At 44.7% G+C, this 59,835-nt stretch overlaps 3 protein-coding genes across 3 annotated transcripts in view; 2 read left to right on the forward strand and 1 right to left on the reverse strand.

Moving 5' to 3' along the window:
• LOC146191492 (cytochrome P450 2J4-like) overlaps nt 1–13,378 on the reverse strand; it is a 20,924-nt gene extending 7,546 nt beyond the window's left edge. The window contains exons 1-8 of the mRNA XM_084602009.1: nt 13,261–13,378; nt 11,656–11,873; nt 10,914–11,038; nt 10,720–10,826; nt 7,217–7,518; nt 5,418–5,530; nt 4,227–4,482; nt 511–701 (exon numbers count right to left, since the gene is read on the reverse strand). Coding sequence (XP_084458135.1) covers nt 511–701; nt 4,227–4,482; nt 5,418–5,530; nt 7,217–7,518; nt 10,720–10,826; nt 10,914–11,038; nt 11,656–11,873; nt 13,261–13,296 — 1,348 coding nt within the window. The 5' untranslated portion in view covers nt 13,297–13,378. The remainder of the gene's footprint in view (nt 1–510; nt 702–4,226; nt 4,483–5,417; nt 5,531–7,216; nt 7,519–10,719; nt 10,827–10,913; nt 11,039–11,655; nt 11,874–13,260) is intronic.
• A 4,849-nt stretch (nt 13,379–18,227) lies between these two features.
• On the forward strand, nt 18,228–26,857 carry LOC146191493 (uncharacterized). The gene is made up of 5 exons (XM_084599961.1): nt 18,228–18,264; nt 20,798–21,055; nt 22,832–22,973; nt 25,629–25,729; nt 26,762–26,857. The coding sequence occupies exons 1-5, from the start codon at nt 18,228–18,230 to the stop codon at nt 26,854–26,856; spliced, it is 633 nt and encodes a 210-aa protein (XP_084456087.1). The 3' UTR covers nt 26,857.
• An 8,568-nt stretch (nt 26,858–35,425) lies between these two features.
• On the forward strand, nt 35,426–55,248 carry LOC146191494 (uncharacterized). Its single transcript, XM_084600340.1, has 4 exons — nt 35,426–35,574; nt 52,053–52,214; nt 53,879–53,941; nt 55,059–55,248. Exons 1-4 carry the CDS (start codon nt 35,426–35,428, stop codon nt 55,246–55,248), a joined length of 564 nt encoding a protein of 187 aa, XP_084456466.1.
• Nucleotides 55,249–59,835: the final 4,587 nt, after the last annotated feature.

Consider the following 59,835-nt stretch of genomic DNA (forward strand, 5'->3'; position numbering starts at 1 on the left):
TTCCGCCAACCGATTGTAACTTTATTTTTCTTATCCGATTCCCGCAATGTCTGAGCGATACAGACAGTTAAGCTCTGTTGTTGTTGTTGTTGTTGTTGTTGTTGTTGTTGTTGTTGTTGTTGTTGTTGTTGTTGTTGTTGTTGTTGTTGTTGTTGTTGTTGTTGTTGTTGTTGTTGTTGTTGTTGTTGTCGTCGTTGGTGGTGGTGGTGGTGGTGGTGGTGGTGGTGGTGGTGGTGGTGGTGGTGGTGGTGGTGGTGGTGGTGGTGGTGGTGTTGTTGTTGATGTTGTTGTTGTTGTTGTTGTTGTTGCTGTTGTTGTTGTTGTTGTTGTTGTTGTTGTTGTTGTTGTTGTTGTTGTTGTTGTTGTTGTTGTTGTTGTTGTTGTTGTTGTTGTTGTTGTTGTTGTTGTTGTTGTTGTTGTTGTTGTTGTTTTGTACAAGAATTTGTTCTGTTCTCTTTCTTTTTCCAGGACACCTAAAACTCTCCTAGGCATAAAACACTGAGGTCTTACCTAGGCTAAAAGGAAGAAATGCCAGGGACTTTTCCTTCACTTCTGTGCCATCAGCATTGAGAAACCTCGCGGGGTCGTACTTGGACGGATCAGGCCAGTGGGTCGGGTCGTTGTGCAGCTTCCAAAAGTTTGCAAGTATCAAGGTACCCGCTGGGATATGGTATCCCCCAATCGTTGTGTCGTACTTAGCCCTGCAATATTTAAAGAAATAAATTAGGTCAAAACGGAAACATTCCGCTTGGGAGCCTTCTGTAACCTTAGCTTAAAGACGCTTGGGAGTGAGCACGTCAAATACAGCAAGTGGACTGCGCATGTGGCCACCGCACGTGTAGTAATTCGAATTTCACCCCTGTGCGATGTAGAATCTAATGATGTGTCAATGGATACATGGAGGCACCCAAATGAAAGAAATTTCACCTGAGTAGTATAAAACATTGAGTGGCTATCCCTAGCTACACATTGTTTGTTGGTACACAGCTGTTCTGCAGACGTTTAAAATCCTTGAATTTCTTGTAAATCCCACCATATTTCTACATACGGTGGCGGAATAATATGGAATTTTCCGGAGTATAGCCGAAATACACTACACTAGTGGCATCTGTATTCTGAGCCGGATTGGCCGCTGTAATGTTTTGCTAAAATTCATCTTTTGTTTAGAAATGATCAAATGCTAAGTCGGCCATCTAGTGGTCATCTAACTGCATTACAAGACGAACGCATTGAAGTCTGAAGTCCCCTAGACGGGCTTGCTCCTTTTCATTTGTCACTGCTGGTTGCTACCTGCGCTGAGCAAATGTAGCGGCTGGTACTTCAACGACATCTTTCCGTGGTCACTTTCTCTCCATTTGAGGATTTTCTACTGCGTTAAAGCGGCGTTGATGCTGCCGCCATTCCAACCTGTGATGTGGCTCTGGCTAGACAAATCTCCACACAGCCAAGTGCAGCTACCAGCTGACAACGAGTCCGCCATCACTCTAAGCCATGTCACGTGACCAGTGCCCCAACCAACGCACCTGTCACCTTGTCACATGATGTCACACACCACACTCAGTTCAGTTCAGTTCAGTCGTTCAGTCGTGTCCGACTCTTCGTGACCCAATGAACCACATCACGCCACGCTTTCTGGTCTCTCACTATCTTCCTAACATCACATAACTTCATCTGCAGCGCCTCGAGGATGCCATCTAACCATCGCGTTCGGTGCCTACCCCTTCTCCGATGACCCTCAACCTTTCCCAACATCAAATCTTTCTCCAGCGACTCCTCTCTTCTCATCAGATGACCAAAGTAGCTGAGCTTTAACTTTAGAATTTGACCCTCCAATGAGCAGTCAGGGTTCATGGTCGATAATATCGACTGATTTGATCTTCTGGCCGTCCAAGGAACTCTCAAGAATCTCCGTCAGCACCACAATACAAACGCGTCAATTCCTCGGCGGTCAGCCTTCTTCACAGTCCAACTCTCGCATCCATACATCACAACTGGAAAGACTATAGCACGAGTTATACGGTTCTTGGTTGGCAGTGCAATGTCTCTGCTCTTTACTAGGTGGTCAAGGCTAGCCATGGCTTTCTTTCCCAGAAGCAGGCGTCTCCTAATTTCATGGCTGCAGTCTCCTTCCGGAGTAATCTTGGAACCCAAGAAGAGAAAATCTGTCACAGCTTCCACGTCTTTTCCCTTGATGCTCAAGGACTTGATGGGGCAATACGCCATGATCTTTGTTTTTTTAATGTGCAGTATAAGCCCAAACTTCTCACTCTCTTCTTGTACGCGCATCAGAAGTCTCTTGAGTTCCACTTCACTTTCTGCCATTAAAGTGGTATCATCCGCATATATAAGGCTGTTGATACGTTTTCCAGTAATCTTCACTCCAGCTGAAGACTCGTCCAGACCGGCCTTCCTCATGATGTACTCAAAATATAGGTTAAATAGGCAGGGCGACAGTGCGCAGCCTTGTCTCACTCCTTTCTCAATCGGAAACCAATCAGTAAGACCATGCCTAGTTCTGACACACCACTCTACCAATCATCTAATTCTTTGACAAGCGCCATCCGACGCCATTGGACGTCGCATGTTTATTCCACCGTAGTTTATTCTGAAGCGATATCTAAGCTAGACGTTCACACATTGCTAAAAAAAAGGAAGGCGTTGGTGTAAGCCAAAAAAATGCGCATATATTGTTGTCCATGAACAAAAGATCGATGAATGCTCTGGCACATATTCATTCATTGCTCAACATGCGCCAGAACACTCTTCGACAATCGACAATTTTTTGATGAAGAATGGCATATTCGCCCAATGTCATGAGTGCAGATGCATGCTCTTGTCTTTAACATCGTTTACAATAAAGCCATCCTAATTAGAATAAAAATATTTGGGCACAATGCTAATGGAACAAAAATGACATGTTTGTTTAATCCGGACGAAAGGCTTGTGCCATAGTATCAAACCTTCACTTTAAAAGGAAATTAAAACCAAGATTAGGCTTTTTGGATCATCTGCCGTACCACAGTGGAAAGATTCTCAGCTTTAGTTTTGAGTCTGCTTCTATGGCCTGTTTGAGCCACACACGGCTGACCGGCGCTACTGAAGACGACCGTTGTGAGCCTCGGAATAAACTTCACACCGAATTTTGAGTGCGACTTGACGGAATAATCAGTTGAGGAAAAGCCGAAGTAAATAAAAAGTATCTCATATTGGATCTCAATTATTACTAATTCCTTGATAGCAACACGACCAGTGTTTATAGGCAGATGTAGGGCAATTGTGTGCTTAATTTTGCTTATGAATTGCATCGTTTTGACACACCACGAGTATTACCGATATCTGAGTTCATTTTCCGCTTCCATGGCACTCAAAAAGAAAGGTTCAGCAGCTGTTCATCGAACGACAAAAACAATTTCGAACACAGCGTCACGCAACAATTCATGAAGGGGCTTTGCTCTGTCTCAATTCGAGCATATTTCATCCAAGTGTGGCGCAAATTACCTTCCAATATAAGCTTAAAGCACGCAACCCCACCTGAACGACGATTTTAATAATAGGGCTAACACGGGGGCCCATTGGTTGATCATCGTTGTCAAACGCGCTACTTTCGAAACACGATAGAACAATACAGATGGCACAATAGTAAACTTACAACTGTTTTATTACAGATCTGTATATAAGATGTAATAAAACAGTTATAAGTATGCACTTGTGCAGGCTGTCTTGTTCTCTCGTGTTTCCCAAGTAGCGCATTAGACCACGAGGATTATAATGGCCCTCGTAGAGGATACCCGAGCTGCGCTATGTGTCTATGGGTGCCCAAACACCACGCATAGCTGTTACCGGTGTGCCAATTTTCTTTTATTGAATTTGTTAGGACAGCAACGTCGATAATTGTGCCCTCAGATCAAATTTTCTTCAAATAAAATGGTCTGAAATAGATTTTTCACCATCTCCCTGTGCATTAACTTTTTTAGAATGCTCAACACAAACAGCATCCGTGTTCTGTAATCAAGCCATCATTTAATGACGGATCCCAGAGGGGGTTTAGAGAGCCATCTGAAGACCTCACGCATTGCAATGTGCAAACAAATTGGTCATATATGTCCCAAACAAACTATACCAATTCAAGCGAGCTATTTCTGTGCATTTTGTTTTTGTTTTTTGTTTTTTGTTTTTTTCATTCGTCTAATCAACAGAAATGCCTCCCACGCAGTTCCTCTACTTACGCCCTGTGTATGCCAGTGGGTGATATAGTCCTCCAGCGCATTATTTCCAGAATCGAGGCCATGGTGTATGGCATGCGGGCTCTGTCCTCCCACCCAGGAGCCCTCTCCCGTCCAATCACGGCATCGATTTCCTGTTGCAGGCGTGTCTGGTGATCAGGGTCGCTGGCTGCCATGTACAGGTTCCACAGGATCGCGCTCCTTACGGTGTTCGTGGAGGCGCTGTAGAAATTGATAGCGATGCCCAAAAGACATGGCACTGCGATGAAAAATTAGGTATTATTCGTTTGAGGAGAAAATTGAAAGGCTCTGTGTTGCGAGTTTGCAATGCTGAGGTAAAACAACGCTGAAGTAGGCTCTAAACATTCCTGGTAATTAAACTCATTCTTGTTATTTTTCTACCGTTGCTGCATTCCATGCGTGTGCGATGCGCAATGTCGCAGCGGAGAAATTGATAAACAAAATAATCTTAGCGTAAATGGAAGTGGGCTAACTCAAGGAACCAAGAACGTTACATTTCGGTAATACTGGAATTGTGCCATGGACATCCGAAACACGAATTCCCTGCCCATCCTGTCATACCATAGAAGCAAGATAGGATATGGGTTTTACGCTAAGCGGTGAAAGAACGCACAACGTCTTCTGAAATACGAGCGACTATTGACTGCAGACATTTCCTAGAATGCACGAGGGTCATTTGAATTGGTCGACAAGCATTCAAATATCCCACTGCTGTCGTACGAATAAATGAAGTGAAAACACACCTTCAGTGATTACTTTATCGCATGACACGCTTTAAATGTATTTGCTTTTTTTTTACAAAGATAATTTCCCAAAACCAAAGAAACGAAAACTCCGTTGCATTATTTTCGGGAACCATACTAAATATACGTTAGCAAGCATTAGCTCAATGATAAGAGTTTTGAATGAACAACTTGTCAGAATGCGTGACGAAAAATTCTCTTCTCTGCCACCCCTCCCCCCCCCCCCCCCCCTTTGAAGAAAAAAGTTAAATTATTTATTTATATGAATGATTTATCCATAACGGTGAATCCGATCCACGACGTCAAGTATCATCATTCCTGTACGAATGTGCATTCCCGCACTATTTTGCAGGGCGCCGTGCACCGAGGTGTGTACGAATGCTCTAATTGAACCCTGAGGCGCACCCAGGCGATCTTTTCGATTACTTACGAGTAAAATAGGAATTGCCGCCATTGTTTTCTTGAATTTTCCGTGAGTAGCCGTCTATGAAGTCTCGGTTCTGGTACTCGGCTGGATTGCTCTCCCGCTTCTTCAGTTCCTCCCTGAAACAAATAAAGACCATAATAAAGGCATCAGTTATAGATAAAAGTGTGGCACTACGCTTTGGCACTCTTTCAGTCGTTTACGTGTTTGTTTGATGTGTATTTTATAACGCTGTCACACGGGCACTTCGAAGGACCTCAAACCAATTGCCTACCTACTCGAAGGCCTTCGAACGCTACCACACGGGAATTTTCAAAGGCCATTGAGTCGGTAGTCTATAGAGTCAACGGAACAGCTCAGAACTCTATTGAAATCTCGAAGGCCTTCGAACGTCGCGCAAGGTTGCTAGCGTTAACCCTAGTTGACCTGAGGAGCGCCATGCGCACTCTCGTGCACAGTGCGTTTACGATGCAAAAATAAACAAGCGTTATTATTTCATATCTTAAATTTACCCAGTAAAATATTAGTGTGCGCAATCGCTCATTTTAAGGCGCATTACTTCTGCACTCTCTACCGCTGTAACCTGCGCCGCCGAGAGAAGCAAACACAGTGAAAAGCACAGCAGTATGAACGCCAACGCGTTCAAATAGGAGTTGTCTTTTAATAACAAATAACTAAAAACCTACAGTTATTAAAGAAAGTCAACAGTCATATACTATTTTGCATTTATAGAAATATTTTGGTTGTTTAAGCAAAACCGAAAGCAACGATAGTCGCGCCACAAACGTTTGACTGAAAACACCAGAACTATATCAACAACCTTTGAGTTTTGCCATGTAGCAGCGGCACAACTCCTTCGAGTTAAATCGCGATTGAAAATGTCGAAGCCTATCGACTCAATCACCTTGGGGGACCGGTATACGTCGACACTAGTAGAGCCTTTGTCAAAAGAATAGAGCTAAGGGGTCTGCTTCTGAGCCATTTAGTGGCTTTGATTCAACATTAGTGGAAGTCTTTCCACTGCAGAGGGTAGGACGAAAAGTCTGCTTAGCATCAAGAGATTTGGAATACTGTAAATGCATTACAAGCCGCACGAAGTGGCTCTGAAGCAGACCCCATGGGCTTCACACTTTTGGCAAAGACTGTACATCTCCGGCAAGCTAAATCTCTCTACGCGACGTTCCACGTCCGCCGCTATGGAGCTGCAATGGTTCAAGGTAGTGGTGGTAGAAACGTTAGATGTTATGTTAGGCGCGACATGAACGCAATCAAAAGTGAACGGCTGGGCTCGATTGGCAGAGCTCCGCACGTCACATGCGAGGTCGTAGATTCCGATATCATCTATGGCATGTTGTGGTTACCTTTTCTTTACTTTCTAATCAAATATATTTCAAGTAAAGATGATTACACTACTAGCGCTGCATTGTTGAACACCAAAGATAATAAATACGCCTCTCCACGTGCTTTTTTTGCTTTCACAGGCTTTTGGCTTCCTTCATGCGTATGTCATAAAAAGCGCCCCATTCCGCTGGTCTTGCAAGTAAAAATGTATTGAGCGCTACTTCCAGTTACCCCCATTTCAAATAGACAAAGCGATCTCCTCCACTCTGTTAACAATAACGAAAAAACATCGCCTTATCATCCCGTAAGAATACCCATAAAATGCAATTGAAATAATGGCATGTGGAAGCTCCATTTTGCGCTTGCAGGGAGTCAATGCACATGCATGTTCTTTTGTTCCACAGTAGGTTACATTCTTGAGTAAAGTTGCTAATCAGCGTAATTCTTATGGAAAACATACTCACCTCACAAGCTGCTTGAAGTCCTTGAAGACACTCCTAACAGAATAAATCCGAGTATGTGGTGTGTAGTAAGCGAGAAATCGGACTATGGGCATGAAGTCGAATACAGAAAAGAATGTTGCGTTCAGCATGAACTTGGTCAGCATTCCCTCTACGAAGCGACCCTTGGTGTCGCCCAGGTCGTAACGCTGGCCAAACACCAGCGCCGAGATGTTGTTGACGATGCTGGAACCAAGCTCTTGGAAAACCGTAATGGGTCGACCTTTGCTGCGTTCCAAGAATTCGTTGAAGCATTGCACTTCTTCCTGAAAAGACCGAAATAAAAACACGCTCTTACTTTCCTGTACATTTTTGTATCCTTTCTTCTCATTAATTCTCTCAACTGCTTCAAGGAGTTTGTAAAAGTTCAAGCGCAAATAATGACAGCACGAAGAGAAAGGAAGACGGCATATGCGTTACCTCGGTTGCATGTTTTCTTATCAGTAATGATTGGCAATAGATTTGTATACAATCATCAGCACGTGGTGCTTATTTTTTTAACTTAGTAAAGTAACTTAATTTTTTCATCGACTCTTTCGGTGTCGGTTTCAACAGCCGAGTGATGGCCACGACTTCAAAGGCCACTATAACTAGCACATTCCAAAACAGAAAGGCCTCTGCACTCCTCTTGTGACATCAACGCATATTTACCGATTGGCGATAACTCTCTAGATAAGTGCCTTCCTTTCAATATTTTTTTTAAATAGCCCTCTCCCCCTCTACTCTCTTAAAGCTTATATGGTGAGAATACTCTATTTAATAATTATGTGTACTTGTCTAGTGCCTGCATTCGCACTGCAGATGTAATAAAACCTGAAGCATTTCTTTCTCATATAAATAAAAGATGCACCTTTCTGTTCTGGTGTTTTCTCATGAGCACAAATACCATGAACAAGTTGACACAAACCATTCGTGAATATTTAGCTTGGCAAATTTGTCCCTGTAAACAGGATCCATGATGCAATTGCTGTTGCCGCCAGAGACCGGTTGCAAGTAGAATGAAGTTAATATCAAAGCGTTGAGGTGCCGGCTAGTTGGTAATACATTTTGGTTGGTAATAATATCAAAGCCCGCATCAACGCGCTCAGAGATTGTGGACGAAACTCGCACCGGTGCATTGAGTTTGTGGCTACAGTGGAAACAAACGCATTTACTTTGACGCCCGGAGGCATTCGACGTCTCCGCATATTAGACATTTTTAGTTTAGCGTTACCGCTTACCGCTACCGCCTACCGCTGCCGCACAAGCGCCAGCACGCATGTGCAGATCACCCGGATGGCGACAGATGGCGTCACGTTCCTGTCACATTTCAGCGGAGGCCGCACGCGGGGACCAATCAGCGAAATCAGCGAAGAACCTCTATTACAGACTTTTAGTTTAGCGCTACCGCTTGCATCGGCCGTCTACCGCTACCGCTCATCGTCAGCACAGCACGTGCTAATTGGTCCCCACGTGCGGCCTCCGCCGAAATTGGACAGGAACGTGGCGTCATCTGTCGCCATCGGGGTGATCTGCGCACGCGTACTGACGCTTGCGGTAGCGGTAGGTGGTAAGCGGTTGTGCTAAACTAAAAGCCTTTATTAACGCGATACCGTCCTGCCTTGGTGGCTCAGTGGTTACGGCCGGCACTCGACTGCTGGACCCCAAAACGCGGGATCGATCCGGTACTGTGAGATGCCAGTAAAATATCCCAAATGGTCTAAATTTTTGTAGCCCTCCAATACGGCATCCTTCCTATAGCCTGAGTCGCTTTGGGGATCCAGTAAGTCCAAAATTAAAGCGATTGCGTTAGAGCTCGAGTTCGCCGAAAACGCGATGTCGTAACGACGAAATTCATCGATTGAACAACACAGTGATGATGTCAAAGGACGTGGCAAAATACAACCACCTTTGCCAGCGTCAGCAAAAGCCATCATTGCCACCTGCTGGTTACCTGCAACCTATTGGTATCCATTCTGACCCATTCTACTGTGTTGGTCACGAACTTCTTGTCTCCATTCCGGCATCTTTTTCTGGAAATAAATGGATAGACGCTGCCAGTGACTACACGAAAGGTGCACCATAATGCGCCCACGACGCACGAGTTCAGCACCTGCGCTCCTTAACACCTCCTTACCGACAGAGACCGCTATCTTCTATCAAAAGTCCGCGATCACATCCTCTATTCATGTTCCAACCTGCGCGAACTCAATACAGTCTACGATCTACAGAATAACAACATTACTGAACGCTTACTCCAGTTATCAAATGTTATGCTTACAATGTATGTTTCTGCTGACCATCTCGTCTGAGACGTTACACTGCGGCACGTCATATTTGCTAACAATATTTCCCGCCACTATAGCGCCGGAGTTTTTCATTTGTACCTCTTGTTCGCCCCCCCCCCCCCCTCCCTCCCCTCATATTTCCCTTGAACACAATGCCGTCTTTGCCGTCTCGCCTGCAGAGTACGCCAAGGATAACACAGCACAAATCGCTACACCGTGCCAAGTTGCCAGCGCTTGCCTCTCGGCATCCCAAATCCCAAATCAACCAAAAGCACATGTTCGACGGGCGCTATTACGACACCCACTTCGATCCTGGATCCTTTGTCTCCTTGTGGTGTCCTTCACGCCTCATAGAAGTCCCTACAAAAAGCTTCTCCCCCAACCATCGGGCCTGACTGCATGCTCCCCTAAATCGCTGATTCGCCATACGAAATTACCCCGATCCACCTTTTGACATCCTCCACTGGGCATGTGACAGGTGTCACCCAACGTGGTTAGTCCGTGAGCGTGCTCTGCAACTGATACATATCCCGTGTTGCACCGAAACGATGCTTTCGCAGTTGAGGGTTCTATTTAATAAACGTTTCCTATCTATCACACCAAGAAAAACAAAATGCAGTTTTGGATCTTTCTCAGTGATAATGACGAAATGCTATGTGCGTCCTGTGGGGTCGCTAGCTCTTGCTCTTGCTGATCGGCAGCACCAGAAAATGATTCGCTGTATATATTTTCAAAATATATATCTCACTGCGCTGTATTTTCGTTTTTCTAAATCCTTGTGTATATGCCCTGTTCCTCGTGATCTTGACTATATTAATAGTTCTGTACTTATTTATTTCCTGGTTCACCTTTATTCCTGCTTTTGTAGCCATTGCTCATCTGACTGGTGTTACATGGGATTATTCTTGCCCGATTTCTTCCAAACAAAACTTTTCCCCTGATATATGTTATAAATTAAAATGCGTGTAGCCAGTAGCAGACACCCTACATATTATTCCCCATATTTTTCCCATTTTTCCCCAGGAAGGAAATCGCAGTATGGCAGTTAACACTAATAATATGTATTGCTCCTAGGGGGTCCTGCATATTTTATATCAATGGCAAAAAGTCTAGCGGCGATTTTATTTTCTTAACACAGAGCTTTAGCACTGCATAGCATGCCCTCGGTGCACGTTATGTTCCGGAAGTTTCGATACTTACTTTCATGTGAACCTCCATCGGCTTTTTAGCGAATCCTAAGTTCCTCATCACCTGGAAGCCGTACCTTCTATTAGCCTGCCATTCTTCACCGTTCAAGCCGCCAATACCTGATAGGTACAAAACAAAAACCATTGTTAAATACGTTCTGCTTTCTCGGCGACAGTGACTGAAAATGCGCTCAAGTAATGGCATACCTTTCATGTTGAGATAACGAAATAGGAAGTCGTCCGGCCGATACAGGAGGTTTGGATCGGATAGCCCTTCCCGGATGGACGCGAGATCGTTAAGTACGACCACATCTTTGCAGCCCATCCGCAACCTGCGAACGCGATAACGTTATTTTGACTAACCAAAACGCCATCAGCGTAGCTTATGGTAACTCCATTCGAACCCTCATTAGCAACGGACGCTACTTAATGTATTTGTTTCGTCGAACGCAAGTGTCAATGTGCCCACTTTTATGATTAGCTGTACTTGTCAGTCTGTGCTATCCGTATAATAATGTGCGCTGCCGCACTGCAGCCTGACTCACTCGCTAGTCGCAACATCGTGCATCGGCAAACCAGCCGTGTCTTTTTGTCTTCAATCGATATACTTTTTGCTACCTTTGCAAAACCTATTTGACGCTCATTTGCCCAATCCTAATGGGCTTCCCTGATGCACCATGGTCACCACTACAGGATTTCTAAGCACCTTCTATAAACTCTGCTCGCCTAGCCTACTCGACGCAAAAACAATCAACGGCACCTGGTTTCAGTGATAATGCCCTCGGTATATTAAGACCCAGTTCGAATGTAATACGAGGCCATTTATACTAAAAGCCATTCTTACGATGTTCCATCACCGTAACGGCAGCGACACGTGGCTCACGTCGTTAGCTGAATTTTCGTTCGTCGCCTCTGGAATTCGCTTCGTTACCATTCGAGGAGCACATACCTGAAAATCGGCCCGTACTTATCGGCCAGCTCTTTGAAAGCGTAGTGGTAGGGCTTCCATATGAAAGGGAAATAGCCAAGTATTGGAATTCCCCATGGCCCAGGTGGTAGCCTTGCATCCTTTCTTCGCCGGTTGAGGCTTTTCAATGCCAGCAATCCGCTAGCTACGAGTGACAGCCATACCGCCACGGCCGACCAGTTCAGCTCCAATGCCGGAAACTGAAACATGTCGAGAGAAAATCAAAGCTGCAGGTTAGGACGACCCGAAAATGTGAAATATAGTCCGATAATTTTATTTGCCCGCAAGCACGGCTTTTCGATTACATTTTCTTTAAGAAAGACAGCTAGATTAGAAACACAATTTACAAGTGTCAGAGAAGAATGAACACCTTAACCTCTTCCACGAAGACCGAAAGTAGCATTTTCAAACTCCTTGAGTAACTGCTTGCAGCCGCCGGTCATTCACCACAACGGTTAGAGTGTGCATCACGAGATGTGGATGCAACAAGGCGCATGAGTCGCCACTGAAGCCAAGGAAGCTTAAAAGACTGGAATAGCTAATATAAACACATGGCTGACTTGTCTGACAATGCACTCGACCACGCTGCAGTCACCGGTCAGACTAAACACAATTTCTTTTTATATTGGCTTGCGGATGCTAAACTCATAATGATGGCGACACGTACCCACAGAGTTCTGTCATTAAGCTCGCAGTTTAGGAGGTTTATCAATTGGCGAAGAATTTATTATTAGTAATTAATGTAGGCAGGATGGTGATTCAGACTACCGGGATTCCTTGAGCCCTGTCGGCTTCCGTGACCCAGGCGACTGTAGCGCACTTTAAGCGGTGGAACTAGAGTTGTTCATCAGTTCCTCCAACTGCTACGTGTTGTGAGTATGGCAGCTTAGGATTAGTATTTGTGGATATATGCATGGAACGTGGGTTAAGCGTGACAATTATTTCAAAGCTTATATTCGCCTGTGCAGCGATCGGGTAGGTGTGGGAGTAGAGATTGGGACGCGAAAGAACAATATATGAAAGGGCTCAAATTGCGTTTCAGTTAAGTATTGTGTCACTAACGCGATGAGTACATTTACAGTGCATAATAACGCATATACATAAAAACAAAAAGGTGTAATAACCGAATCTCAGGCCGGGAATGTCTGTTGGAGCAATACAGAAGGTACCGCCATGGTTGCTGTAAATCAGTGGTCATTTAAATTTGTTTTATGACAAGTGTGGTGATTACTGCGAGTTATCCTTGGAGGTGGTATTACGCTTCACGCAGTTTAACCACGAAGGCTTGAAACTCACTAGATCTGGTCTTTTTTGAGCACCACTCATTAACGTGACGACGCGGCTCGCAACGTGTACCAAGATTAAGGAAAACGCATGGTAAGTTTAGCCTTATTTCCATGGTACGCAATTAGAAGACGTAAACAAACACGAGTGTCCACACAACGAGAGTACAGAGAATATACTAAGTGAATAAAGCCGACTTTGTCGCAGCAAATGTATATAACGTTGTTAACATATCTCCTGAACGACTAAGGAAATGTTCCACAAGCTAAACCTAAGAAGCATTGCGATAAAAACAGTACTCACATTTGAAAGGAACCTTTGAAAAAAGTCGAGCAGCATGTTAAAATCTATAACTGCTTCGCTTGCACCTGACAAGGGTTGTGCCTACAGTAAGGTTCTGCTTTTTCTGGGCAGACACAGCAAAATGAGCCGCTTTAAGCGCGCGACGCAGGTGCCTCTATCTTGATAACTTATCAGGCAAATTGCTCTGACGCTTCCTCTGCAAAGCCACGCAGGGCTTCCGGTGAATACATTATATTTCAGTCGACGTGTTACATGACCGTACACGCATGTCGTAAAAGGCGATGTTAACGACTGAACAAAGACCCAGAAGGACATAGAAAAAAGTACACACTCAAAAATGCCCGCCGAATCAAGAACCTGTATGCTTTATGTAGATTAACGAAGTGCGCTAGCCAGTGTAACATGTATAGTATTTAGCACCTAGATATACATCTTTTTTTTTTCATTTGGGATATAAATAATTGTGCAATCTGCGACTTTGCAACACACAGAAGAGCCCACTTATAACGGCCGAGATATAACGAAGGAGACGCAGTTTTATGTACAAGGTAAAACGGACAACGGACAACTAACATCTCGCTTATAGCGAACCCGAGTTCATGTTTGTGGGTTCGGCAGCAGCGCCTCGTCGCTGCAATGGTGAGGAATGGCGAAATTTCGTGAAGCGGGAGGAGTCATCAGTATTAAACGCTCTTCGCGAGTAATATTATTTCATGTGTCTCAATGGCGACAACTTCTGGGTCATTGTAGTAAGCTTGAAGCTATTACAGTAGTGCTGGAGAGTTCCATCAGTGCCTGCGCAGTCCATGAAGAGCCGGAAATTTTATTGTTTCCGGGTACTTTGCATTCCTCCAGTGCAGGTTCGGCAGTGCTCTCGAAGGTTTTTAAGGTTCCTCTGAGTGCCTCTTTTTCAGTCCCTGCTTTTTTCTTCGAAACAGGTGGAAACTAGATCGCCAATCAGTTCAGTCAGCTCCGTATCCCAGCAATCAAGCTGGGCAGAAGTTGCAATATGCGAACGGCCTTTTGAGGCTTGTCAACCTAGTTTAACTGCATGTCGTGAACGCCTCAATGTTTATGTCCACAGCAAAGATTTTTTTTCGAAGTCAAAGCTTCGTAAAAAATGACAACCTGATAGGGCTAAGCTATATGATAATAATAATACTTCATTCACTTCAATAACACAACACAGGATGCGGACGCGCCAAAGCCCCAATTTGGCTTGTAGGGCGCCGCCCGGCAGCAGTAACAACCTGTTACCAGATCACAGTTGTGTTTTGTTTTTGTTTTTTTAAGACGAAAACAGTATATACTAGTATTGCTCAAGCTCGGCAATAGCATCCCGTAACTGCCTGCGAGTGTTAAAATTGAAAACGTCATCAGGCAGGTCATTGAATATATATGCGACATAATATGACCTCATAGACATACCAAAATGAGTTCGCACTGTAGGGACAAAATATCAAGACATTTTCCTAAATGGAATTGGTTTAACATTTCGCAACCTAAATTGAGAGTTCCAGAAATATCTAAGTACAGTGATTTGTTTGAACATATCTAATGACTTTGCTGCTAAGCGACGCTAACTCATGGCATCTAAAGCTCATTAAAGTGCGAATGGACCATATTCAGAACCCTTAGGAACCACGATGTCCTAGAAGTTTATTTTTGTTTGCATAGTTACAAGAAGTAGAAGCGTACTCTCAAAAAATGTCGTTGATTATCCCACATATGAAATGCGAACAAAGAATCAACTCAAAATGTATACACTAACCGCATCTTGATTTGATTGGTGCATTCTATAATATTGGTGATGGCTGCCGAGCTGCACAAAACAAAATGTATGGTATGGTATGGTATGATATGGTATGGTATGGTATGATATGGTATGGTATGGTATGGTATGGTATGGTATGGTATGGTATGGTATGGTATGGTATGGTATGGTATGGTATGGTATGGTATGGTATGGTATGGTATGGTATGGTATGGTATGGTATGGTATGGTATGGTATGGTATGGTATGGTGAAGTGATTTCCCAACCTGCTCACGGGCAGTGAAGGGCCGTAAGGATCCTAATAAATTTCTATCACTTGGGGGTACTTGAACGTGCACTGGCATCGTGCCTCCAGCGGGTGTTCCCGCTTTTCAACCACACAGAAAAGAGGTCGCAGTAGCTTGGATTAAATCCAACGTCCTCCGTCTCTGTAGCCGAACGCAATAACCACTGGATATATAAAAGGTTTGGATAAAAGAGGGACAAAAAAACATATCCAGAGTGCATTCGAGATAATTTACTCAGTAAAGAAAATGTGCAACTTGTTGATTCTATTTCAAATTTTCCAGCAATCCCGTACACTCCGGAGTGCACTTTCAGGCTCAAGCAACTCATCAGGCCACTTCTCATGCTCAAGTTCAATGTCCCAGCGGCCACGGACCGAACCGGAGATAGCAGACTTGCGATGGGACTCCTGATTAGCCTCTCTGGAATAAACACGCGTGTCTCTACGCACCTGGGTAGTGTGGCCTAGCCTGCAAAGGTTACAAGCTACGCAGATATCATCCAAAAACTGCGGAGCTCTTTATCGGACGACTGAGCAGATAACCCGTTGTTCCGCGTTATTTTTCCCAGCTCCGCATTTCGCCGTATACATCGAAGTAGTGCGCAGAGAAAATTACGTCGTTAGCGCGTGAAAAACATGAAAGGAGAAAGAAACATGCACCCCAGCCGTATTTTCTGTAGTGCAATTATAATTATCTAATAAAACGGTCCTGTGTTAGTTTGTCTCACTTATTTTATCCCTTATTATGATATTTTAGTGTGTCTAGCGCACACCTTTAAGGTAGGATCTGTCGTCACTTAATTGCTTATCCACACAAAAGCAGCCTCATTTTAACCGCTCACTTATCGCTATTGCCCACCTTTCATCAGGAATTTAGGGAAATTCATGGGCCACTCTACGCATACTCTCCACTCCTAAATGCCCAAAAATTGCGAGTTTAGACGTAAACGCACATCAGATCGCGTGCCGTTATCTCAAAACTATGTCAGTGCTCGCGGTTGGTTTAGTCTGCGACATCTAAGCTGCTTTCTCCGGAGGATCTGTTTTGTGGGGTTTAACGTTCCAAAGCGACTCAGGCTATGAGAGACGCCGTAGTGGAGGACTCCGAAAATGTCGACCACCTGGGGTTCTTTAACGTGCACTGACATCGCACAGCACACGGGCGCCGTGCTTTTCGGCTCCACTGAAAAGCGGCCGCCGAGGCCGGGATTCGATCCCGCATCCTTGGGAACAGTAGTCGAGCGCCGTAACCATGCACTGATCCACCCCGGCGGGGCTCTCCGGAGTATCTAGTAGTGTAGTGTTCCTCTAACGTACTAGTGCTAAAGGCCTCTTTCTACAGAAAATCCGGCGTTGGGAGGGAAACATCGATCACCATCGACCCGTTTGCAGGTGGTAATTGGCAGGTTGTATTACGGGCTGTCGATTGGTCGCCTGAGAGAAATTTAATGACAAGAAAGGTGCAGAGGTCGGCCGGCGGTAAAGAGACCCTGGCCTGCTGCAACACACTGGGGAAGTGGGGAAGAGGAAGTAAAAGAGAGTAGGGGTGCGAATGAATGGTGATGATGTCATAGTACAATGAAGTTTCATTTGTGGTCCGAGTTATTGAGGAGACCATGCACACACCTAAAGACACTTGTGAAATGCAACATGATTCACAGCTCTCTTCTAAAACGTTAGGGAAACTATTCCAGTCAATTCAGCGTCTCTTGGCATGTTGCAGATGGTCAAACCAGCGAAGCTACACATATATTGGTGTATGGTCACCGCCTGCTTGTATGATGACACAAGGACATATCACATGGGCCAGTTGGCAGGAGCTGCTCGTTAGGGTAGTTTCGAAACAATTTCATCCAAAACCAGACACATGACTCCTAGGCCGCGCAGGCAGGTTCGTACATGTCCATATCGGGCGATGTTCAGCATAATCTTATAGCTCGCGAAGGTATCTTGATTAAGGAATTAGGGATTAAGTGAGGGACAAAGTGCCAGCACCTGAATGAGGATCATGGGGACCGCAAACGTGAGCCATTAACGTTGTCGCGTCATGCGCTTAAATGCGATGCTTAACCCGAATGTTTCTGGAGGCCACTCGTTTGGTGCCCGCTTACCGGGATTATTGGCAGCGTAATTGTTGTTGCTGTGCCCTTGGACAAAAGCGAGTACCCACGAGAGAATTGCCTTTAGACAAAGAAGCATTAAAGGCAGGTAATTTAGCGCGTGAATTTAGCAAAAAAAAAAAAAGAATAATTAAGGGTATACGTTACTAATCAGACAACATGCATATGAATTTATAATGGGCAAGAAAAGGTAGAGGAGAAGCGAGGTATGTGCACCTTGCAAGGAAACCTTGCAGACGCTGTAGTGAATTCGTCAAGTGTGGAGGGAACTGTCGCGTGGCTGAAGCACAGCTGAGTAACGAAAAACGAGAACCATTCTGTAACTCACATAGATATAGCCTTAATTTTTGGGAAGCAATTCAGGACAGATAAGTCCACAGTTTTCAGTAAAACGCACCTCTTCTTCATCCATTACCCATTGAGTGTTGATTTGGAACGCACAAGTCCTGAATTTTTTACTATTAAACACCATTTGAAAGCAACGATTTCAACTCCGGCGTTTGCGATCCTTTAGGAAAAGACCCGCGACGAACCAGTTTACAGTGTGCGCGGGTGCTGACTACTATTAAGTACCCATGAACGGGCCTCCAGGTGAGCAGCTCCGCTCCACGAGGGGTCGAAGAAACCGAAGAAGGCGAACAAGCTCGCCTGTGAGAGCGACGCAGCAGCGTCCCGCAACAGCGCAGCCCAAGCATCGGACGCCGGCGTGGGCGTCCCTGGGAGTGCGCGGGAGAGGCTCCTGTCTCAGCGAGCGTCCGCAAACCAGTCACCGTGAGGCTCCTGGATATGGCCGAGGAAGATGGTCTGGTTGAGGAGCCTCCAGGTGAGGCCGTTGTATGACCATGACATGCGCACAACGAAAAGCATTTCGGCAGAATTAAAATTAAAATTCAGAATGGTTAAGTGAAATGGCAAGATAGAAACTGCGTTTGCTGTGAGTGCTGTCAGTTTGGCATAAGCACGTCAGGCTATTTTCGGGCCTTTTGTGATGCAATTTGTACGCAATTGCCGCTAATAAGATATAAATAAGGAACTTTAAGCTTTTTAATTCTCTCGAGGGTAGCCGCACAAGTTTTGCCTGAACGGCTTCACGTGTCTTTTCTGCGTACATTTAAAAGAAACAGCGCTTGACGTCCAACTGTATGTTCCTGTTTTCTTAGTTCTTGTCCTTATATACCGTTAACCACACTAAGTCGATACCTGTTGGTTTTACTGACAAAGCTGCTAAGCCGTACTCCATCGAGATTTGCACTCCCATTTTGTTTCCTGCAGCAGCATCAGAAGTACATGTTACTACTATTATAGCCATTTTATACAAAAAGCTATTATAAGGAACCCTTCCAAGCGGACTCACAGCGATAGACCATCGTCATCTGCCATTCATGTGACCGTTCACTCATTCCAATCGGTGCCCAATTTGACACAAAGTTTTAAGGTTGCGGTCATTGCCTAGAGACGGCTATATCCTTTGCCGGGCATAGCCATGGTGTCAGATTTAGCAGGTTTTAAAGCATTGCGTGTCGCGATGTCAACAGAACAGGCTTATTCCCAGCCAGATGAACACTGGCACAAACACGATGCCCCATGACACCCGCAGTGAGCGTCACGCGAGCACGCAGCAGGGCAGCAAAGCTAACCAGCTAACCACCCACTGCATGTGACTACTGCCTACACTCCTCTGACAGAAAATCAATGTCTCGGGAGGAATGCCGCAACGTCCACACCTCGTGTGTTGGTGGGAGGCGTCAGCGCTGGTTGTTTGTAAATCTCCCGTAGAAGCTGAAATCCCAGAAAGCGTTAGTGCCTTGTCTGTGTGTTTTCCGCCATACAGATATGTCTCGTATACAACGTCTTGGTTGTCTATCTTCTCTTCAGCAGGCTTGAGAAAAGGAATAATGTTCCCGGTGTCAATCATATATGATCTGAGGTCTTTTGTGGGCGCCACCGGGTTCCATTTTTCATTTAAGTCTGGAACCCAGACTTTATCACCTTCCAGAAGGGCCGGAAGTTGCCGCCCGACATATCGTATCTCGTAATTTCTACGCTGCTGCTCACAGTATTGTGTTTCAATATTCCGAAGTTTAGTGGCATCTGGCAAGCGGGCAACAAGACTTTCGGGAGTTATAGGAACCTTTGCCCCCATCCCATCAATAGTTCACAGGGGCTGTAGCCATTTTTCAGTGGAGTTCACCTGTAGAATAAGAGGGTCAAGTATGGATCATGGGTCTTCTTCGTTGAAGTTTTGACGATTTTCACAGCAGCCTCGGTGAGTCCGTTGCTCTGAGAGTAGTGCGGGCTTGATGTTAGGTGTTTAAGCCTGTTCTCCTGAGCAAACTTTGTGCAGTCAGATGACGAGAACTACGGACCATTGTCGGAGACCACCACCTCTGGAATACTGTGTCGGCCGAAAATTGATTTGCAGTGACTGATCATCGTAATCGATGATCATTTATCTTGACAAGCCAGTTCCGGGTATCTATAGTAACAATCTGTTACGATTAACCACAAGTGGCTGATGAAAAAGAACAGATCCTTTGCAACTCTCTGCCATGGTTTTGATGAAAACTGTACTTTGAAGGGACATCTTTAGTTACTGGACATCTTGCCCCATTCTTGACAGTGCTTTATGGTGGTTGCGCGGTCGCTGTAAGCCACCAAACGGAGTCATTAGCGGGGGCTCGCGTTTTGGTGATGGCGAAGTGACTTTCGTGCAAAAGACGCAAAATTTCTTCTCTGCAAATGAGCGAGACAATCACATGAGCTTCGTAGAGTAGCATATCGTCCTCTACAGTGAGCTGTTGACGATGCTCGTCAAGGGGTATAAATCCCGTCGGAAAGGCCAGGCGTTCGTGCAGAGTTGTCGGAGATAACACACAATTTAATTTTCGGGCTTCTTTAAGCCACTGAAGTTAGTGTTGCGTAATGGAAGGTTGTCCTCACGCATATCCCTCCTTCTGAAGAAGAGTCTCAACCTATAAGTGCGAACATGACACCCAGGTCAGTTCATGAGTGAATGTATTCGATTTTCCCTGTTCAATATAATATTAAATCTCAAGACGTCGATGTAATGCGCAATGTGAGTTCATATCAAAGAACTGCAGATGGTCATTATTTCCGGAATCCTTAACTACCCTCATAGACAGAGTCGCGATGGGACATTGAACCCCATAAACCAAACCAAAATATAGGGTACTTGTTGATTTATTTACCTACTCTGAAATGAAGCATTTAACAGTAATCATTGCGTTTCTATGTTATTATTCTGCATTTTTGTAGTTATTAACACGACCGAAGTGCGAAAGAATGCGACAAAAATTAATTAAGAAACACACTATTCTACACCCATGTGTATTCAGACGCTAGGACAAGCCCAGGCGGAAACCCGTCGGCCAGCAGCGCGCCGTACGCTATGGTTCGACTGGTGCCCAAGCTCAGCACCGTCTCAACCGAGCTACACTCACCGCTGCACCGCAGCTGCTCCAAGCTCCGCTCGGAGATGTCTCCTACGCAGGACAGCTCAGATCGGTCGTCGTCGGTGGCCTCACTCAAAGAGGATGAGCAAAGCAACGGTTCAGGACGCCTCCAGCGGACGGGCAGCGGCGACATCATCATTGGTGAGCACACACAGCATGTTGCACTGTAAACCATTTCTCAGCGAGGTCGGGAAACCACACTCAGAACTTCACCAGACCTATAATGTGCGGCCTCCATCAAACAAAAATACATTTAGGGCTATCATTTTCACTGATGCTGAGGCATTGCGAATGCATATGTTTTTGGACTCCGCTTATGTAGTAATGAGAAGCGCATAAAATAGTTCGTTATATCGAAAAAGTTAGTTATATCTGTATTTCAATATATACCTGTATTTTGTTATAACCTAACTTTTCGTCCCTCTCACATCTCCCTTACAAGAAAAAAAAATGAGAATTGTTCCTTTTCATTTTCCAGTTGCCATGCATGGCAGTTGGCTGTGCCAGATGGCAGCTGGTGGAGGCTTCATATACACAGCGGACCGTTGTTCTCTACATGGCACCCGCTACGCTACATGGAACCCACCAAATCCCGTCGGATAAAAATGTCGATTTCGCTCTCTCTTCTTCATAGCATTCTTAGGAACTCGTTTAGACCTATTCTGTCAATTCTACATATAAGCAGTGTACGCTCTATTTCTTCCTCGCTATTTCCCGCTCGCTAGGCACCATTCCTTTTTCCTTTGAAGCACTGGGCATATATATTGTCTAAAGCAGACTTTTTTTCTGTACTGTGATAAGCTTTCATTCTTCAGCTTTCTAATCTGTAGGCCATTTGCTTAAAACGCAGTATCCAGTTAAGCCCATTCCTGGCGCTTGACGTTTTCTGCTCGCAAATTACGCTACACATTTTAACCTACGCTTAACAGACCGACCTTGCAGCTGTGAGTGAGTTTATGCCCTTAATAAATATAGCACTCGAAATATGATTGAGCTGGATGTCGAACAGCAGAGAAGCACTGACTAACAGTGATCCGAAAGCTGCAAAAGAAAGGGGGGGGGGGGGTATTATAAAATTGGTTTTTGGAGAAATTAAAGGCTGTCTCCCTCATTCGCGGAATCCTCAGGCGTACCCTCAGATAAGGAAGGAAAACAGAAACTGAAGGGAGACAGACAGAGAGAAAGAAGTGCCGCTGTGGAGGGCTCTGGAATGATATCAGCCACCTGGAGAGCAGGAGGACGAAAACTTTATTGGAACGCAATATTGTGTGTCGAGGATGTTCTGATCCAAGGTCAAGGCTAATTGGTCCCAATGCTAATTGATCCGTCAGCTGGTCCGAGACTAGCGAAGCCCGCCACGTTGGATGCGAAGGGCATGGAAAACAAAGGTCTAAATGCAGGTTAATTATCCACAGGTGGTCTGCATTTTCTCCTGCCGCGTTGCAATCCAGATCACACGGGGATACTTAACGTGCGTTTATACTGACAGCACACGAGCGCTTTTTGCGCTTCGTCTGTATCGAAGCGCTGAAGTAGCGGCCGGATTCGAACCAGGTTAGTGTTTGGCCTCTCCACGTAAATGCTACAGCAGATTGATTAATTATGTGATTGATTGATTGATTGATTGATTGATTGATTGATTGATTGATTGATTGATTGATTGACTGATTGATTGATTGATTGATTGATTGATTGATTGATTGATTGATTGATTGATTGATTGATTGATTGATTGATTGATTGATTGATTGATTGATTGATTGATTGATTGATTGATTGATTGATCGATCGCGGAGTTGGGCTCTTTGTTATTCATGCTGCTGGATCTTTGTTCTCGAGACACTGGGTCTCTGTTCATGGCGGCGCGAATGTACTACAACAGCACACCCGCTGGATCTCCGTTCGGCCCCGGCGCAGGCGAGGTGCTGCTCATGCGGCCACGGCGTGTATTCGGAGCCTCAGGAGATGCGCCCGCCGACATGGTGCAAGTGGAGCTGGACTCCATGCAAGACTCTCCGCCGCCCCAGGACAGCCGGAGTGAAGAGGTGCCGCTCTCTTGGTGAGGAAGGGAACGCCTCTGCACCTTGGGGCAGCTAGAGTTGTACGCGTAACCACGGCCTTTTCAGGAACAATGTTAATGTTTCGTTTTTTCTTTTTTCTTTAGTACGACGTGGACAAAAAATGTGGTGACCTTCCGAAACGTCACCCAATAGAGAACTGCTTTGGGCCATGAATGTGCTATTGCTGGGTGCTTTTGGCATGCTATTCCGAATAATTTGACAATTTCGAATGAAAATATGGCTGCATAATGTGTCGTTGTCATCGTTACAGCCACTAAATTGTGCACGCGCCACTAATTGACGCGTGCACAGGATTGACGCTGAGTTCCCAGATATAAACATATTTGAAACCGCACCAGCACGCATCAGTGAACTGGTGGTTCCATCCTACTTAGCGTGGATGATGGACAACGCACCGTGGTGCAGAAATGGAGGCAGTGGGCTAGCAGCTCACAACCTACTGAGGTGCGCGATTTTGAGTGGAAGAGACGCTGGGCCGTACTTCCAATGGGACAACGCCTCGCTTCATTGCCATCAATCCCCGAATGTCCAGGGATCCATCGGAGTAAGACGGGGCAGGGCAGCAGCGCAACAAGTGCTACGTATACTGTATATTATAGTGTGTGTGCGCCTGTTATATGTAAAAGCCCGTACAAGGTAGTCTGAGGTGTTAGCTGCGCGCATACATTATTAGTATTAGTATATGTTTTCCTGTAAACTACTAATGCCCGCTTGGTTTACGTTATTGACTTACTTATTTCAAGAACTATTTTTGTGGCAAGAGCTACATTGGCCACAGTCTCGCCATTATACCGTGTCTGTCCGTGCCTGTCCGAAGGAGGAGGAGGAGCAGAAGGAGGAGGAAGAAGAGGAGGAGGAGAAGGACAAGAAGAAGACAGATAGCTCGGTAGTTAGTAGAGGCGAACGAAACAGCGAGTTCTTAAGGCAGAAGGTTCGTTCGAACGTTGTGACGGTGGTGTGCCCCGGAGTTCGACGTAGAGGCAATGTCATACCACTAGAAATCTTCTACACCCCGATTGAGAATGGTCAACAACGAGAAACAAGGGGCGCTCACACATGAAGAGATTCCCCTATTGCATAAGTAAAGCTTAGGCCATAGAGTAAACTACTATGTGCAAAAGCAAACGTCTGACGCGTTAGTTCAAAATCTCGGTCATATCCACTTTCTGCTTACGAATGTGTGTTGCTCATTGTAAAATTACCCTTTTGCAGCCAGCACATGGGCTAACGAAGCGATGCACTAAATTAAACAAGACGAGCGCAGTTCCATATACCAAACGCCCCAACCAGCGCATTTCTGTTTGTGCGAGCTCCGCGCAGGAAACTTCAAGGTTTCATGGGGGGCTTACTCTGGGGACGAGCGCTGCTTAATTGTCTGCGCCAGACGTGTCAGAGATACAAAGCAACGTTTAAAGCCGAGAATATACAGCCCACGTTGAAGCTTGATCTGGCGAACGTTCATTAGGCCCTCGGGACGCACATTTTATGGCGCCTGCTTCATTAGAAGCAGTGAAACTTCCTCGAGTTGCGAGCCATTGAAGGAGATATTGCTGTTGTTTTTGCTTTCCCCTTTATAGCACTTGCAAATGTTCTGTGCTACCAGAAAGTAAAGAGAGAACTGGGAGTTCAGAAATGAAATGCACATGTAAGTGAGTCATCAGTGTAGGGAATAAACCGTGTAAGAAATGTCATGCTTTGAATTATACGGTCGTTCATTTCTCTGTCCGAGGAACATGCATTCATCTAGCGCTCATTGTTTTCAGCGTGCTAAACAATGCTACATATAATTATTTCCTTGAAAGTGCAATTCGTGTAATACCCTGAGAGGATTATGTGAGGTACAGCTGCAACTGAAAAGGATTAGCGCAAGTGATTTGTGACTAGAGCAGAAAAATTTTGATACGTTGCGTTACTCACGCAGCCTTCACCGATGGTGATAGCTGGCACATTCCATTTTCCAAAGCAGGGGTGGCCGGTAGAAAGCAGCCCGACCGAAACTTGCATCTTAAATGATAGCTTGTGCGTATTGGTAGTCATGTGCCGACGTTGCTGCGCACGTGAGTCTTTTTTTTTCTTTCAGGGGGAGAGGGGGTCGAGGGGGGGGGGAAGGGGGGAGGAAGGCTGGTGTTGCAAGCATCGGTATTTTTTTTATCACCGTCTTCCCTCCAAACAGGCAGTTTGCTGGACTTTTCTGTCCTGTGACGTAGACACTGCCACACGTTCCTTTTGACAGCGCATCTCCCAGCAATTTAAAAAGAAACTCTGCGTTAAAGATACCGCTTCTATCAACGCCAGCACAAACACGCGAAAAAAAAAGCACCATCCACTTAGCCACGCCGGAACTTGATTCTGTCGCTAAGGAAGGCACGAGCTTTAATTTAACATGCAACCTTTCGGGCTTTCGGGTGAGCCGCCCGCCGGAATGGACTGCTTTCTGCCGGCCATCCCTACTTAAGAAAATTGAACGTGCTTGACACTCTCGCTGTCGACGCATACGACAACAGCGCCGCGTATTGCAATTTTTCTACAGCGGTCACAAGTCGCTTGTGGTGATCTTTTTCCCGTTGCACCTGTACTGATACATAAACGGTACTATGAGCAGGGACAGTAAAACCCCGGCGCCAATTTTTCAGGATAAAAAGAGGCAAGACGGCCGGGAAGATAGTCTGCATCGTTGCCGTGACACTAATCTGGCTGTTCTTGGTAGCTGGAGCAAGTACTTATTATTTTCTTGGTGAGTGAAACCATCTGATTAATATAAAGCCGCTGTGACATAGTTTCGTATGCAACGCGAATGCCATGGTTAGGTTTGTGGAGTAACAACCCAAAGCTACATCGGCTGTCGAGGGCGGTGCAGTAGAGAACTCCGTGAGTTTTGACCTCCTGGAGTTATTTATAGTACACTGACATCGCTTAGTACCTGGACGCCTTCATTTCTTTCTTTATCAAAACGCCACAACCGCGGGTTCGAACCCACGTCCTCGACAGTCGAATGCTCTAAGTTCCGCTTAACCAAATCATTCGTGAAGAATAAGAGCTGAGGATGTCGAATCACCCACAATCTCATATCTTATTAACGTTATTCATACTTCTCGTAAAAAGAAATGTTGCGCAGAAGACATCCGAGATTTTCTGTGCCAGGTACAGAGGTAGTCAAAAGTTACCAAGTCACAGGGTCTGCTTCTGAGCAGTACAGCAAAGCAGCTACAACGTCCCCAAATCTCAAAATACCTGTTGAGGTATTGCCGACCATGTGCCGACAATGTGCCGACCAGAAGCAGAACCTGTGGCCTGGGAACTTTTTACTACATCTAGTACTTCATGTTCTTCATTCACTCAATTTTTACGCGAGGGATGTCTTTATTCAAGGTGTGTGTTTCTGTTTTCTAGTCGCCTGTTTTTAAAACCTAATAGTATCAAGCTCCTGATCTGTATGCTCCCAAATTTTTTCTTTATTTTTGAAATTTCGTTTTTGGTTTTTTAATTGGCATAAACGATGTGTAGCTCACACAGAAATTTCATTACAATTTGAACTAAAATTTTAAACACCACCAATTTCTGCTGTGCAAGGGCTATCTACAATGAAAATTAGAAAGTGTCCTGCATTTTTTTTTACCGCTACCGGGTTTTAGTATGCGTAATTCCCATGATAGCGTCCAGTTGTACACCTCTTATATTTATTTATATTTCACTTGAGGGATGCTTCTATCGGGTTTTAATGCTTTGAAATGTTTTTGTTTTTTGTTTTTGTTTTTTCTTGTTTCAGAGTCCGAGTTGAATGATACTTCACCAGGCCAGGGCCCCTCAAGGCTAATAAGTAATGGGCTAGCGGTGATTTACAACGCAACTCATCATCACTGATGTCCACAAAGTCACCTTGTCCTTTTTTCTTTTTTTTTTGTTGAAGCCTTTCTTTATTAACCGGAACCATTTAGAGCTTTTGTGGAGATGCTACGCTCATCGACATACATTTTATGTAAAGCTGTTGATTTATAAATGAACCAAAGACTATGAGACCAGCGGACTCGTTTGTCATCTCCGTCTTGAGAATCGGCCGCAAAGGTAATTCCCCAACCACGTGCCTACCATATCTAATTTTAATGATCGTTCTGCGCACTGTCCACTTTTTACTTTTGGAGAACGAACTCTTTAATCAGTGTTTTTATCTAAATACTTATTTCCACTCGTACAAGTTCAATTTACTGACGTCATGAATCACTCGAAAGACTAATTTATCACAAGTTCCACAAGAAAATGAGAATCCAGCTCTAGTTTTCATCGCTTTTTTGGATTTTGCTTTCTTTATTGAGCATTTTTTTTTTTTTTGTTCTAACCACTGACGGGTGAAAATTACAAAGGCCAACGACTAAGATATGACGCGGAAAACGTTACTACAGCAAACATTGCTATCCATCGTTAGTATTCTCTTCATTTCTCGCCTGTTTTCAAGTCCTTATCCACGATATTGCACAATTTTTCCGACTCTGCATTGGAACCAGCAGAGTAGGCGGCGAATTCTAAAAATGTACAAATGGCACATGTGTACCGCCCTCGACCAGCTTGTACCGATACAGCCAGTGCACGACAGCCAACACACCTCACTAACAATAATATTTTTAAAAATGCAACTACCAAAGTAACATCAGAAGGTAGTCATGCTTTTAGGAAATAAGCTAAGACACCCAAAGATTGCGCACTTTAATAGTGTCTTTCTAATAGACCAGCCATTACAAAAACAAAGTACATCCATAACTACAGCGCAAACTCGCCCAACAAAAGCTTTTGTAGAAAATACATACACGCTGAAGACCTTCGCTTGCCTTTTCGTAACACTGCATGCCGCTTGTTGGTTTCAATACTTTTTCTAGGAAGAATATTGTATTGCGGAACCCCTAGAGCAATTCCAAAATCTGGAAACTGAATTGATGAGTTGAGTTGAATTGATGAAGAAATGGATTGAAAATAAATACAAATAAGTCCAAAGCAATAATGTTCACAGCCAGAAACAAACAGGTGCGTGTACCACAATATATATCGCTCGGTGACTCATCCATTGATATAGTTGACAAACAAAATTCTTGGCGTAACATTTTCTGCTCATATGACGTGGAGGCATCACATATTGAATCCATTTTCAAATCACTTTCATCTGCCCCTGGAGCGCTTTCGCGGTGTCGCCATTTTCTCCCTGAAAAAGCCAAACTGCAAGTTTACCACGCTCTGTTTTCCTAGGACATTAACTATTGCACAATGGTGTGGGCACCACCATGCAGAGGAACATTGGCAATGTATTGCATTTACAAAACAAAGCGTTACGTTACATTGCCGGTGTACCTCACATACACCCATCTAAAGAACCATTTTCACGATACCGGATAATAAGTGTTAAAACAATGTATGATTTCCGTCTTATTTACTCGTGTTTTTTTTTTTTTTGCCAGCAATATGCCTAAAACATTTCTTGAATCCTTATCCAACTTAACAGTGTATAGTGGTGACCACCGTACCCGCAGCTATGATAAGTGGCTTATTCCTCACAGGCGCACTGACTATATGTTGCAGTCCCTAAAACAGAGATTACCTTTTTTACTAAATAAATTTTTAAACCAAGGTGTCGATTTGACGACTGCTACTAGGAGACAAATACGCGAATTCTTTGTTATCTAACTGCTGATGGCTGCTTTTTTGATGCTGATTTGTTCATAGTGAAATTTTCTTGGTGCTGACTTTTCTTTGTTAGTTTTCCTTTTTAGCAATATTTACGATCTGTCTATGTTCTGCTTGTAATCTTGACATGTACGCTAAAAAATGGTAATCTTTCTCTTAGATGCTAATGCACAGGCATGCTTTTTATGCTGCTGCCTTGTACATGCCCCAGGCACCCTCAAGCTGTTTCTCAACAGCTTTTTCGTCTGGGGACCCCCAACGACATGTTGGAAATAAATTATGATGATGATGATGACTTAAAAGCCTTATGCGCTTGTTTTCCACCTCATTTTATCTCGCCTTTCAGTTTTTTGGTGTTGGTAAAAAGAGCTGTCACGATCTAGTGAGGACATAAGAGAAAACTGACAGCAAGGATGCCTGACGGGTTAATGCTATCAGCATTCCAATTTTTCTCATTTCTGCTACTATTTCTAAAATACTATCTCTTGCCAAAGCAATTTAGTCGAACCGTAATCATCTTCCGCACCGAAACTGAGGCAAACACATAAATGATTAAAAAGCCTGAACAGGTCCACATCCACAATGGAGAAATCTAAAATTCAATCACATTTTCAGGGCACCTGACCAACTACAAGGACGGCGCCCTGGGTGTGACAATCAGTATCTTATGCTAACCCATTGCACATAGAAATGTGAGGTCAGGTGAGGTCTGACCCCTGCTTTCAGTCTTCAGCTGACGAGCACGTTCAAGGAAGCCACCAAAAATACCGGAGCCTCTGTATGAGGACCCACCTATCCTTCATTCCCTCCGTACCCTTCATGGTTCCCCATAAAAAGTATCTATCTGTCAACCTATCTAATCTATCTAATCTGTCTGTCTGTCTGTCTGTCTGTCTGTCTGTCTGTCTGTCTGTCTGTCTGTCTGTCTGTCTGTCTGTCTGTCTGTCTGTCTGTCTGTCTGTCTGTCTGTCTGTCTGTCTGTCTGTCTGTCTGTCTGTCTGTCTGTCTGTCTGTCTGTCTGTCTGTCTGTCTGTCTGTCTGTCTGTCTGTCTGTCTGTCTGTCTGTCTGTCTGTCTGTCTGTCTGTCTGTCTGTCTGTCTGTCTGTCTGTCTGTCTGTCTGTCTGTCTGTCTGTCTGTCTGTCTGTCTGTCTGTCTGTCTGTCTGTCTGTCTGTCTGTCTGTCTGTCTGTCTGTCTGTCTGTCTGTCTGTCTGTCTGTCTGTCTGTCTGTCTGTCTGTCTGTCTGTCTGTCTGTCTGTCTGTCTGTCTGTCTGTCTGTCTGTCTGTCTGTCTGTCTGTCTGTCTGTCTGTCTGTCTGTCTGTCTGTCTGTCTGTCTGTCTGTCTGTCTGTCTGTCTGTCTGTCTGTCTGTCTGTCTGTCTGTCTGTCTGTCTGTCTGTCTGTCTGTCTGTCTGTCTGTCTGTCTGTCTGTCTGTCTGTCTGTCTGTCTGTCTGTCTGTCTGTCTGTCTGTCTGTCTGTCTGTCTGTCTGTCTGTCTGTCTGTCTGTCTGTCTGTCTGTCTGTCTGTCTGTCTGTCTGTCTGTCTGTCTGTCTGTCTGTCTGTCTGTCTGTCTGTCTGTCTGTCTGTCTGTCTGTCTGTCTGTCTGTCTGTCTGTCTGTCTGTCTGTCTGTCTGTCTGTCTGTCTGTCTGTCTGTCTGTCTGTCTGTCTGTCTGTCTGTCTGCCTGTCTGCCTGTCTGCCTGTCTGTCTGTCTGTCTGTCTGTCTGTCTGTCTGTCTGTCTGTCTGTCTGTCTGTCTGTCTGTCTGTCTGTCTGTCTGTCTGTCTGTCTGTCTGTCTGTCTGTCTGTCTGTCTGTCTGTCTGTCTGTCTGTCTGTCTGTCTGTCTGTCTGTCTGTCTGTCTGTCTGTCTGTCTGTCTGTCTGTCTGTCTGTCTGTCTGTCTGTCTGTCTGTCTGTCTGTCTGTCTGTCTGTCTGTCTGTCTGTCTGTCTGTCTGTCTGTCTGTCTGTCTGTCTGTCTGTCTGTCTGTCTGTCTGTCTGTCTGTCTGTCTGTCTGTCTGTCTGTCTGTCTGTCTGTCTGTCTGTCTGTCTGTCTGTCTGTCTGTCTGTCTGTCTGTCTGTCTGTCTGTCTGTCTGTCTGTCTGTCTGTCTGTCTGTCTGTCTGTCTGTCTGTCTGTCTGTCTGTCTGTCTGTCTGTCTGTCTGTCTGTCTGTCTGTCTGTCTGTCTGTCTGTCTGTCTGTCTGTCTGTCTGTCTGTCTGTCTGTCTGTCTGTCTGTGTCTGTCTGTCTGTCTGTCTGTCTGTCTGTCTGTCTGTCTGTCTGTCTGTCTGTCTGTCTGTCTGTCTGTCTGTCTGTCTGTCTGTCTGTCTGTCTGTCTGTCTGTCTGTCTGTCTGTCTGTCTGTCTGTCTGTCTGATGGCAATTTGACTTGTTCTCACGATAGCCGGACACAAGTCAAGAACGGAGCGGCAAATACCCATCAAAGAAGGCCCTCCATCCAATGGCATCGACCGCGATTGTTGCTGTTAATCTCGAGGCCAGCTTATTCTGTAGCGCTACAGCGGAAGCTACGCAGAACATGAAACGAGACGCGCATTCGGAGTAAGGGGGCTGCGGTTTTAATAGGGGAGTTGGTCGGTGGCAACGTTATTAGAGCCAGATAACGTTGAACGGTAGGACTCATTCTCCACGGAATGGAGCAAAGGCCCGTCACCTCTTTCCTGCCGGGCCTTTTGGGCAGAGCATCGAACCGGTCGACGCCATTGGATGGATGGCATCCTTTGATGGGTATTTGCCGCTCCGTTCTTGAGTTGTATTTAACTACATAGCTGCAGTGCAGTATGCTCTTGAGAAATATGTGCGCTGTTTGGATTTAAAGAAGATTAAGAGGATGACACAAGAGGTTAACCTCTCCAGAACATGTCCCAACAAACCCCAACCACAAGCAGTACACCCCCCGCACATGCACAGAGATGAAAGCGTTATCCTAGAAATCTCCATAAATGCATTGGCGTGTGTATGTCAAGTGCTTTTTCGACGCAAATTACGAAGCATTGCTAACGGCACCTGTTTAGGCGAGGCTCGTGATAGAGTGAAATTGTCCCGCAGTGCAAGCACAAATTTTGGTACCATGATTTTTTTCTTTTTCTTTTAATTTTTAACTTCCTTTAAATGTCGCCGTTTAAGAAAAATTCAAAAGCAATTCTGGACATTCTATTTTTCATATTGCAGAATAACTGACCCATGTGCAGAATAACTAAATCAGACATTCAGGACAGTTCTTTGTGCTGCGCATGTTAATGTGCTCCGCTACCTTTCTGTGAAACTAAAATATTATGGGAATTTATTTCACTAAAATATTTGGGCATTCATTTTAACAGCAACATGTCTTGGGCAGCTCACGTTCAACATGACATCAAACATCGGCAAGTAATATTAACGTACCTATAGCAGATGGAATTCAACACATCATTGAGGTTGCGTCAGCTTGTGTTGAAGGGTATGGAAGAGTATGGTGTCATTCTTTGCGGTTCGTGCGCACTGTGAAGAATATGCCGAATCAATAAATTGCTGCACAGGATCGCTGCAAATATTCTGCATGACACGTCAATGAGGAGCTTGAATAGCACCAAGAGAAAGCAGCGGATGTGTACTTTCTTAACAGTTGATTAACGCGAAAGCGTCACTTCACTTCTTCACAGATTTCTGTCCGCAGACCGTGTCCGCAGACTGCGTCCGCAAAATCATGTCCGCTGCAGTTGCGGGTAATTGAGAAGTGGTAGAGGTTAATGTGTGATGTCAATCAATAGAGGCTGATGTAATGTTGCTGCAGAAAAACTAATTAGGTCAATAAGGTAATTAGGTAATTGATTACAGACAAAAATGTAAAAGTTGTCCGCAGCAGTTGTGAGTAATTGAGAAGTGGTAAAGGTTAATCAGTGGTGTCCATTGATAGAGGGTGGCGTAATGCTGTGTCCGAAATAATAGGCCAATGAGGCAATTGGGTAATTAATTATAGAAGCAAAACACGCAAAATTGTGTCCGCAGCAGTTGTAATTGAGAAGTCGTAGAGGTTAATGAGTGGTGTCAATCGATAGATGATGTATTGTTGGGCGAAAAAATTATTAGGCCAATGAGTTAATTACGTAATTAATTAGAGGCAAAGAATGAAAAATTAAAGGCGAAAATGGTCTCATTAGCGAATGGCTTGGCACCACATTTGAATGTATCAAATACTAAAATAGTTAATTAAATCAGTCAGTTAGAGCCATTGCGTGTGTGTGTGTGTGTGTGTGTGTGTGTGTGTGTGTGTGTGTGTGTGTGTGTGTGTGTGTGTGTGTGTGTGTGTGTGTGTGTGTGTGTGTGTGTGTGTGTGTGTGTGTGTGTGTGTGTGTGTGTGTGTGTGTGTGTGTGTGTGTGTGTGTGTGTGTGTGTGTGTGTGTGTGTGTGTGTGTGTGTGTGTGTGTGTGTGTGTGTGTGTGTGTGTGTGTGTGTGTGTGTGTGTGTGTGTGTGTGTGTGTGTGTGTGTGTGTGTGTGTGTGTGTGTGTGTGTGTGTGTGTGTGTGTGTGTGTGTGTGTGTGTGTGTGTGTGTGTGTGTGTGTGTGTGTGTGTGTGTGTGTGTGTGTGTGTGTGTGTGTGTGTGTGTGTGTGTGTGTGTGTGTGTGTGTGTGTGTGTGTGTGTGTGTGTGTGTGTGTGTGTGTGTGTGTGTGTGTGTGTGTGTGTGTGTGTGTGTGTGTGTGTGTGTGTGTGTGTGTGTGTGTGTGTGTGTGTGTGTGTGTGTGTGTGTGTGTGTGTGTGTGTGTGTGTGTGTGTGTGTGTGTGTGTGTGTGTGTGTGTGTGTGTGTGTGTGTGTGTGTGTGTGTGTGTGTGTGTGTGTGTGTGTTGTAATTGTAATGTGTAAAGCTGTGGGCGCTAGAATATTTGAAGTAGCAAATTAAATTTTCTCCAATTTTATTACGGTAACGAATCGAATAATATGTTAAAAATTATTCAACATAACTCAAATAGGTTATCAACTTATGAAAAAAAATTATTTTGGAACGGAAAACCTTTATCGTAAGCATTTCGAATAATTTACGCGAGGTACAAGGTCGACGCCAACAGGAACTATACAGGTAAAGTTATTTAACCCCGGGACAACGTTGCCAGACTGGAAAGCACACTCGACACCAGATCCTCACCAACATTTCCCCAGATTAATTCAGAATCTAAAATTGCTATGGAATACACAAGAATGGCCGATCATTGGCTGCCATTACTCATTAAAAAAAAAAAGAAAACAAGTTCTTCAGTCCCAAATCGGCAATTTGTGCATGATAAATTTTCTTACGCTCGTCAGTGATAGTACATTCCATGCCGCACATCTCTTAGGAGGCTAATTTTGTCCGAGTTCATACAATGACAACAAACATTTTCAGCTGCATCTTGTTTCTTCACTTCGTCTCTCCGTGCGTGCCCTGACCGAAGACGCACTCCGCCACTTCATTTGACACTAGGCACTAAAGACAGGGCAGTGCGTGTAATTTACCTGCAAAATTCAGTGTGTCTTGTAGGTCACCGTTTTCATGGAGACTGAACGCTGTTGTTTACATCCACTATCTGAAGCGCAACCCCATGACATAAAATGTTAGCGGAATGATGAATCCAGGAATTCGAGACCAGGCCGGTATAAAAAAAAAAAAGGTACAGTGGCGAATGCAGCATATGGATGGTATGATGAAGCATGAACACTATGGGTTGCGCCGCAAGTATGTAAACCAAAATATGCGTAAATATAAATAGACAATAGCTCTTACAACTGGGCAGCCGTTTGCGCGATATACCTATAGTACTAAACTTTGCGGTGAGTAGCGCAGTTAATTGGTGAATTCGGCCAGGAGTAGTTTTCTCCCAGAAATCACCACATTTTGCCTGGCGCAGCTGTTCACGTATCTGGACACAACTAGCCCCAAACATTTTCCAATATTTTGGAAATTTGGTCGCAAATTTGGCCAGATGGCAACGCTGTCCGGAAGGGTGGCAGGAACGACATGAAAGAATTTCATTCTTGTTGAACGGGAAGACCCGAGAAGTGTCCGGTCTAATAACTTTGATTCTCTCAATATTCATTTAGGTTCATCGTATTGGTCATCAGCTTCTTGGTGACAATATCATGGACATCATAAGCAACTCGTCTTTCCGCCGTTGTTGTGTATTGGATCGACGTTTGCTTAAGGACTACTAGTTCCTTGGTTAGGTTTTGATGTATATATTGTTGTTGGGCTGCCATTTTCACCGCTACAACAATGTTCGTTTTTTTTTATATATATAGCATTGTTTATTGTCTTAAGGCATAAAGGGAGTTGAGAAAAAAAGAAAAACGGGGGTTATTATATAAACGAGAAAAGGCTAGCTGATCGAATGAAGCAGAAGATGAGGCCCGTGCATCCAGGCATATATGAGGATGGGGTGTTTGGCGGGAGACCCGCTATTGCCAGGTGCCGAATAGTAGTCTTTTTTTTTTTTTTTTTACGCGCTTGATTACAAAAATATGCATCCTTGCGTCTGTGTGTAAAATTCCCAGTGCACATGTTATAGCACTGTTTTAGCTTCAGAAACCCATAAGAAGTGCGCGTTGCAAGGAGTAGTTGTCATTCTACTTAATTCAGTTTAGAAATATGCCTCTCGTACGGGTCTCCGAAAGCTGAGTTTTGCCGCCAATGCCCTTTCGAGCATACCTACGTGGCGGTGCAGAAGAAGGAGGAAGAAGAAGCGGTCTTCGTACGTTTCAAGAGGCCAGCAACAACAACTTCGTACGCTGACAGCCATGGAGACCACATCCCTCAAACGTGCGCAAGACCCGGGACGCCAAGATGCCCTTCGCAAGAGCCGCCGCGCAGCTGGGAGGCGCCGCTCCAAAGGGGGCAGCCACTCCAGCTGTTCCGGCTCAGAATCACTCAGCCCGGCGCACTCGAAGTAAGTAATGGTTCACCCACTCGGACAATACACATGCCAATGGGACGAAGTTTAGGCACTCATTTAATCATGTCATCCATCACACACTTATTCGACGTGCACCTTCCCAGTGACGCCAGTGTTGGGCTAGAAAACAGTGCTACAGCTATAACCATTCAAACTACTGGTGTAGCTTGCTCCGGTAGTCAAAGGCAAAGGAAGAATGGCATTAGTGCCTACATACATCCAGACAGAAATTGGCAGCTGGCACTGAAAAAAAGGTACGGAAATGCTGCCTCGCGTTTGATAGAAAGGGTACAGATAGTGGTACGAGCTATTCTGCCGTGCCCAAAGCGCGCCGCAATGCTGGCCTTGCAGCGAGATCCCTCTTAAGTACGCAGCCAGTTAAAGCGAACAAACGTATGACTCGTCGTTACTGAAACAGGTCAGTCGGAGAAGTGAACACTCTTGACTTTATTATTGGTTGTTGTTATTCACTGTACAGTCATCAGCAGATCCGTTAAGAGCGCTGGAACGGCCGCTTTTGGCTGAACGCACGACGCCTACCGGTAACACCGCCACACTGATTTTACTGCCTGCTGCTTCATCGCCATGCCGGCTCACAATCGCGATCGCCAGTGGTCGCCAGTGGAGGCGCTGCAGGCCGCGAAAATTAAGTCGAGATAACGCTTTTCGATGTGCGCCAGTGATAAGACCACTCACGATGACATGCTTGCTTTTAATACTCACTCGAGATATAGCCTGCAATGTCTATTACAATGTGCGGTTTCGAACATTCTGCACATTCTAAAATATCCAGGATGCAAAATGTTTCCTATATGTGTTATCGCGACCTCATCTTCAGGACCTGCAATGTGTTCACTCGTGACTGTTGCCGACCGCTGCTGCGACCCGGCTTTGCAGTAAAGCTGCTGTCAATTAAGTGTAGTGTAGCGGCGCATTCTCAGATGCAGGCGATCTCAAACAAGGGGCTATCGGTTGGCGTCGCGCATGCATACAAATACTGCCCGAACGACGACTATAGATAGACGTGCTGACGACTGTACTAATTATATTCAGTGTCAAATACTTTCTAGAACGTGCCAGTCCCCCGAGTTCGACCTCATGGCGGCGCCAGTAAAACACTGCTGCGATAATAGAATGTGCAGACGACGACGAAAAAGTCCCACTTATGTCACATGCAGAGGTCGGCCATTGACAATGGAGACAGGGTAACGCTGGCCACATTGCTGTGAAGTACGGCGCTACCAGAACCCAGATGTTCACTGTAGATAGTAATCCATATAATCCGGAGACAACCAAGACGTCACCAAAAGGACTATCAATATCTTAAAGGGACAGAACAAAGGAATTTAGGTCTGACATTTTTTTTGGTGCAGTGGGAAGATTGATGTCTAAAATGTTCGATTCCACAACGTTTTTGGTAGAAACGCTGTATAAAAGGTTTACCGAGCATTTTTCGATCAGTGCAAGCGCCCGTTTTTATGTAGTCCGATGCTGGAAACCATGAGCAGCGACCGCGATGACGACTGGTGGTCTACAAAAAGGACGTACCGAAAACAAACAATTCACTCGCCAGGAAATAATTCGACATTTTTTGCTTAGAGTAACGTCCTTTTCAGTTTCACAGCACAAAAACGCATGCCTCGTCGACGAAAGTTTCACTGGGTACTATCATCGCTTCATTCACAGAATTCCAAACACTGTGACGCCATCTAGTGGCAAAATCTGATAGCATGCCTCTCGCGGTGCGAAAGAAGAGGTGTTTTTATTTAAGGACGCAGTGGAGAGAGGCAAAATATAATAAATTATGACGTGCACTCTTAGAAGAAAAAAAAGAACAGTGTGCACTTGCGAAAATCAGTGATATTTTGCTGACAAGTAGTCACGTGGAGTACTACACCGAAGGTATAATAGGGTTTCTCCGCTAAATTGCGTCTCAGTTGTTTTTATGTGATTTTCAATGGCAAATTAAAACTCTAAAGCCTCTTTGATATTGTGGTGCTTGATCTGTACTGTATGAGGCAAGGTCTTTTCAACTCCATCATAATCTGATTACATATTTTGGCCAGTGTTCTGGCCCTTTAAATATTGTAGAGGTCATGATGTACTTAAATTTCCAAATACCTGTAGCAAATGTCACCCTGCAATCGTCAGCGTCCGCTTTCTAGATGTAGGGTTTGAATCGCTCACCAGCGAGACAATGTACAGGTTTTCCCCAGACCTGGTGCTCAGGTTATCACCGCCGGACTACCCAGTTCGAGCAAAGGACTGTTCACACCCTTCTGGTTAACCAGGCCCTGTTCCAGTTGCATCCACGCAACCCCTCTAATCTTCTTAACCTCATCTTCCCACCTAACTTTCTGCCGCACCCTGTTGCGCTTTCTTTCCTTGGAAACCAGTCTGTTACCATGAGCGGAAGTCGCTTTTGCTCCCTTCCCAGTACATATGTCCTGTCTATGTCCATTTCTTCTTGACTTCGAACAGAATGGTACTAAATCGTTTCTTTTCAAGGTCCTCTCCACTGGCTTCCTTTCTCTGAATGCTATACATCTAACATTTTACTTTCCATAACTCTTAGCGTTATCTTCAATGTATGTTTCACTCCTTTCGTCAACCTCCATCGTTCTGTCCAGAAGGTGAGCACTTATAGATACAAATATTATAAATATTTCTTTGAGGGACACTGGTAAACTTCAAATCATAATCTGAGGGTATTTGCCAAATGCGGGCCATCCCTAACTAATTTATTTATTTACTTCACTCTCGCGGCCCAGATCCGCGGTCGCTACCTGCCCTTAGTATATGTATTCCCTAACCACTTCGAGCACCTCGATACCTACCGTGAACTACTGTTTCTTTATGAGGCACTGCACCAGTGGCCTAGTTTTGTGCCAATTAATTTTTAGACTCACTGTACTGCTTTGCGTGTCTAGGTCATTTATCATAGTTTTGAATTCATCTAGTGAGCGAATCACAGATTACTGAGGTATTCCCCATTAACTCTTATTCGTAACTTCTTCGCAATCCGGGCCTCTCAGTATTTCCTGTAAGCATGCGACGAATGGCACTGCAATAAGTGCATCTCTCAACGCCCAACACCATCTCTTATTAGAATGTTATTACTTATTTTATAGAGGGCTATGTTTGCTGTACAGCACCTATAGACACCTTCCAGGACTTTCACATGTGGCGAATTTGCACCCTGATTGCGCAACGCCTGCATGACTTCTTAGGTTTTGACTGAGTGGAATATTGTCTCGTAATGTACGAAGTCTGTACATATGGTTTGGCTATATTCTGCGTATGTACCTGTCAGCTGGTTGATAGCTTGGATATGATTTATTGTCAAAAGCCAACTTCAGTCATTTAATTGACTGAAGTTTAAGGTTCTCCTGACTCTATTAGCGATTACCTTAGCAAATACCTTGAAGGCAGCGGGCACTAAGCAGATCGATCTGTAGTTCTTGAAGTCCTTGATTTGCCCTTTATGAATTATGACAATATTCGCGTTCTTACAAGATTCCAGTACGTTCGAGGTCGCAAGGCATAGCGTGCACCTGAAAGGCAGTTTTTCGAGCACGATCCCCCCACCGTCTTTCATTCCTTTGGAAATGTGTCTTAACGTCCCCGTGTTTATAGAAAACTGCCACGTGTTATGGCGGTCCTTGGCCTGTACTGCCCCCGCGCCACTAAAAAAAATCCCATTATTATCGCGACATCCGTAGTGGCATAAGATATCCCTGTCTTCATCTGCGCATTGCAACGTCGTAAACAACATGTACCCGTCGTACGTTGTATATGTGACATGTTATAACGTTATTACATTTCGCAGTAGCGCAGCCCACACCGGAAGCGGTTTTAACTTGGATGCAATTAAAAAATATTTGTCAGAAAGCTATTGCGCCTGTCACATTGGAAACCTAGCCCAGATCTTCATATGGTCACATTTTTGCACAAATGGACGCAGGCATATGGACAGCGTTTCCTCATCATCGCTTAACAGGTTTTCGCGTCTTTTTCATTTTTTCACAAATTGCGCATAATCATTTGAACTCATGTGTTCGGTCCTTAATCCGAATAATGTTTGCTGACTTCCTTTGTACCTCTTAGGCTCCAAGCTTTTTTTTTTTTTTTTTACTTTTAAATTCCAGCGAACCCAGCTTTATCAAGCAGCTTCCTGCAAAGAACACGCGCATCAGTGTATGCCACAAAAGGACGCAGTTCAACGCCTACCCGTAAGCACATCTGCAACCTTTTTACTGCAATGAGGGACGTTATTAGGGTTTCGACTGCACGCTGCAAATACAACATTTCTATTTTGCCCCCGCTCATTGCTTCAATTTAAGTCCATTCTAAAACTAAACAAGCTTAGATTTGATTCCTTCTACCGGTCTTCATATCACACACTACATTCCAGTTCATTAATATTTTTAAAGTCAGAGAAAAATGTAAGCAATTCGCTCGGATCCACACTTCTACTTGCACTCTCCATGCATTTTTTGACAGCAGAGTGAGAACCGATTGAACAGAAGCATTCTCGTTCAAGTTGTGTGAGAAACATGATCAATACAAATTTCGTCATATTATCCGACACGTAGAACGGCGTTTCTCAAAGTTCACTTCTGACAGCCAACGTTCATTTTTGCACGTCTGCAGTGGCCCTAAAATTCCAGACGAGCCCCTCAAATCACCAGACCCATACGAGTAAGTGAAAGTGAAATATTCATAGTGCATTGCATTTGCGAATCCCTCTTCCACGTTTCGCGAATAATTACCAGGGTACCCAGGTTACAACCCAGAAACTGGTCGGTGTTCAATGAAAGCATTATTCTAAAAGAAAAAAAAAAGATGTGCTACACGATGTCAATGCATGATAAAGATCCCCAGATGACGGAAACTGATCTGAAGGCATCCGCCACCATTTTCTCATATCCCTAGTCACCTCGGAACTTTAAGGTTAACACCGTCATCACCTAAATCGGGCTAGCGGGTATTTCAACAATATTTAGGCTTGAATTTCTTACCGCTACAAAATCCAGCAAAAAGGCCTTTAAGACCCTTTATAGATTTCAAGCTTGTTTTTTAAACGCAAGGCTTTTAAAAGAACGTATACGTCTAAAAAGTAAAAGGGTAGTGAGAGTTGAAACACAGTGAAAGAATGCTGGAAGCAAGGACCACCAGCCGAGTTTGACAGCAAGCAAATGCAAATTGACAAAATGCGTTAAATTTACGCTCTGCAGTTTAAGTATGTCTTTTGTCATGGTTTTTTACCACATGGTTTGTTTTTTAGCTGTGTAGCGAGACACTTATGGGATGCCCGAAGCAGTAAGTTACTGTATGGTAAAGAGTATCCCTCGTGAGCCCTTTTGGTGACATTTCGGCCTTTCTGGGATATTGTAAGTGATTTATTGCACAAACGGAAAATAAAGCATAAGGCCTGAAAGCTTTTGACAACTTGTACCGCACTTTCAAATGAAACACAAACTTTCCAACACATGTCTTGTAGTGTATTGACATTAAGACCGCTTTGCGTTGGACACGTGGTTCGACACAACGCTAGTGCGATTACAAGCCACCCGGTATTAACATCCGCCGCAAACACATCGTACGATCTCAGATGCAGCGACCGATGTTCCACGAGGGTAATCTCAGTCCAAGCCACGGGCTCAAGCGCTCCGCCAGAATGGATCAGGATTACGGCACCCGAATGCTGGCCTCGCAAATGTGGGTTCGATCCTTGTCGTGTAGGCCGCATTTCGATGGAGGCGAAGCGCAAGGCGCCTGTGTACTCTGCTATGTCTATACATGTAAAAAACAAATCCAAGTGGTCGAAATTTTCGACGTCTTCCACAATGGTGTCTCCCATAGCCCGTGTCTCACTTTGGCGTGTAAAACCCCTTATTCCATACCACTCCATACAATACCAAAGTAACGCTTTGAACGCTCGCGTACAGTTGGTGGATGGCTCGCAGTACTTGCACCAACACTAAAAGGTTTGAAGAGAGAAAGGCATCATCAGTGATCCCGCAAAGTTTTTCTCCCGGATTTTATATCCGGGTTTCATATCCGATGGTAATTCAGATAATATGGTGGCTTACCACAGTATGCCAATTTGCAATGTGAAATAATAGCAGAACAAATTAAGGGATTACTAGTTAAGCGATTAGCAAAGCTCATGTAAGTGAACGAGGATCCACAAGAGGGGCCGCACACAGGAGCCAATAATGGTGCCTATAGTCATAACCTTTAGAGGCCGGGTTCAAGTGTCCCGCAATTCTTTTACTGGCGACAGTCTACATATAAGAGGTAAAATAACTTACAGAGCATATTGATCACAGTAACTTTAAATGCAATTCGCTTTGTACTGAAAACTTACAGCCCTATAATAAATAATTTAATCATCGGTTTACAAAGTGGTTCATTATTTTTCCCGTTAGGGAACGGGATAATTAATGTTCAATTTCACTGCAGCAATTTATTCACTGCCATGTCTACATTTCATATTTTTCGCCCTTCAATATCTTTAAAACTTTATTACCATCGAACGCATTCTGTCAGTATTTCATACTGCTAGACAATATATTCAAGGAACAAAAGAAATGATCGGAACATGCATCCCATTTGAACTAAAAGCTTCACGTAACCACCATATATGGCTCTGCTCTGTAGGCTATCACCCTCAAAGTGAAGTATTCTGCAATTATTTCGACGATGTGTTATGTTTATTAGCGGCTTCCCCAGTGTTTAATGAAATTGCCGGCCCTCTCGTTTCTTATTTTCTGCCAGGTATTCCGAAGAAATCGTGGTGCAAGAACCCAAGACATCAGCGTGAGTAAACGCCGCTTGTTTTCTGAACCAACATTATTAACCACTGCACTTCATGACGAGCTTGCGGCGTCAGTGTATTATTAAGCAACTTCCTTGCTTTCCTCTGGAGTGTCCACAAATCGCAGAAGCGCTTACTTGCGAGACATAACTAGCACCTTGAGTTTATGAAAAACGACAGACGTTCAGCTTCTCTCTGAAACAGTCAGAATTTTTCACACCTGCATCAGACTTTCACCTTCGAGAAAAACAACGATCTTGCTAAGCAAGTTTGAATATAGCTCTTCACAGCTTGAATACCCTTATAAACAGCGCTTCGAAATTTGCCATTAGGGCAACAAAATGCCTGCCAACCCAAGCAACGCCGACTCAAATACTCTCGCAAGTACAAACGACGTCACCCTGTTTTTCTCGCCTAAGTCGCAGAGGCTCGTATAAGAGTTGAGAACCTGTATATTTTTGAAGAGACAGAAAAAGCATACTGTCGCGGCACTTTGGTACGACCGTGCGCTCCCCAAAAGGACGATTTCAATAATAGCACGAGAGCTAGACACGATCTGCTACCTTAGAGCTCCGGAATAAGTCGAGTCTCTACAACTCGATTACCTTAGGAGTGCAACAGCTGAAGTATGTTTCGGAGCATTTTTTGGAGCACGATAATACCAGTTTTTGAGCAGCAATACCTTAATCTGGCAAACGGAGCAAACGGAAGGACCGGAAATGTACATGGAAAAGTCCTAACGGGGAGTCTAAAAATGAAATTGACTTCATAATGTGTTCAACCCCCGCCATTATGCAAGATGTAGAGGTAAACGGGAAAGTGCGATGCAGTGACCACAGGATGGTGAGGTCCCGAATTAGCCTAAATCTGAAGAAGGAACGCAACAAATTAGTAAGAAAGAAACCCATCAACGAATTAGCGGTTAGGTGGAGGGCAGAAGAGTTCAGGATCTCGCTACAGAATAGACATTCAGCTCTAAACGAGGATGGCGACATTACCCTAGAAGCGAGGAACAATAATTTCAGAGATATCATTACTGAATTCGCTGTAGAAGTAGGCGGTAAGATAGCTAGAGAGGATACCGGTAAGCTGTCTAAGGAGACGAAAGACTTGATTAAGAAACGCCAGAGTATGAAAGCTTCCAATCCAACAGACCAGATTGAATTGGCCAAGATATCAAAGCTAATCAATAAGCGCAAGGTGGCCGATATAAGGAGGTATAACATGGAGAAAATTGAGCATGCTGTAAAGAACGGGGGAAGCCTTAAAGCAGTAAAGAAGAAATTGGGCATAGGCAAAAACCAGATGTATGCGATAAGGGACAAGGAGGGCAGCGTCATCACGAATATGGACAAGATAGTCAACGTAGCAGAGGAGTTCTATACAGATCTCTACAGTAGCCAAAGTAGTCAGGACCGTAAGGAGATTGGCGGTAGGGAAAAACAGTCGGACGTTCCACCAGTTACGAAGGACGAGGTCAAGAAAGCATTAGAAACTATGAAAAGGGGGAAATCAGCTGGAGAGGATCAGATAACTACAGATTTGCTGAAGGACGGGGGGGATACCGTGTTAGAAAAGCTGGCCACCCTGTATACGCAGTGCCTGGTGTCATCGACGGTACCGGAACCATGGAAGAATGCAAACATTATCCTCATTCATAAGAAAGGGGACTCTAAGGACGTTAAAAATTAGACCAATCAGCTTACTGTCTGTTACGCATAAGGTATTTACTAAGGTAATCGGTAATAGAATCAGGACAACCTCAGACTGCCATCAAGCAAAGGATCAAGCAGGTTTTCGGAAACGGTACTCTACTATCGATCATATCCATACCATCAATCAGGTGATAGAAAAATGCTCGGAATATAACCAGCCCTTATACATAGCATTCATTGATTACGAAAAAGCATTTGACTCAGTTGAAACCTCGGCGTTGATGCAGGCATTGCGAAATCAGGGGGTAGACGAGCCGTACGTGAAAGTGCTGGAAGATATATATAGCGGCTGCACAGCAACCATAGTTCTGCGTAAAGAAAGTAACAAAATTCCCATAAAGAAAGGTGTTAGGCAAGCAGATACAATCTCCCCAGTACTATTCACAGCTTGCTTAGAGGAAGTATTCAGAGACTTGGAATGGGAGCAGTTAGGGATAAGGGTAGATGGAGAATACCTCAGTAATCTGCGATTTGCTGATTACGTTGCCTTGCTAAGCAACTCGGGGGATGAACTGAAAATAATGATTGATGACCTAGGCAAGAAAAGTAGAAAGGTAGGCTTGAAAATCAATATGCAGAAGACTAAGGTAATGTTCAACAGCCCCGGGAAGGAGCACCAGTTTACATTAGGTAGCGAAGTACTGGAAGTAGTAGACGAATATGTCTACTTAGGACAGATAGTAACCGCAGATCCGGACCATGAAAAGGAAATAACAAGAAGAATAAGATTGGGATGGAGCGCATTTGGCAAGCACTCGCAGATTATGACTAGCAGCTTACCAGTATCGCTCAAGAGGAAAGTATACAACAGTTGCATCTTACCTGTACTCACCTATGGGGCTGAAACGTGGAGGCTAAACAAGAGAGTTCTACCTAAGTTGAGGACAACCCAGAGGGCTATGGAATGAAAAATGGTAGGAGTAACATTAAGAGATAAGAAGCGTGCAGAGTGGGTCAGAGAAATAACTCAAGTTACCGACATTCTAGTGGAAATTAAGAAGAAGAAATAGACATGGGCAGGACATGTAGTGCGAAGAGAGGATAACCGATGGTCGCTTTGGGTAACAAACTGGATTCCAAGGGAGGGAAAGCATAGCAGGGGGCGGCAGATAGTTAGGTGGGCGGATGAGGTTAAGAAGTTCGCAGGGGTCAAGTGGATGCAGCTAGCACAGAACCGGGTTAAGTGGAGAAATATGGGAGAGGCCGCCCTGCAGTGGGTATAGTCAGGATGATGATGATGATGATGATGATGATGATGATGATGATGATGATGATGATGATGATGATGATGATGATGATGATGATGACCTTAATCTGGAGCAGGCCACAGGAAAAATAATTCAGTATATTGTAACCATATTCATTATGCGGAGCAGTTCTGCGGGAAAGAAGTTTGACTATCTGAACAAAAAAATAAGGTTTGAACATCAGACCATATAAATGTGAACCAAAAAATCAAGTAGGTTAATTTTTTAAGCTACCTAGCATTAAGGCAGCCTTGCTGCAATTACGTTTTAGCTTCGTTGGTAAAGAACCTGCAAACTATTTACGAAGGAACTTTTGTGAAACACGTAAGGTAGAGATCCATGCGCAGACCTTTAAAAAAGGTTGATCCATAGTGCACTATACAAGGCCAAGCAAAGGAACATATAAAAAATAATTGGCATCAAAACTACAAACAAATGTATTGCAGTTATAACCACATGCAGAAAGTAGTATCCGAGTAAAATACATCATTACTAGCACCAACACCAAACTACATTTCCTTGTGAGTAGAATAGAATCTCCAAATCATGAATAAAGGGCATGGCAAGACAAAGCCGCTCTTGCAATATTATAATACACATGTCTTATACATGTCTAGTGCAGATGTGCTGGCATGATGTCCATGCTTCGTCCTTTTTAACATTTGCTTTTTCATCTCCTTGAGTTCATTAAGGGCCTGCTCAAGGTTCCCATTTCCTGTACCAACTTCTAGCAGCACAAAAAGACATGGGAACCAATGTGGCACATGCATTAAAGCCCCGCCGGGGTGGTGCAGTGGTAAGACGCCTGACTACTGTGCCGGAGTTCCCGGGTTCGAACCCGACCACGGCGGCTGCGTTTCGGTGGAGGCGAAACGAAGTGGCGTCCGTGTGCTGTGCGATGTCAGCGCACGTTAAAGATCCCCAGGTGGTCGAAATTACTCCGTAGCCCTCCACCACGGCCCCCCTTTCTCTCTATCCACTTTCACTCCCACCTTCATCCCTTCCCTTACGGCGCGGTTCAGGTGTCCACAGAGCAAGTGTGACAGATACTGCGCCTTTCCCATCCTATGAACCAACCAACCAACCAACATGCATTAAACACTCGTGGCACTTAAAACATGACCGTACTAGTAAAAATACGACCCGCAAGTTCACGCGCGCCTGCTCTGTTGCTTGAACTGAAGCCTTGCAAAAGATGACACCGTCGATTTTGGCAGCAGATTGCCCCACCGAAAATGGACGCTTTAATGTAGCCCCTGACAAATTGATCTCCATCGAACACCCTTCACAGGTATCGGGTTTAAATGGATTCACTTTTCCTTATAATGAATGTCCATGCACACTGTAGCGGTACAACCACCAGAGGAAAGCAACTTGAGGTTAACGTCCATGAATATCTCTCGGCGTCGACAAGCGCACACGTGCTACGGTACCACACACATTCTCAACGTGCACGTGCTTTCTCTTTATTGTTTATTGTTTATTTCGTCTTTCCCGACTGGATCACTGGATTGGATTGGCCACCAGAAAAACTGCATGTTGCCAACGCAGCTCCAATTTTTCGCCCAATCTAGTGAGGCTAAAATCTTTTGCGGCTAAAAGGCCATTTTGGCGCATCATTTTCACACTTTTCCCAATTTCCCACTGTTGGTGCAGCTTGGCGCAGCTTGGCGCAGAAATATGACTAGGTAGTCTTGTCTTTCCTCTTTACTACGCGGAATAACTGTCCAGTCCGCAGCCATTGGCATCTGTTTCTGGCGATTTGATATCGCCTTTACTCTCAACGGTATACCACTATGTAGAATTCATAGCATGAAATTGTACCCGAGCGCCTTAGTACCCAGGTTTTCTGCCCTCGACCCTACACGAGCTCCGGGCTGCTGTTCTGCCCACAAAGGCATAATTTTTCTATCCGCTTCCCGAACCCAAGTTAGGCATCATGGATCAGCCGCTGCCTTGTTTACCTACAGCATAGGCTCGCAACCCTTGGTGTCACCTAACCTTGGCTACGAGGCCATAGGCAAGCTGCCGCTTTTCTGCTGACCTATCTGGTGTTCCCAGTCTGCTGCTGCAAGCCGCTTCTCCCAAACATGAGTGCTCATCGCAGGCAAGTAGTATCGACGAGTGTTGCTCCCTCGGCCTCCTTCCTTCTCCGCCACATGGTTTTCGACCTCGTCGAAGGCAGCTCCTGGTATTCATGTGCAATCACTCAAAATAATATCCCATATTTTTCCAACAGTCCCGGCAACGCCAGTTCGACCCCACTGACGTGTCTGCATATTTACCCTAAGTGGCCAGCTGCAAATGCATTCACCCAACTACGGTACTACATGCAAGACAGCATACGGTCACCTGCCCTTTTATTGACTTTTGTATTGAACACGTTAGACGGCACAGAAAACGCACGCCATCACGGTTGCCTCAGTACCTAGCACTTAATCGATTGGGCTCACCTCTTTGCGCTTGCGTTTGCTCACAGCTGCGTCAGCGGCTAGAACAGTCCCCAAACCAGCTTTAAAGCTCAGTTCGCGGCTCACAATCATAATCCAAGACCACAGTTGTGCTCGGTGACGTTCCAAGCCTGATGTATCGATATTACCTTCAGTGACTCCACTTTCGTGCCACCCGCCTGCTATTTCCTTCGTCGTCCTTCAGTGAGCCCTCCATCGACATAAGCCTATCAACTCCATCAATACCTCAACTGCGTCCTCAGCTGCACACTCAGCCACAGCCACCAGAGAAATGCACCGCGCCCTCACGAACTGAACCTCTTGTTGCGAACTGTCAATGCGGGCGAATGACCCCATGGCTGCATTTTGCTGTGGTTGTGAGTGCCCCATGCGGCTTACGATGATGTGGATGGCATCAGAGCTATTCACTATCTGCCAGTTCAGCCCTCTGGAATAAATAGGGCCTGTGGACGTTACATATATATATAGCTAACGGCTAAGCCGTCTTCATTGTCATTTGCAACATCGCGACACATTCCGCCTTGCGAATAGCTCCTCACAAACGCCGCCACCCATGTGCCTTCCGGTTTCTTACCTACGCATGGGTATAACAAGAACCAGGAAAAAAACACGTGTGGCTGACAAGTCAAAGCTTCAGCGTGTGCCTTTTGTTACGCCAGCGTAAATAGCACGCTTCGTTTGTCCTGAGAAAATGCCGTTTCGCAGCGCCGACTTGAAAAACAATGACAAAGGTATAGCACTGAAAAGATATCTTGGGCAAACCTCCCTCCCCTTAACTTTCCTATATATACGCTTCCAATTTCCTGCCAAGACAAGCGGGTTTGCACGCCGTCTCAAAAACCGCCTCAAAGTCGATTCCAGCGAGAAAACAAAATCCTTTTCTTCGGTATCGCTTCAGCGGACGTGCTTTCAGCTGGCAATCGTAGCATTTCGAGACGCCCGGCGGAAGACAAACCTTCTTACGGCAATGTTCTCCCGATCCCCTCTCTGCAGATTCCACTCTCTCCCACTTAAACACTCGCTTTTGAACAACTGCGATATTTTTTTTTTCTTTACCAAAAATACAATCCAGGATTACAATCGCACTGCTGCTCTTCCTTTGACATAGGAGTCCTTGCGTCTTTGACGAAGGAGAGCACTTGACGCCGTGCGCCTTCGTTTCTCCCTCATTGCTCCTCTGTCAACAGAAGTGTGTCTTCTCTTGGGACATCTTTTGTGGATCGCGTACTCCGCTTTTTCACAAGGGTGTGCTTGTCAAAAGGACCGATAAGGACCCTTAAAGAAGCGTTAAGCTGCAGCGCCGCATTTTGGCACAGACGGTTCTCGACCTTGCATCTTGCCTTTCTTGCCGCATAGTTCATGTTGCTCCACGTAAACCTATGTTCCAATCACAAAATGCCGTTTACAGGAAAGCGGAGCCTTTATAAGATAGCAAAAGCAACAAAGAAAACGAACGAAATGCAGGTGACGCCATCCCCGGCCATTTTTTTTTTTTTTTTCAAGTAGAAAGCATGCATCGAAACCAACCTTAGGGCTCGGATCTAGGAGGATAACCTGCACCGCCATTCGCTTCTAAATGATGGAAAGCGGCCCTCCTCAGTGTAGACGTCACGAATTTGAATAAAGTGGCGAGAAATGTCTTAAGCTGCCTTTTCTCAGACATATGGGTGTCTTGCTGCCGAACTAGTTTCGGCGTGTGCAGAAGGAGACAGGGATTCTATTTTCGCTGAAAAGATTAATCAGACAGAGCAGTGGCCTTGTGATTCTATATATAGCACCCGCCACATGCTGCACCTTCGAGGTTCGATCCCCACTGCCGTCGGGTTCTGGGGTTCTGGTGGGCACACCATATTCCCGGCTGCATCATGCACAGCTTTCATGGGGCGTAATGCTTGGAAAAATGGTCTTAGATCAAATCTCTAAAGTGTTGTTCGATGTAATCTTGTTTGACTTCGCACAATATGGTTTTTCGCTATGGCCATTACGCGGGACTTGCCAACTACGTACCTCAAGACAAAGAGAAAACTTCGCAAGTTTAATTGTTTTTAACGTGATTGCTTTAGAGGTACGACTCCAATGGAAAAGCTGCTTTAAGTACTAATTGGACCTATTTGCGAAGGGAACGAACACAGATGCGTAAGGTCAAAGCTTTCAGGCAAATCCTTATAAACAGAGAAATAGAAGTATTCAGTTATTTTATGACATGAGCCCTAGAAATACCATGGAATTCCATCATTTGCATGTTTTCTTCCCTCCACTGAAAACAAGAGCGTAAGCTTAACTTAAGCAAATCCTTATAAGCAAAGAAATAGAAGTATTCAGTTATCTTATGACATGAGACCTAGGAATACCACGGAATTCCATCATTTGCATGTTTTCTGAAAACAAGAGTGTAAGCTTAACTGTATGTGAAGGTCGGTCCAGTGAGGTGTGGAGATTATTATAGAGCAGTAGAATAAATTTCATCACAGTTTTCAAACCATGGGGAAGCACTGGGGTTGGAACAGCCGGTGTCATTTTGCAACACATTGCGGACATGCTAATCTGTAAGCCAGAAAAAAAGGTTCGTATCAACAATTTCTTCAGCTAAGCCTTTCATTCAGCTAGATGGAGTGGTAGGCTGGATGTATAACGACGAATGTATTGTGCAAGATTTTTGTGTTGTAACGATGTCCCCGCAGACGGAAGGGAGAATGACGGATGGGTATGTGAGTGGTTGTCTGTGGAACTGATTAAGTGAGGTGTCATAACTGAGTTAACAATTGAACAAGAATACAGATGCAGCAAATCTGTGTATGAAGAGCTCTTCGCGTAACATATACCCGTGTGTCGCAATATATACGATGCCAGATTGAATGGTAATGCTGGCACTTACTCTGGATTCAGCAGGTTGCGCCGAGGTCTTCTTTGTTTCTTCTCTACCACACGAAGACCGCTGCCTGCCTCAAATAGGCTGCACACTTGGATCAGTCTTTTCTCTGCTGCTTTTACTGAACTCTCACTCTTCGCTTTCATTTTACTAGGCGTTGCCGTCAGCGGCTCGCTGAAGAGAAGGCGAAATTAGTTTTTCGTGCTCTTATCAAAACAACGGGTATGGTCGCACATCTCAATTGCGACACATCTGACCGTACCCACGTCGCCGACGAGAGATTTGCGCTACTGCCGAACGAATTCTATACCGGTCGTGTGTGCCTGTTAGCTCAGTCTCAATGAGCGCATAAAGGCACAAATGTCAATGCAACCTGCAAGGTTCTGCTGCGGGATTACCGCACAGAGCGCCTAAATTGATCTGTAAGCTTCACCTGCTCCACTCCTCGTCAATGTTGTTTGGCCCGTGTCCTGGATATAGGTTTCTCTCTCCCTGTGTGTGTGTGTGTGTGTGTGTGTGTGTGTGTGTGTGTGTGTGTGTGTGTGTGTGTGTGTGTGTGTGTGTGTGTGTGTGTGTGTGTGTGTGTGTGTGTGTGTGTGTGTGTGTGTGTGTGTGTGTGTGTGTGTGTGTGTGTGTGTGTGTGTGTGTGTGTGTGTGTGTGTGTGTGTGTGTGTGTGTGTGTGTGTGTGTGTGTGTGTGTGTGTGTGTGTGTGTGTGTGTGTGTGTGTGTGTGTGTGTGTGTGTGTGTGTGTGTGTGTGTGTGTGTGTGTGTGTGTGTGTGTGTGTGTGTGTGTGTGTGTGTGTGTGTGTGTGTGTGTGTGTGTGTGTGTGTGTGTGTGTGTGTGTGTGTGTGTGTGTGTGTGTGTGTGTGTGTGTGTGTGTGTGTGTGTGTGTGTGTGTGTGTGTGTGTGTGTGTGTGTGTGTGTGTGTGTGTGTGTGTGTGTGTGTGTGTGTGTGTGTTGATTACAGGTGTGAACTCCCGAGAACACCAGCATTAAGTCGTTTATGAAGCGGCCGAAGGGCATATGGTCAATTGTGCATTTCGAGCAACCGCCGCTGTCATGCCGGCCAGATGTCACTTTTAAAAACACAGAGTTAAACGCAATCAGTGTGAATGTACATTTACGAAATGCCTTGTTTCGAGTGCTCATAAAGGGTACTTACAAGTGTACTTCACAGTGCTCTGTTAGAGCCTCTGACAGCGTGTGAACAATAGTGAAGGATAGCACAGGTGTGTGCCGAATCTTTTTTTTTTTTTCGCCATATGCTGCCGACGAACAGTTACAACCAACATGCTCGCGGCCTCGACTCTTTACTCTCTCTCTCCGCTGCGTCTCATTCCCACAGCCCTGACGGCGGCATGGTTGTGAAGGTGGCCAACAAAGGCGTGCAAGCGGCCTGCTTCGTGTGCGACCCACTTACCGAACTGGTTCCGCCAGTTAACATCGTCGTCGAAGGAGTCGAACCGGTCAAGAAGTCCAGTATTCGAACATCCAGGTGTGACTCCCAGTTGTTGGCTTAGATTATTTTTTTTTTCTTGACTGTCTTCGTTTTCTGAGAAAAAACGCCTCCTCTTACACAACGTTGAGCAGAAGCCGAGAACGTTGTTCAAATTTGAACTCTTTCTGCCATTTACCATATTCATAAACTCGCTAGCAAGAGCTACGATAGGATGAATTTCCCTGACTTCTTCAGTTAGGGTTCACGCCCATGCGAATTACAATGGACACAACAGACAACGGAAAATTCCAGGAATTCCACTTTATTCTAGTGTATCAGTACGAATAAATCAAGCTGTGTAAGCAAATAGACAAATTGGTCGAAGACGGCACAAATGTTATCACGTAGCAGAAGAATACCATTTATCTAACTGCCGCATGCTGTATACAGGGGCCTACTTCAGTTAACCATAGGCTGAATTCGTAAAGCACTCTCGAAAGAGCTTCCAGCTCAGCCGCACTAGCCAGCCGGGTAGCACAAAACGAAACACATTGCTTCCTGACAGGCAGGGGTAATTCTCGTTCATGAAGTTTGTATGAAGTCGTCCTAAAGCATGGGGATCCATCGAGCCTGCTTTGGGAGCAATATGGCGGAAGGTGTCACTCGAACCTTGCTTATCTTTGAGCATGGTGACTGAGTTCAGTGGCTTTAAACGCGAATTCGATGACAGTGTGCTCATCGCATAGCGACAGCCTTTCATTCAAAAACATTAAAGACATTTAAACTTGTTCCCTTAATATCATCTAAAATTAAGCGTTAAAATTGATTTGGCGAATACAATTGACAAGAGGCCACACTGTATTTTATATTGTGTCCCTCGATGCATTATATTATGTACCGCGATTTAGCCAGCCCATAACTTCCTTAGATGGCAAGGCTACAGAAAACTGAGCACACAGCCACTTGTTTTACTGAATGTGTGAAAAGAGTGTGCCATGTCTTTTGTGCTATGATCATTGTAAGCCTAGAACACTTCAGTATCAACAAAAAAAAAACTGTGTACATTTACATGTGAAACAATGCTTTGCCTGACTAGTTGAGGTCTTTTCTCAAACATTCTGATGCTCTAAAACCCTTACATTAATATACCAGTCTCCTTGCCCTATACACGTAGAGCCGCCAGATAAACGGATCTGGGGATCGAATCCCGGCCTCGGCGGCTGCGTTTCGATGGAGGCGAAACGAAGAGGCGTCGTGTGCTGTGCGATGTCAGCGCACGTTAAAGATCCCCAGGTGGTCGAAATTACTCCGTAGCCCTCCACTACGACCCCCCTTTCTCTCTATCCACTTTCACTCCCACCTTCATCCCTTCCCTTATGGCGCGGTTCAGGTGTCCACAGAGCAAGTGTGACAGATACTGCGCCTTTCCCTTCCTATGCACCAACCAACCAACCAACCAACCAACCAGCCATTGAAACTTAACATGGAACCTATTTTAATGACTTGCAGCCTTTCTTACTAGTCTTCTCTTTCTTAGTCGGTATCCAGTATATTCTGCCGTTCTTCTACTGCTGATATTTTTCTCTGTTCTGTGGCAGTGGCAGTCATCTTGTCGCCTGTGGTTCTACCCTCCAGCTGTAGTCACCCGTTCCTAGACATTATATACCAGCTGAAATTTTGTATTACTCTTTCATCTCACTAGAACACTACAACCAGATCCTTTTTTTTTACAGCTCGGCCTCGCCAGACAGCACCGGAACGACCAGTTCGAGCAAGAAATCTGTCTCCTTCTACCTGTGAGTCACTGCCAACATGAATGATTACCAGCTGCCTTGCGTGAACTGTCAATCGTAGCGTATAGTTGGAAGGTGGGATGTATCTAAGGCCGCGCCCTTCGTGCTGCCAGTTCTTGTTCCTTCTATACGTGTTTCGGGTAAAGTAAAGGCTAGAAGGTTACTAATGATTAACGCTCGTGTTAAACACTAAGATTACTTTATTATGAATTAAAATGCAATCGAATAGTTGTATGCCCATACTTTACCGATGACAGGTGTTTAACAAACGCGGGTGGTCAAAATTAATCCGCAGCTCTTCACAACGGCATCCCAAGCAGCCGATGTTTTGTTTCGGAACACTTCACAGTTAACAATCTACAGTGGAAACGTATGTGTTTATATAATACGTATCTACATAATTTGCTTCTTGTGATACGGGTAAGCTGTGAGTACTGGTCACAGTAGGCAGAAAGTCGTCTGGCTTACAGGCGCACAGTGGGTACCTTGCGTGTTTTTTTAGTACTCTTGTTCTCACATTTACGGCACAACGCGAACAATTTCTGATGCATGCGATCTACGTGATGGTGCCTTTACTAACTTCAGTTTCACGTAACTCGGTCAGCCACAGCACCTCCAACGCCCGTCCAATTATATTTATTCCTTGCCTCATGTTTTCTTTTTCACTGCTTCTTTTGTAAGCGCAGACTCCACGCACTGTAGAAGACGCTAGACATTGCTCGAAATATTTTGCCGTGATCATCACCTTCCTATACCGCCTTTGATAAAATGTAAAGCCCACTTGATTTGTTTCTGGGCCAGGCAGTGCAGTGCGTTTTGCATTCTCAGAATTTCAAATCTTTCAAAAATCCAGAAAGAGAGAGAGAAACAATGGACTTTCAAGCATTCCAGGGAGCCCTACTAGACGACTTATAACCAGACACTTTACCAAGCAAATTTTTGGAAATGACCGTACGTTAACTGGAGCCCCATACTCGTTGATCGTGACTACGAACTTGAGTTTGCATTCCGTTTCCAAACGAACATCGCAATTACTTGTCGTTTACTTCTTCATTATAGCTTAATCATCCTTGATGAATATATTTTGCTAGCGTCTAACCCGATTGTTGTACGCACGCAGTCGCTCGTACCGACGCGTCCCAAGGACGGTGTACTGCATAACAATCGTCGTGCTCGGCATGGTGATCATCAGCCCCGTCATCTACCTGGCCGTTGCCCCCAAAGGTGCCCAAGTCGCGAACCAAGGTTTTGTACATGCGTTGATATTCACTGAGTTCTTGCTGAAGCAGCCTCTTATTGACCGAGGTTGAGTCATAATGATGGTAAAGAGTCAATTTACGCTATAAGTTAAAATTACTAGACGCTCTTCCGTATAGATGTATACCGCTAATGAAACCAGTTGTACTAAACAGCTAAGAACATGATAAAAACATCTTCGTTGCCTCTCCTTCAGATGGTCCGGGATATTATCCGGCGTACCTTGTGCTGTGCGATGTCACTGTACGTTAAATAAAAGCCGAGTAGTCGAAATTATCTGCAGACCTTTGCTACGGTGTCTTTCGTAGCCTGAGTCGTTTTGGGACATTAAAGCTGATTTATAATCTTAAGCTTAAGCTTAAGATTAAGCTTTTCTATAAGTACCAGTAGCGATCGCTGCAAAGTAACTCGTCTGTTAAGCGCATGTCGCCCAAACTGAATCATATTCCGCTTCATGCGCCATCTATTACTGGCCCAAAACTATTTTGTGGCTTATTATCAGCATATATTCCGCGATAAACTTACCTAGCACCGTTAAAGTAATTTCAAGTGGCGTATAACGTGTTCGACATACTTCCGTCGGTTGTTGTATCATTACACTATTCTCCTTTGCGATTACCAGCAGTGAAGGCGGCCGGAAATTAGGTTAAAATTGCGGAGCATTTTTCCCGGTGAATTCAATACATACAAAAAGTAAGACTCCGTACAAAGCAGCAGCTTTTCTTCATTTGCCTTCTTTGAGAGCGGCAACTGATTTATGGACCTTACAAGAGACTTATAAGATTGTTTCTGTCCCACTATACTTACGTGTTTAAGAGATGTGCTACTCAATTTAACAGGCACTGACATCAGAAGCACAGACTGTAACAGCTAACGTGGCTTCAATTCTCCTCTTCTTACAGGAGAAGTCACGACGATGCCACAAACAACTACTGGTCAGTGTTATTACCTTCGTTTGATATATTAGTCCCCGCATGCACCAAAGCTGCGTTTTAGGCAGCAGAAGCATCAATGTTTAACTTCGTCGCTTTTATATATTTATTTCTATCTTAAAGATATAGTGCTATAGTTATTGCGCACAGTGTAACTTTCTGATGATTTTTTTTTTAATTATTAGTGGGCCAGCTCTCATTGTCTGTGCAATCCTATCTGTTCCGAGTACTGCGGAGTGCCTCCGCAACAGGTGGAATTGCAACTGTAGTGGAACTACGGCAGGTAACGAGATTTACATACAGGCTGTTCTGAGTACAAAGATTAGCCCTTTTAAGGTATGCACCTCCAAAAATTTTATGCAGGCCCTGTGAAGCGACGTCACAGTTGCGCCAGAGCGAATTGTAACGGTGTATAGTTAGTCGCATTATAAAACTGCTCGACGTTGCGAGTGCTAAAGTTGGTTCCTTTTCTGTACAACTGTTTATATATTGCATGCTTTTGACGCGGGAGCGTTTGAGGTATCATTCTCCGGGAAATCCGGAACTGGCACTGTCGGCATTGTGATCGAAAAATCATGAGCATGCATCAGAAAGGTGGTAGATGGCAGGTGGCATGTCAGGTGACATGACATGACTCTAGTTGGACAGCGGATGCCGCGTCTAACACGCTACTCCTATAGGACAGTTAGGCGCATTAGTACTGCTTGATTAAAGCGAGGCTTTCTGTGAGATGACAGAGGCACAGATTAGGAAATTAGTGATCAAGCGGGCTGCTTGCACAGGGTCGTCCATTCTTAATCCGAACACTGGTCGCTCTATTTCAAGATCCATTGCATCTAACGCTGCAGCACATCGAAGCTAAATGGCACGAAACCAGCGAGACCTTGTCCACTTAGCTTCCATACTCGCCCGGATTTGACGCAATGGAGTCTGGCTAGAGAGACCAGTGTTCCTACTAAGCAATTGTTCCTGCGGTGCAGTTGCTTACCCGTATTTTCAAGAACTGAGATTCTTTTCTAGGATCACAGCCAACTCACCCGAGAGATTATAGAAAGCCTTTTTAATTAGAAAATATGCTGACCGGTGCGTTACCGTTCTTTCTGTTCCTCTGATAGTTCTATTACTTGGACGACGCTCCTAATTAGTTCTACTTGCTACGCGTGTACTTGCTTCCGCCTGGATGTGGCCTATGCAGGCGGCGACCTTATTTTTGTTCGTTTTCTTCATTAAACTTAAGTTACGTGTCAAAGCCTGCGGTGTTTTCTTTTTGTTCTCTGTGTCTCAGTGTGCGTTGTTTTGTTTTGTTTTTTTTGTTTTTTCACTCTGTTCATATACTAAGCGCGAACGGCCTTGTGCACGAACGAGGGCCCGCAAGGGGAGCCACGGACAGGAACCATTAATGCAATTGTGTCATACCCTTAAAGGCGTCCCGGAAATGTTTCATCTTCCTTTTGTCGTTGATGGTTTCAGCTGTGGCATCATGGGCCGATGATCGCCAAGTAAAACATTTGCCAAAGGCTGCCAGTAATACATGTAATACAAGGCGGCAAGTAATGCATGCCCAAGGCGGGCTTATGGACAGTAGAAGGGAAAAAACGATGCAGCTACTGAATACAATGCAGATGTGATGTTACTATTCGCTTCCACCCCACCACGGTGGTGCAGTGGTTAGGGCGCTCGACTTGTGTGCCCGAGGATGTGGGGATCAAATCCCATCCGCGGCTGCCGCTTTTCGATGGAGGTGAAAAGCAAGCAGCCCGTTTGCTGTGCGATGTCAGCGCGCGTTAAAGAACCCCAGGTGGTCGAAATTTCCGGAACCTTCCACTACGGCTAATCTCTAATAGCCCTACTTGATTTGCGGTACGTTAAACCCCATAAACCAACCAACTATTATTATTCTTCTATTGCAATTCCTTCGTATACTTGTTGGGCACAACATTCGATACCTTCAAACCAGCCGCGGCGTGTCTACGCTGGAACGTAACCCCAAGGGAAAAAGAATTAAATAGGACTTAAATAAAAGCTTCGAGGTCGCTTCAGCTTCGCCCTAAGAGTGTAGCGACATAGCGCCTTCCCTACGGTACTCATAAGCGAATTGTCGTACGCGACATGCTACACCACTGCAGTGCTCATACACATGCTGCTACGAGACATCCACACCCCAACGCAATCTCCCCCTCTCCCCTCTAATACGCTGTCACCAAAGAGAGGTATAGCGCGTCCGTCTGACACCCATAAATCCTGGGTTCGATCCCCAATGCCGGATTGTGCCTTAATTCCCGTTTTATAGAACCGTTCCTATTTTCTGTTCTCGTGTTATCATTTCCGAATGATGTTACCGTCGATTACGCCGAGTTTTTGGTACACCTAACGCTTTAATCGCCTTATATCATATAAAATCGGGAAAAGAAAAACAGTGCCACCATTGATCACCACCGGTAGTATATGGTTGGCTATCACCGCAGCACGGTCATCGACCGATCACTTCTGTGACGGCGACAACAGATCACTGACCCGGTAAAGACAGATTGCATAGCAAATCAGCAGCAGATCCTGGGTCTCTGTAGGCGTTACGTGTGACTATATATGTGCACGCGTGCATCATTATCGCACCACAGGATCGAGTAAAAATTAGGTAGACGCCTATTCTTCGCCTTAAGAAACGACCCGATAGTACATTTACTGCCACCCTTTTTTCCGTGATTTTTTATCTTGTTTAACTTATCTATTTTCTTTCATTATTACTATAACATCAGTACACATCCCTAGCACACGTTAAGTCATTCGCACAATAATTTGTTTAGTATATATGTGCCCCTGCAACACGCTTGGTACCAACGGCCTTGCTTAATCTATTCGTTGCTTGTCAGCCTGTCATATAGAGGGCCAGGGTTAAAACCTATATGCGACAAATTTATTTCATTGAATTGCTACCTTTCAGACACGTTTCTGGGTTACGGATCTCAGTTCTGGTGTACCTCGACGGCTTTTCGGTTGAACGAGCTCTACAGCATATCGTGTAATAAAACATAACGTTGCGGCGCTAGATATGCGCACGTATGATTCGCTTTTGTGTTCGGTGAGAGAGCTGAGCGGTCGGTGTCATCAGCGGGTGTTGCACGTTGTGATCAAAATTTGCATTTTTTCTGCAAAAATTGTTCGCATATATGCATCAAGTATGCCGCACGAGCAGCTTATGTTCACTAATCCTTCTCATTCTTTCCTTTTTCCAGATCTAAACGTATCCAACAGTAAGTTTTCTTGCTTTTGTGGTCACAAAAATGGTGGTTCTGTTCGTTTCATTTCCGTGTTGCATTTGTGTTTTTTTTTTCTATATTGTGTTTATTTTTCTGTCCAGCTAAACTTCTTGAAGATGACATTGAGTTAGGTAAGTGTGGTTCGTGCGCCTTTAAAAATAAAACCCATGGCTACACAACGTTCTTATCAGTCACGATTCTCAGGACAAACGTCAAGTGTTGTAAACCTAACACAATGATTTCGGTCTTTCATGTTTACTGGTATTTGTTGTCTCATGATAGCTTTCCCTATGCCTCTCTGAGGTCTGCTTGTAATACATTTAATGTCAAGTAAAAGTCGTCCTGAAATAACGCAGCTTTCTCTCTTTCCAGAGCTCCACGATAAGCTGCTCCTGATGGGATGACGTTGCGTTTCCACAACCCGGAATGTTTCGAAGTTCACAAACTCGTT

The sequence above is a fragment of the Amblyomma maculatum genome, chromosome 4 (assembly GCF_055883805.1).
Source record: "Amblyomma maculatum isolate TAMU_Amacu chromosome 4, ASM5588380v1, whole genome shotgun sequence".
NCBI lineage: Eukaryota > Metazoa > Arthropoda > Arachnida > Ixodida > Ixodidae > Amblyomma > Amblyomma maculatum.

What these genes read in the sequence shown, in the direction of transcription:
- LOC146191493 (XM_084599961.1), top strand. Translation starts at nt 18,228, where the DNA reads ATGGCCGAGGAAGATGGTCTGGTTGAGGAGCCTCCAG. An exon ending in CAGCGGCGACATCATCATTG is followed by an intron (nt 21,056 to 22,831) that starts GTGAGCACACAC and finishes GCCCCGGCGCAG; the next exon opens with GCGAGGTGCTGCTCATGCGG. An exon ending in GAAGAGGTGCCGCTCTCTTG is followed by an intron (nt 22,974 to 25,628) that starts GTGAGGAAGGGA and finishes CCAATTTTTCAG; the next exon opens with GATAAAAAGAGGCAAGACGG.
- LOC146191494 (XM_084600340.1), top strand. Translation starts at nt 35,426, where the DNA reads ATGGAGACCACATCCCTCAAACGTGCGCAAGACCCGGGACGCCAAGAT. An exon ending in CTCAGCCCGGCGCACTCGAA is followed by an intron (nt 35,575 to 52,052) that starts GTAAGTAATGGT and finishes TCATTCCCACAG; the next exon opens with CCCTGACGGCGGCATGGTTG. An exon ending in AAATCTGTCTCCTTCTACCT is followed by an intron (nt 53,942 to 55,058) that starts GTGAGTCACTGC and finishes GTACGCACGCAG; the next exon opens with TCGCTCGTACCGACGCGTCC.